At 41.7% G+C, this 72,089-nt stretch overlaps 1 long non-coding RNA gene across 1 annotated transcript; it reads right to left on the bottom strand.

The window, feature by feature from the left end:
* Positions 1–5,133: 5,133 nt before the first annotated feature.
* LOC139410068 (uncharacterized) lies at positions 5,134–39,441 on the bottom strand. Its single transcript, XR_011634447.1, has 3 exons — positions 39,374–39,441; positions 25,581–25,719; positions 5,134–5,213 (listed from the first exon to the last, which is right to left on the bottom strand). It is a non-coding gene; the product is annotated as an uncharacterized lncRNA (long non-coding RNA).
* Positions 39,442–72,089: the final 32,648 nt, after the last annotated feature.

The following is a 72,089-nucleotide window of genomic DNA, read 5'->3' on the forward strand; positions in this document are numbered from 1 at the left end:
ATGGCTGGAGTGAAATGACTGGAATGGTATCAAATAAATCAAACACATGGTTTCTATGTGTTTGATGCCATTAAATTCTCTCCAGTCCAGCCATTATTATGAGTCGCCCTCCCTTCAGCAGCCTCCACTGGTACTATTACACATTGAAACATTCAAACTTTTGTAATGTGTTCTTATTTTTGCTATCTTTAGACAAATAACAGCATAATGGGTCACAAATTCCTGATTATGTGATTATATTATTCAAGTGTTATTTCATTGAAAATACTGCAATGACCAGAGAAATGTATAATGTATGAGAACACTTTGTAACAAATCATAAATGTATAAAATTAACTTCTAGTCAAATTCCAGGCACACTGTTAACCATTTGGAATTCGTATGACATGCCTTCCTCTGTTTTCACTGTATATTTTAGTGTATACATTTATTATATAATGCCTACTAAATACCGCAATCACTAAGGGTGGGTTAGGATGCACTTACTGTTTCTCCAAGACAATTCGTGGGGCTATTGCCTTCAGGACATATTCTGTCCTCAATCTGTCAAACTAGACAAACTTATAATTTTACAGTAGGCGCATGTGAGCTAAATATGACAGTCCCCCATATTGTGAAGGAGTAAGGGGCTAAAACGTGTCTTCAGATTTTCAGTTAAAGTTATGTAAACTATTGAGGAAAATTCACATCTTTAAACCTTGGTAATAACTGTCTATGGTATATTTAGCTATTATTTGTCTCACTGAGATTAAAGAAATATATATATTTAGTAAAAGAGACCTATAATATCTGCCTTTCAAAATCCTTATGACCCTCAGTCAAAAAAAATGTACTCACAGAATCATATGGATGGTTGGATATATACATTTTATTCCCCCTTCTCCCATAGCCACATAAGAAAGCTCCAACAAGCATGATCAAGATTTTATATGATGCTATGTCTACTTACACTCTCCATACAAGCCTGTGGGGAAAATAGATAATATATATATACAATAATCAGCAAATCCGGACGATATCCCCTCTGACGTTTGGTTGGCGTGGAAATCGGGGACACAGTAGCATTCATTGTTCAGCGAGCTTTTCCACTTAGTTAAACCCACCGACAGCAATGAATGTTGATTGTGACCTTTGCTGTGGTTAGAGGCTGGAGGATTGGTTTCTGTGTGTGTGTGTGTGTGTGTGTGTGTGTGTGTGTGTGTGTGTGTGTGTGTGTGTGTGTTTAGGAGGGGGGTAGATGCAGAGGGGTGGAGAGGCAGATAGGACCATAGTGTTCATCTTCCTTCTTCCTCTGGTCACATTGAGAGTTGGGCTGGCCACAGGGTACACTCAACGGTCGATGGTTTTTGTCAATTTAACTCAAACTCACCGACAGCGTTGAATGTTCACTGGGGAAAACAGGGCCTGATGGTGAGTCGGGCTGACAGTCGGGCTGACAGTTTGCTGCTTCGAGATGAGGAAAGATGAGGAGAGCAATAGGCAGGGCTGGATTACCGAATGGAGGTCAGGGGCCACCACCCAGATAGCAAAATGTGTAGAATTGCAGAAAATTAGCTATAAAATTTCAAAACTTTCTCTCAGCCTCATGGCAAAATATGAACAATAGCATGAGATGAGCTATAAAAACAGAAAAACGAACATTTTCTCTTGTGTAGAGAAATGTGTAGAATACTATTACAAAACTGCTTTTTCTTCAACACAAAATGTGTTGAAATGCAGTTTCTCAAGAGACCCGCCTGGAGGTCGGTGCCCCGGGCCCCAAAAGCAGTAGTCCGGCCATGGCAATGAGCAGCTGGGCCTCTCTATTGCTCCCTCTCCATCCCTCTTTTATTCTCCCTATTTCTCACGCATCCCTATTATTCTCTCTCCATCCCTCCTTTATTATCTCACCCACATGTATTCTCCCCCTCTCTCCATACCTCTATTCTCTCCCCATCCCTCTTTTATTCTCACTCTTCATCACTCTTTTATTCTCCCACTCATTCTTGTTTTATTCGCTCTCTCTCTTCCCTCTTTTATTCTCTCTGTCCCTCTTTTATTCTCCCTCTCCGTCCCTCTTATTCTCCATCCCTCTTTTATTCTCTCTCTCATCCCTCTTTTATTCTCTCTCTCTCTCAGAGCTAGAAGGACACCACAAAGACATGGCCATTGTCCCTCATGTCTTAAGTCACTTTTCAGACGCCTCCATTTACCTGTTGTTATAAGAGGATGGCTATTTAACTTTGAGTGTTTTATTATACTTAAATGACTGAAACCATCTCATATTGCTCACCCACGTGAAATATATGTAGAGACTGAACGCTTGGAAATGAATTGCAGACATCTCCTCTGCTTCCTCTTGGTCTCGTCCTCTGGCATAGATGAGAAAGCAAGGGAGAGAAAGAAAGGGAGGCATTAAGAATTCAAATATGCACTTCGGTTGGGTTATTAAACCTAAACATATTAACATGTCAATTTCCAATAAAGCCCCATTTGTTTCACAGACCGTTAAATGTCCTGATTGCCAATTGTATACTGAGTGGCACCCCCTTTCCCTATAATGTATAGTGTACAAAACATTATGAACGCCTTTTCTTTCCATGACATAGACTGACCACGTAAATCCAGGCGAAAGCTGTGATCCCTTATTGATGTCACTTGTTAAATTCACTTCAAATCAGAGTAGATGAAGGGGAGGAGACCTGGTTAAAGAAGGATTTTTTAAAGCCTTGATACAATTGAGACAAGGATTGTGTGTGTGCAATTACGAAGGGTGAATAGGCAAGACAAAATATTTAAGTACCTTTGAACGGGGTATGGTAAGTAGGTGCCAGGTGCACCAGTTTGTGTCAAGAACTACAACGCTGCTGGGACATCCAGCCAACTTGATACAACTGTGGGAAGCATTGGAGTCAAAATGGGTCAAAATCCCTGTGGAATGCTTTCGACACATTGAGGTGTCCATGCCCCAATGAATTGAGGCTGTTTTGAGGGCAAAGGGAAAGTGGGGGTGGAGGGTAGTATAATGCAATACAATGTTCTAATATAATATTTTTTGTCCTAATATAATTATTCAAAGCATTTCACACATTATAATTTTGCTCCGAGTTGAACCTACAGTTCAGCGGCTTATTTGTCTTAGACAAATTTAATGCAAGGTAACGTACTTCACTTTTTGTTAAACTGTACGCGGAGCAGGAAAACACATTTGTTTTCACTCTCGGTAGCGGTTGAGGCTTTAGTCATCTTTTAGTCATCTTGAAAGTCCTGACTCATTTGAGTCTTGGTAAACAGCGCACCGTGAGAGCGCTAGGGGTGGTTTCTATAGGCATGTAGTCTATCGGCATGTGTTGCTAGCTACCTCAACTGAGAGACCTTAGTGTCAACACAACCTGCTGAGTCATGCTAATTGATAGCATCTGAAGTTTCACTATGATGTGGGGACCTTTCAAAGGCAAGACAGTCATCTGCATTTGTGACCACGCCAAAAATCGGTGCATGCACTCTCATGGAATGTGTGTGGCGCTTTTTCAATAATTAATGTGAGTAATACTAAAATGTGTTCAGTCATTTAATTTAATCTAAATGTAATAATGAACAGAATGTGAATGTCTTTCAAGGACGTTTTTTTCTCACGGATGGACAAAGTGAACAGGAGATTATCTATATGTTGACCCTTCTTCATTAGCTAAATTCTCGTCTATTCCGTACTGCAAAAAATTTACTAATTCCTAACCAGGCCTTTATTAGCTTGCTCCGGAAACATGACCAAAAGTACAGCCAGTCCTTGCTCGAGGGCCACATCAAACTCCCTGAACCCTGGCCCCTTATTAAGCCATTGGATTGACATTGTGCGAAATGACAGAAGTGGATCAGCAGAGGTAATGGCAGTGTACTCCATGGTCTTCTATGTCCAGAGGACGAGCATGACTCAGACTGGTTTGGTCAAGAGTCAGAGAGAAAGAGATGGACCCTGAGCTGACGTCCAAGCCCAAATCGGAGTGACGGGGCTGGGCATGACTGCCGACGGGCCGGAGGAAGTGGAAGTCTACAGTATATGGGGATAGGGGGGAGGAGGGGGTAGTCTTTTTCACTCAGACAAGCTGGTCTTAATGGTATGAGCAGCTCTGACATTTGACCACTTCATTGTTGTAAGACGATGGTCGGTTGGAGACCACTGTGAATGTGCGACTCAATGTAAAGGCTTTGTGTTAAAGTGATTTCCCCAATAGTCAAAGCATACAGAACAAGGTTGTACATAACCTTCTCTACAAATGTCTCCATTGCTGAAATGGAGACGATTTGATCTATTTTTGGATGAATGAGAAAGAGAAGACATAGCCAAATTACAACCACATGTATTGGGACCCATATCTAAAAACAACAAACTCTAGTGACAAATCGTTTGGCGCAATCAAATTACGTAAAAATAACAATGGGAGCTGTCTGCACATTGCTATCGTAGCAGTGTGTGAATTTTAGACTATTTTACAACTCAGAGAGCTCCATTCAGACATGAGGGGGTGCAGCGATGACACAAGGAATATTTTGTGACAACTGGTTAGGGACAGCCAAGCAACACAATACAATACAATACAATACAGGACAGACTGGTTTCCTCGCAGGGCAGCAGGCTACTGGGTTCATTAGGGAAGGGATTGGACAACAAAAATGTGAGTTTCTAATTGGACAAGTCCAGGTGGTCCCTCCCAGTTTCAGGCTGTTTTCATCCATTTGGTGCCAAATGAACATGACCCTTTTGGTGTTACTGACATATGAGACTGGTTGGGCAGTAGGCAGACTTCATACACTGTAGTTATGGGAACTTGTAATCTTTTGGTGTAATTAGTTACATGTACTAGTAAGGAATTTAACAGAGCATTTTGTAAGTACATTTTTTATTAGGCTACACTATAATAAAACATTTTCATAGACCTCATCTGCAGTAGTTACAACATATAACTACTTTGGCATTAGGGTAAAGTAATGTATTGCAGACAGGTTGTCTATCTGAGGAGGAAATTCCTTCCTGTTTTTTTGTTAGATTTACAAGCTGCCAGTAGGTACAGACTGGTTAGCTCAGCCCGTCTGCAGCTCTCTCACACACACTATGTGATCTGTTTACCTCCATCTTAATGCTCACCTGCATCTCACCTTTGGGTGTGTTTGTGTGATCTTCTGGCTTCTTCTGTCTCTTCACAGCTGAATGGTCTCTCGAGTTGTTCTGTGACCTGCTGTCATTTACGCACGGACACACACACACAAAGAAAAATATAAAATACAAGGTTACTATTTTGACATTTGAAAGAATATTTTTTTCTGCAATTCTACACATTTCACTATGTAGTGGAGATATTTCTTTGCTGTTTTAAAGCAAATGTCCTGCAATTCTACACACTTTGCTATGGAGCAGAAAGAAAATATTGCAGTTTTAGAGCTAATTTCCTGCAATTCTATTAATTTTGCCATGGCTAATGCAGTATTCTTCTGCTTAAACATAATAACAAAATCTATATGAATAAAAATATTTATTTTTGTATTCTCCCTGACTGTCTAGCTTTTATTTGTGATTGTTAGTTCTCAAAGATGAAATAATAAAAAATAGGTCCATTATATTTTCTATCTGATTTTAGTCATTTAAGTTTCATCTGAAAGCATTTTTCCATCACAAAAATGATTAATAATAAAAAAGTTTTGGACCAGCCCAAGGATTTCAATTGCATAAAAATCCCTGAAAAATACTTGAAGACATTTAAAGAACAATGATAAGAGCACAGGCAAAATATACTACAACAAAGCCACACACACTCCCTCTCGCTGCACTCAAACACACACACCCTCCATGTAACAGGCTGGGTTTGATGGGGTTGATTACAGTAATTGTGTGTTTGTGTGTGTGTGTGTGTGTGTGGGATCCTGTGGCAGGAAGGCCATACACACACACACAGGCTGTGACACCCGTATTGACGCCCAGCCTCTGAGCACTGAACAGACTCGCTCAAACCAAAGCCCTACTCAAACGAAACCAAAATGGCAGCAGTTTCCCTGCATCAGGCCTCGTGTGAATAGCACACAAAGAAAGCAATCCTCCATTTGGGCACTGGGCTTGCTAATCTGCCGCTACTGATAACTAGAAAGACCGGCAGACCTGTAGCCTAGCAGACTGTATGCATATTTTGGGCTCTCTCAAAACACGGGTGAGCTCACACAAATAAACACACACACACATACACACACAGGGGGATGGGGGGAGTGGCTCAGGCAGTTAGTCTCACTGTGGACTGAGAAGAAGAGGTTCACAAATGCCTATATTATGTATCTCATACCATGTATTTCATAGAGTGCCTTTATGGCTACACATTTACCCATCTACACATTAAAGCCATTGCTCATCCATTGTTCAAAAGGCACTACACTTTCAGTATAATGTGCAACAAGACAGTGGCAAACAAATGTTTCCTTATTCACTCCTAAATTGTCATGACACTGAAGAAGGCTTAAGCCGAAACCTTTGTCCATCTACCTACCCCTGAATTAAATATATACTCAAAATAAAATGTAAAAAATAAACCTTGAATCTCCTTTTTGAGTATGAACCAGCTAAACAATTTTGGAATTCTATTACATTTTGGTCGACACACCTGTTCTGCGTGTAGTGGTCACACAAACTTTCATAGTCCCTTATTCATCCCTACAATAAGGAATTGGCCTGTTCAACTCAAAAGTTAGTAGGGGTTGCCCTTATTCCCTCGTCTATTGCCCCCTATTTAATCCTTTGTTACAGACCTATTCACATAATCGATTCATTCTTTGACAAAAGCCAATATAAAATATGACAAAATGTTTAGTGTTTCACACATAAGTTTGGATAATAGGGCAGTTTTCTGTTCTTTCTAAACCACATGATGTTTCTCTACACAACAACTATGCACACTGATCCTTTGGTTATGTGGACTGGGTGGACATTGGAGCCAGCCATTAGATTGACCACAGGTGATAAGAACATGTCAGACCAGCTAGGCCACATCTCCACTCCTGGTCAGCCCACTGACGTACATGTCAGTGAGAGAGATCTGTGTTGCGCTCTTTAGGGCATGCAACCGAAAATGGGCAAGTCTTGGTAATTCCTCCTTAATTCAGTCAGTTTTTTTTCTTCATAAGATGCCTAATGAATACAACCATGAGGTAGTACATTTGGGTCCCACCTGACTCTACAGGACAGGCCAAGTGTTTGTGTGTGTGTGTGTCAGTGGAGGCTGGTAGGAGGAGCTATAGGAGGACGGGCTCATTGTAATGGTTGGAATGGAGTTTGATACCATTCCATTTATTCCTTTACAATGAGCCTGTCCTCCTATAGCTCCTCCCACCAGCCTCCACTGTGTGTGTGTGTGTGTGTGTGTGTGTGTGTGTGAGAGAGAGAGATGACAGAAAGAGAGAGAGAGAGAGCAGAGATGGAAAACCTGAAAGAGATACAAAGCCAGATACAGAAACCGAGAGAAAGAGACAGATGGATGGAAACAGAAATCCAGAGACAGACTGAGATAGAAATGCAGAGAGGGAAGAGAGAGGACTAAGATAGAAATTAAGAGGGAAAGAATGCCAGATAAAGAGAGAAAGAAAGATAGATGGAGAGTTAAATAGTGAATAATAACCACAATCACTCCAGTATCCCTTACATTGGCTGATGAAAACATCAATAGTCATCCATTAGCCGTGCCGTCCTCTCTCTCTCTGCTCTCATTCTGAAGGTCTTAATAGCGACACTGTTTGTGTGTGTGTGTGTGTGTGTGTGTGTGTGTGTCTGTCTGTGTTCACACAACGCTCATCTAACCAGCTAACAGGGTCCATACACCTAATTCCTGTGATTTCTGACTCTGCAACAAGACGTATAGGACACATATACAGTTCAAGTTTTCAAAGTCAATGTCGAAGCTAAACTCAGCAAAAAAAGAAACGTCCCTTTTTCAGGACGCTGTCTTTCAAAAATAATTCGTAAAAATACAAATAACTTTGCAGATCTTCATTGTAAAGGGTTTAAACACTGTTTCCCATGCTTGTTCAATGAACCATAAACAATTAAATGAACATGCACCCGTGGAATGGTCATTAAGACACTAACAGCTTACAGACAGTAGGCAATTAAGATCGCAGTTACGAAAACTTAGGACACTAAAGAGGCCTTTCTACTGACTCTGAAAAACACCAAAAGAAAGATGCCCAGGGTCCCTGCGTGATCGTGCCTTAAGGGATGCTGCAAGGAGGTATGAGGACTGCAGGTGTGGAAAGGGCAATAATTTGCAATGTCCGTACTGAGAGATGACTAGGGCGGACAGCTGATCGTCCTCGCAGTGGCAGACCACGTGTAATAACACCTGCACAGGATCGGTACATCCGAACATCACACCTGTGGGACTGGTATAGGATGGCAACAACAACTGCCCGAGTTACACCACGAATGCAAAATCCCTCCATCAGACTGCTCAGACTGTCCGCAATAGGCTGAGGCAGGTCCTCACCAGACATCACCAACAACAACAACGTCACCTATGTGCACAAACCCACCGTCGCTGGACCAGACAGGACAGGCAAAAAGTGCTCTTCACTGACGAGTCGTGGTTTTGTCTCACAAAGGGTGATGGTCGGATTCGCGTTTATCGTCGACGGAATGAGCGTTACACCGAGGCCTGTACTCTGGAGGGGGATGTTTGGAGATGGAGGATCCGTCATGGTCTGGGGCGGTGTGTCACAGCATCATTGGACTGAGCTTGTTGTCATTGCAGGCAATCTCAATGCTGTGCGTTACAGTGAAGACATCCTCCACCCTCACGTGGTACCCTTCCTGCAGGCTCATCCTGACATGACCCTCCAGCATGACAATGCCACCAGCCATACTGCTCATTCTGTGCGTGATTTCCTGCAAGACAGGAATGTCAGTGTTCTGGCAGCGAAGAGCCCGGATCTCAAACCCATTGAGCACGTCTGGGACCTGTTGGATCGGAGGATGAGGGCTAGGGCCATTCCCCACAGAAATGTCCGGGAACTTACAGGTGGAAAAGTGGGGTAACATCTCACAGCAAGAACTGGCAAATCTAGTGCAATCCATGAGGAGGAGATGCCCTGCGGTACCTAATGCTGCTGGTGGCCACACCAGATACTGACTGTTAATTTGGATTTTACCCCCCCCCCCCCCCCTCCCGTTTGTTCAGGGACACATTATTCCATTTCTGTTAGTCACATGTCTGTGGAACTTGTACAGTTTACGTTTTCTGAAAATAAACGCAGTTGACAGTGAGAGGATGCTGAGTTTATCAGTATCTTTTAGTATTTTCCATTAGCAATGCAATTGTACCATGATTCTAAAAGCTAGGCCGGTGTAGAATGAAGTTTCTCCCAAACGCTGATCTTGAGTTAGTTTGGCATTTTCCCCACTGATGGTTAAGGTTAGTATTAGGGGAGGGAAAGCTGATCATAGAACTGTACCTATAGGAAACATCACCCCAGAGCAGTCCAAGACACCAACAGCATCTCACACACACACACTCAGAATGATCAGCATGAGCCTACTACCACAGAGTCAGTACTTAACCAAACCACGGGCTCTGGGTATAAAATAATCACACACAAATTCACTTAGTTGACTTGCCTAGTTAAAAAGGTTTAATAAAATATAAATAAGAAAAACATTTCCCTGTACTTGTGCACATGACATGAAATACAGACACACACTCTAAGACAGAAACCAACCCTAATTATCCTGCAGCAGACCTATGACAAAAAGGTAGACTCTCCCTAATTGGACAGTACAATTGCAGATGTGAATTAACCTGGCGAATGTTGATGCACATAAAACAAAGATGGGAACCAGATATTGAGACCCCTGGAGAGGGAGAAAGAGGAGAAGGGATGGGGGGGGGGGGGGGGGGCGGGGGGGGCCTAGGGTGGCATTCCTTGATCCCGGCGCTCCGGAGTTTGGTCTTGTTGGTAAGTGGAGTAGGGATGTTTCCATAGGGGTAAATGTAACAGTTGCCTTCTCTCTCTCTCTCTGTGTGTGTGTGTCTGTGTGTGTGTAAAAGACCATCAGGGTCTTAGGGTTTCATTAGTCAGACAGAGAAGATGCACAGGCCAGTATGAGGGGAGCAACACACAAAGTTCTTACTGCAAAGTACTTGCATTCACTATATGCAACAGTAGCCCTTTATACTCGTACCTGTATATGGGTGGAAAATTGCACTGATAAGCGCCTAAAATGTTTTAAATGACATCAGAGCTCAGGCTCTGCGATTCACAGCGCCGTATGGGTTTTGACTGACAGCCATTCTTGAACTTCAGCACCGCACGCCACAAGAAGTTCCCCTCATTCCCTCATTCCACCTGATAATTGGGCAACATTTGCAAATTGTTTGTTTTGTGAGAGAGAGAAATTCTGGAAATTAAGAGGACTCTATGTATTTTTGAAAGATGAGACGTTGAGGATTATAATAAATACCAATTTAATGTCATACAAGCAAGCCAAACACCCGTGAGTCCAAAATGTGCACTTCACATTCCCCTATCATAAAACTCATGTCATATTCAGCGACAACATTAATGATCACTATGTTTGATGTACAGTTGCAAGAAGATATGGCATCATATCCTGGGTTGTTCTGAACAGAATGAGCCAATGTTTGTCTCTTGTGAAGAAAACTTACTGCGCAATAAGCACCTGAAACAAGGAGATAAACTCAATAATACTACTGTGTCACTAACTAACTAGTCACACACACACAGATACAAACAGACACACACACACACACACAACGTTGTTAGAGTTAGACAAAGAGAACACCCAAAAAATAAACATGATTTACGAACTATTGGGTATGTCTCATTGCAAGGAGTCATATCTGTCATTATATTACATAATAAATACTGAGATTCCTCTGGCCAGTCGGCCCACAGTAGAACCCAGGGGCCTTTTCAGCCTGTTCAGATAGAAATGTATTGTGTAGAAAGGATATGATTGTCTGTCATGTAGAATAGGGAATCGTGTCAGCTCTATTCATAAGGAACTGTGTCAGCTCTATTCATGAAATTTCTAGGCTTGCTGAATAGATCCCAGCTGCAGCTGGGAGCACTCAGTCCCTTCCTCAGTCCCTTCCTTCCCTGCCTGCCATAGCGCAAATACCAGCCAGGCCAACCGGTCACCACTGTGGCCCCCGAGATTTTCCCCTGGTTAAATATCCAGATGTACTTTTTAATGCACCCCAGTTACTAAATTTCCCATATGCTGGTTATAATACTAACTGTAGAATGTCTTTCCTCCTTAATGTAGACCATAGAGGGTAAAGAACAGCCTATTGTATAACTATGCCATATCCAAAATAGACGTGGTGGAATAAATTAGCAAAACCTCTTTCAATCGTTTTTTTAAATAAAAATGTACAAACGGAAGGACTAAAAATGTTCATTCCAAAAGTGATGTGCTAAATATGGATTTGATGGTGAAATACAGCACCTTAACTATTTAAATGGATGTACATTCACAGAGAAGGAACAATGATTGACCTCAATTGTTAATACCTCGCTTTGATGTTAAATATTACTGGGATGCAGTTGGCAGTGCTGCTGTGGCTGAGAGCGGGAAGAAAAATGAGGCCTTTATTCCGGTGACTGAATCTCTCTCTCTCTTGCTAAAACCAAGTAGGGCATTCTTCATTAGGACAGATATGGCACGACTCGCCAATTTATTCCTTCATTAGCAGATATATGTGCTGCTCACTACAGTAGAAACATGGGGACCACCCACACGTTTATGCCCTCTCAAACAACTACGCACAATAAAAGAGCTGCTCTCTGGTGACTAAACGAGGGAATTCACACAAAAAAAATGGGGGGGGGGGCATTCAAAGAAATGCACCTTTTGTACATGTCCACCAGAAGTAAACCGTGTAATATACAGTGCCTTCAGAATGCATTCACACCCCTTGACTTATCCCACATTTTGTTGTGGTACAGGCTAAATTCAAAATGGATGAGACAACTCTATCTCACCCATCTACAAACAATACCCCATAATTACAAAGTGAAAACATGTTTTTAGAAATGTTTGCAAATGTATTGAAAATAGAATAAAGAAATATCTATTTTATTTTCTAAGATTTTCCTGAGTTACAGTTCATATGAGGAAATCAGTCAACTGAAATACATGTATTAGACCCTAATCTATGGATTTCACACGACTGGGATTACATACATCTATTGGTCACAGATACCTTTAAAAAAATGGGCCTCATGATCATCACTGTATTGCTGTGCATTCAAATTGCCATCGATAAAATGCAATTGTATTCGTTGCCTCCCCATACCATAACCCCTCTGCATGGTTTTACCGTAAGGTGTGTATAGAAATGTCTATGCATGGTTTTACCACAGCGTCTGCAGTAAAGCAACCAGTAGAGACATGGTTTTACCGTAGCGTATGTAGTAAAACAACCAGTAGAGACATGTCTGTCTAGCTGTAGACCACCCAGAGCAGTCATCCAAACAATCCCCCCTCCCTCTCACAATTCCTAATTGTCTCCATCCTCTGGTAGGGCCTTTCTACTTCCAACACATCTAAACTAAAACTAGCCCCACAGCAATCCTCAAACAAAACATCAGCCATGGGAGAATTTTAGGGCTTTGCAATATATATATTTATGCCTAAAATAGTACAAAGAGTTTTCCCTGGTCGATTCATATGGCAAGGAAAAACTCAAGTCCCCAATTATAGTAAGAAATCTGTTCTTATGCATGCTTATTGATGCAGCTTTGCATGCACTAATTATCCATTTAAATTGCACTGTATAAGACTGTCTCCTAAACAACAAGTTTTGTAAACTTTACCCATTGACGACAACGTTAAGACAGAACCTCTGCTGGAGTTCAACGGCTCAGTGTACAGAGGTAGTCAGACTTGAGAAAACACATTGTTAGCGAGTCCTTTTGACTTCAAAGACGCGACTTAAAAAATACCACTATATCAAGCCGTGCCAGACAGAGGAAGACCCGGAAAGGAGAGAAGGAAAGGAACAGAGAGAACCCAAACACTGTAATAACGGAGTGTCGGTGTTATGAATACACTGCTCGATTTCCTTTCAGAGGTTTGTCATTTTAAGATGGTAATATCAGGGGCAGCCGAGTCAAGGGGTAGGCAGAACCCAGAATGGGGTAGGCAGAACCCAATGCCTCTCTGACAAAATCCTTTGATCATCTGCCCACCTCGCTCAGAATGTTTTGTTTCTAAACAAATAGTTTAGATGCTTTGCTAAAGTACGGTGACATTCCGTTGCGCTAAACAGTGCCCGAAAAAGACTCTGGGGGAAACAAAAGATAAAGGGTTCTTCGGCTGTCCCTGTATGATAACCTTTTTTGGTTCAAGGTAGAACCCTTTTAGTTCAAGGTAGAACCCTTCCCCTCAATGAATAACCCCCAAAAGCCCTTTAGAAGTTGGAATCAATAACCAATACCTTCAGGGACAGCATAAGAACTCTTTATGGTCCTAAGTAGCACTTTTTTTTCTAAGAGTGAAGAGAAGGAGCAGAAAAGGAAACCAAGGAGAGCATAAGAGAGAAAAGTTCCCCTCCCTCCTCGGCACCAAAATGTTCAAAAACCTCCAACCCTGAGGTATTCATCTGTTTCTGTCAGAGGTTAGCGCCGATGCTAACAAAGGCTGTTTATTCTAGGCAGCATGGCTAATGACCCCTAATCAATTAATCATTAGCATTATGGAGACCTTAACGCCTTCTTTTGATTTACCAGCTGATACGCAAAACCTCATAACTAAACTCAGTCCCAATAATCTCTCATTCCTCCTGAACTGTGCACTTGTTCAAATCTCCCCATAAATGTAAAATTATTAAATTGGCATTGGCTGGAAAGAGTTCCATATATCTGTAATTTCCTTTCAAATCCGAGGGGGGGAATAAGTGCATAATTCGGGAGAAAGGAGAGATTATTGGGACATTTCAATGAAGAGGTTGAGCCACCATACAATGTCAACTTCAAGCACTGTAGCTCTTTGAAAGCTGAGGAAGTTCATGAGCCAAAAGAGAAAATATGGAGTATTGCTTCTATGAAAAATATATAAACGGTCTCACAAAAAGGTGCTAATTGTAAACAAGGGTCAAAAGAGACTTTGGGGAGCATATTTCGTAGTCTTTTATACACTGAACAAAAATATGAACGCAACATGTAAAGTGTTTGTCCCATGTTTCATGAGCTGAAACAAACGGTCCCAGATATTTTCAATGCACACAAAAACGTATTACTCATAAATTTGGTGCACAAATTTGTTTACATCTCTGTTAGTGAGCATTTCTCCTTTGTCAAGATAAACCATCCACCTTACAGGTGTGGTATATCAAGACACTGATTAAACAGCACAATCATTACACATGTGCACCTCGTGCTGGGGACAATAAAAGGCCATTCTAAAATGTGCAGTTGTCACACAACAATGCCACAGATGTCTCAAGTTGTCTCTATCATAAACTGCTTCCAACATTGTTTTAGAGAATTTGGTAGTACGTCCAACCGGCCTCACAACTGCGGACCATGTGTAACCATGCCAGCCCAGGACCTTCACATCAGGCTTCTTCACCTGAGGAATCATCGGAGACCAGCCACCTGGATATCTGATGAAACTGTTTGCACAACCAAAGAATTTCTGCACAAACTGTCAGAAAACGTCTCAGGGAAGCTCATCTGCATGCTCATCATCCTCACCAGGGTCTTGACCTGACTGCAATTAAGCGTCATTACCAAAATCAGTGGGCAAATGCTCACCTTCGATGGCCATGGGCACGCTGGAGAAGTGTGCTCTTCCCAGATGAATCACAGTTTCAACTGTACCGGACAGATGGCAGACAGAGTATATGGTGTTATGTGGGCGAGCGGGTTTGCTGATGGTGGCAGTGGGGTTATGGTATGGGCAGGCATAAGCTGCAGACAATGAACACAATTGCAATTTATCGATGGCAATTTGAATGCACAGAGATACCGTGACGAGATCCTGAGGCCCAATGACGTGCCATTCAACCAAGGCAAGTCGCAAGGATCTGTACACAATACCTGGAAGTTATAAATGTCCCAGTTCTTCCATGGCCTGCATACTCACCAGACACATCACTCATTGAGCACATTCACCGCCCCTACTTTTTAAAAATGGTATCTGTGACCAACCGATGCATTCCCAGACATGTGAAATCCATAGATTAGGGCCAAATTAATTTATTTCAATGACAGATTTCCTTACATGAATGGTATAACTCAGTAAAAATCTTTGAAATTGTTAGATGTTGCGTTTATTTATGTTCAATGTACTGCTCTAAAAAGCAGTTTGTGAATGGAAATGCTCTCTTCTAAATGACAATATTCATTATTGCTTTCATTACACAGGCTAAAGTTGTACCGCCCTCTAAAAAAGCATTTTACAAATGGATATACTTTCAATAATCAGTTGCATTCGGAAAGTATTCAGACCCCTTCACTTTTTCTACATCAGTCTTATTCTAACATTGATAAAAGAAAAATAAATCCTCAATCTTCACATAATACCACATAATGAGAAAGCAGAAATGTTTTTACATTTATTCAGAAAAATGTAAACAGAAATACCATATTCAGACCCTTTTCTGTGAGACTGACCTAAAAAAAAAAAAACTTGTGATCTGGGTCATTGTCCTGTTGAAAAAAAATACATTGATAGTCCCACTAAGCGCAAACCAGATGTTTGGCGTATCGCTGAAGAATGCTGTGGTAGCCATGCTGTTTAAGTGTGCCTTGAATTCTAAATAAATCACAGACAGTGCCACCAGCAAAGCACCCCCACATCACCTCCTCCATGCTTCACGGTGGGAACCACATATATAGAGATCATCTGTTCACCTAATGTGCGTCTCACGAAGACTGTGGTTGGAACCAAAATTTCTGAATTTGGACTCATCAGACCAAAGGACGGATTTCCACCGGTCTAATGCCCATTGCTCATGTTTCTTGGCCCAAGCAAGTCTCTTCTTCTTATTGGTGTCATTTAGTAGTTTCTTTGCAGCAACTCGACCATGAAGGCCTGATTCATGCAGTCTCCTCTGAACACTTGATGTTGAGATGTGTCTGTTATTTGAACCCTGTGAAGCATTTATTTGGGCTGCAATCTGAGGTGCAGTTAACTCTAATGAACTTATCTGCAGCAAAGGTAACTCTGGGTCTTCCTTTCCTGTGGCGGTCCTCATGAGCCAATTTCCTCATAGCACTTGATGGTTTTTGCAACTACACTTGAAGAAAAGACTGTTGTTTCTCTTTACTTATTTGAGCTGTTCTTGCACTAATATGGACTTTGTCTTTTACCAAATAGGGCTATACTCTGTATAACCCCCCCACCTTGTCACAACACAACTGATTAGCTCAAACGCATTAAGAATGAAAGAAATTCCACAAATTAACTTTTAAGAAGGCACACATGTTAATTGAAATGCATTGAGAGAATGCCAAGAGTGTGCAAAGCTGTCATCAAGGCAAAGGGTGGCTACTTTGAAGAACGGCAAATATAAAATATATTTTTTGGTTACTACATGATTCAATACAAGCCTCACAAGACCTCAACTGGCAGCTTCATTAAATAGTACCTGGGAAAACACCAGTCTCAACGTCAACAGTGAAGATGCTGGCCTTCTAGGCAGAGTTGCAAAGAAAAAGCCAGGTCTCAGACTGGCCAATAAAAATAAAAGATTAAGATGGGCAAAAGAACACAGACACTCCACAGAGGAACTCTGCCTAGAGGGCCAGCATCCCGGAGTCGCATCTTCACTGTTGACATTGAGACAGGTGTTTTGCGGGTACTATTTAATGAAGCTACCAGTTGAAGACTTGTGAGGCGTCTGTTTCTCAAACTAGACACTACTGTACTTGTCCTCTTGCTCAGTTGTGCACCGGGGCCTCCCACTCCTCTTTCTATTCTGGTTAGAGCCAGTTTGCGCTGTTCTGTGAAGAGAGTATTACACAGCGTTGTACGAGATCTTCAGTTTCGTGGCAATTTCTCGCATGGAATGGCTTTCATTTCTCAGAACAAGAATAAACTGATGAGTTTCAGATGAAAGTTCTTTGTTTCTGGCCATTTTGATCTGGTTCATGTGGAAAAGCCTATGTAGGACAAACGAAAAGACACTTGAAACAACGCATAGCTAAACACCTCAGCTCAATCAGGTGTAAGAACATCGACTATCCAGTAGCAGCCCACTTTGTTGAAGCTAACCATCCAATCTCCTCCCTCAAATACACAGGCATTGAGCATGTTGATCTACCAAGGAGAGGAGGTAACATTGAGATCCTACTTCTACAAAAGGGAGGCTTACTAGATATCCTATCTAAAAACATTGAACCCTAGTGGTCTGAATATTGACTTTGATCTCAGACCTTTATGAACAAATCTTTCTTTTATGAACAAGTCTTATAAATTGATATATTCTTTCTACAGCTTATTAGCGTAAACCTAATATGTTCCCCCTGTTGATGTTTCTTATTATGCATTAGGTATGAAGCAAAGGATTACATGTAACAAATACGAAAATAAATACAAAACAATTAAATATGTGAAATTGAATTAAACAATAATATGTGTTGATGCTAATATTATGCACAATATTAAATTATGTTTCTAAATGATAAAAAAAGCCTAATATATTTAATATGCCATACACTATTCTTTAACAGTTTTACTAATTCATTGTAATTAACTTAATCATTATGACACACCCCTCACCATTGTCATTGGTTGCACTGTTTGTCTACATAATCTGGTTCAAGTATTCATGACATTACCCTGAAGAAGGCAGCACAGTGCTGCCGAAACATTGGTTAATACCAAATCAACTACTGGGAGTTTATATATGGAGTGTGCGACTCTCTATTTTGATAGTTTATTCTTTACTCAGCACAACAGTTTTCAGCTGTGCTAACATAACTGCAAAAGGGTTTTCTAATGATCTATTAGCCTTTTAAAATAATAAACTTGGATTAGCTAACACAACGTGCCGTGCCATTGGAACACAGGAGTGATGGTTGCTGATAATGGGCCTCTGTACGCTTATGTAGATATTCCATAAAAAAATTGAATATGGAACAAAAATGGATAAAACAAGGAAATAAGCAACACCAGCTCAGACTCTGTGTGAGTGTGAGTGAGTGAGAGAGATACACACACAGTTGAAGTCGGAAGTTTACATACACCTGAGCCAACAACATTTAAATTCAGTTTTTCACAATTCCTGACATTTAATCTGAGTAAAAATTCCCTGTTATTTGGTCAGTTAGGATCACCACTTTATTTTAAGAATGTGAAATGTCAGAATAATAGTAGAGAGAATGATTTATTTCAGCTTTTATTTCTTTCATCACATTCCAAGGGGGTCAGAAGTTTACATACACTCAATTAGTATTTGGTAGCATTGCCTTTAAATAGTTTAATTTTGGTAAAATGCTTTGGGTAGCCTTCCACAAGCTTCCCACAATAAATTGGGTGATTTTGGCCCATTCCTGCTGACAGAGATGGTGTAACAGAGTCAGGATTGTAGGCCTCCTTGCTCGCACCCGCTTTTTCAGATCTGCCCACAAATTTTCTATGGGTTTGAGGTCTGGGCTTTGCGATGGCCACTCCAAAACCTTGACTTTGTTGTCCTTAAGCCATTTTGCCTGGAGTCATTGTCCATCTGGAAGATGCAACCAAGCTTTAAACTTCCTGACTGATGTCTTGAGATGTTGCTTCAATATATCCACATGATTGTCCTCCTCATGAGGCCATCTATTTTGTGAAGTGTGCCAGTTGCTCCTTCAGCAAAGCACCCCCACAACATGATGTTGCCACCCCTGTGCATCACGGTTGGGATGGTGTTCTTCGGCTTGCAAGCCTCCCACTTTTTCCTCCAAACATAACGATGGTCATTATGGCCAAACAGTTCTATTTTTGTTTCATCAGACCAGAGGACATTTCTCCAAAAAGTACGATCTTTGTCCTCATGTGCAGTTGCAAACCTTAGTCTGGCTTTTTTATGGCGGTTTTGGAGCAGCGGCTTCTTCCTTTCTGAGCGGCCTTTCAGGTTATGTCCATATATGACTCGTTTTACTGTGGACAGATACTTTTGTACCGGTTTCCTCCGGCATCTTCACAAGGTCCTTTGCTGTTGTTCTGGGATTGATTTGCACTTTTCGCACCAAAGTACATTAATCTCTAGGAGACAGAATATTTTTTCTGAGGTCTTGGCTGATTTATTTTGGTTTTCCCATGATGTCAAGCAAAGACGCACTGAGTTTGAAGGTAGGCCTTTAAATACATCCACAGGTACACCTCCAAATGACTCAAATTATGTCAATTAGCATATCTGAAGCTTCTAAAGCCATGACATCATTTTCTGGAATTATCCATGCTGTTTAAAGGCACAGTCAACTAAGTGTATGTAAACTTCTGACCCACTGGAATTGTGATACAGTGAATTATAAGTGAAATAATCTGTCTGTAAACAAAACAAGCTCCCGAGTGGCGCAGCAGTCTAAGGCACTGCATCTCAATGCTAGGCACGCCACTACAGACCCTGGTTCGATTCCAGGTTGTATCACAACCGGCCGTGATTGGGAGTCCCATAGGGCAGCGCACAATTGGCCAAGCATCGTCCAAGTTAGGCCGTCATTGTAAATAAGATTTTGTACTTAACTGACTTGCCTAGTAGAATAAAGGTTATATTAAGAAACAAAAAATATATGTTTCTGCCCCCTCAAACTCAGCAAAAAAGGAAACATCCTCTCACTGTCAACTGTGTTTATTTTCAGCAAATTTAACATGTGTAAATATTTGAATGAACATAACAAGATTCACCAACTGAGACATAAACTGAATAAGTTCCACAGACATGTGACTATCAGAAATGGAATAATGTGTCCCTGAACAAAGAGGGGGCCAAAATCAGCTGCATTAAGTACTGCAGTGCATCTCCTCCTCATGGATTGCACTAGATTTGCCAGTTCTTGCTGTGAGATGTTACCTCGCCCTTACACCACGGCACCTGCAAGTTCCCAGACATTTCTGTGGGGAATGGCCCTAGCCCTCATCCTCCGATCCAACAGGTCCCAGACGTGCTCAATGGGATTGAGATCCAGGCTCTGACATTAAGTGACATTAATTGCCTAGGGTCTGTAAGCTGTTAGTATCTTAACAACCGCTCCACAGGTGCATGTTCATTAATTGTTTATGGTTCATTGAACAAGCATCGGAAACAGTGTTTAAACCCTTTTCAATGAAGATCTGTGACGTTATTTGAATTTTTACGATTTTTATCTTTGAAAGACAGGGTCCTGAAAAAGGGACGTATCTTTTCAGCTAAAACGTTCCACCTGATCTCGCATCCTCCCACCTGCCCTCCATCTGAGGACAAACTACTGAGGAAAATACTCAGACCCCTTCACTTTTTCTTATTATTCAAAAATTATTCTACACTCAATACCCCATAATTACAAAGCAAAAACATGTTTCAGAAATCTTTACAAATGTTTTTTAAATAAAAAATATCTTAATACTTATGTAAATCAGACTCTTTGCTATGAGACTCAAAATTGCTTTGAGACAAAAAAAAATGCTCAGATGCATTCTGCTTCCATTGATCATCCTTGAGATGTTTCTACAACTTCATTGGAGTCCACCTGTGGTAAATTCAATTGGTAGGACATGATTTGGAAAGGAACAAAACTGTCTATATAAAGGTCCCAAAGTTGACAATGTATGGCAGAGCAAAAACCAAGCCATTAGGTCGAAGGAATTGCCCGTAGAGCTCCGAGACAGGATTGTGTCGAGGCACAGATTTGGGGAAGGGTACCAAAACATGTCTGCAGCATTGAAGGTCCCCGGCAACCTTAAATGGAAGAAGTTTGGAACCACCAAGACTCTTCCTAGAGCTGGCTACCCAGCCAAACTGAGCAATCGGGGGAGAAGGGCCTTGGTCAGGGAGGTGAATCTGTGGAGATGGGAGAACCTTCCAGACGGAAGCCACTCCTCAGTAAAAGTCACATGACAGCTCGCTTGGAGTTTGCCAAAAGGCGCCTAAAGGACTCAGACCATGAGAATCTGGAGGAAACCTGGCACCATCCCTACGGTGAAGCATGTCGTCATGCTGTGGGGATGTTTTTCAGCGGCAAGTACTGGGAGACTCGTCAGGATCGAGGGAAAGATGAATGGAGTAAAGTACATAGAGATCCTTGATGAAAACCTGCTCCAGAGCGCTCAGGACCTCAGACTGGGGCGAAGCTTCACCTTCCAACAGGACAACGACCCTAAGCACACTGCCAAGACAATGCAGGAGTGGCTTCGGGACAAGTCTCTGAATGTCCTTGAGTGGCCCAGACTTAAACCCGATCAGACTTAAACATCTCTGAGGAGACCAGAAAATAGCTGTGCAGCGACACTCCCCATCCAACCTGACAGAGCTTGAGAGGATCTGCAGAGAATAATGGGAGATACTCCCCAAATACATGTCTGCCAAGCTTATAGCGTCGAACGCTGTTTTAAATTGTTTATAAATTTGCACCAAAAAAATAAAACCTGTTTTTGCTTTGTCATTATGGGTTATTGTGTGTAGATCGATGGGAAAAACGATTTAATACATTTTAGAATAACACTGTACTGTAACAAAATGTATAAAAAGGGAAGGGGTCTGAATGCTTTCCGAATGCACTGTATATTTCTATTGTTCGAGTGGTCACTCGACTATCTTGTCAATATAATTGATAATCTTTTCTGCAGTGGAGAAAGAGTGGAGAGTGCATGCACGCATTTGACATAATCACAGAGCAACAGACATGAAAAATAACAAAGAGCATCGAAAAGGGATTTTGGTGAAATACAATAGCACAATATTATTATATTTGTTGTATTCACCCCTCTTAAAGTTCACCAAAATTCTCTTTCCGTTGCTCTTTGTTATTTTTCATGTCTGCATTGGCTTTTGTGGTTGACAATTGTGCTGTGATGGATTGATTTGGTCTACAGGAATGTAAGACGAACAGAACATGCGCTCTCTACCCGTCTCCTCAGTCTGCTGTTTGAATGCTTTCTGTGAACAAGTACTTAGCTATAATGTTTTTTTTATTTTTTATTAAATAGAACACTAATTTCCATGAACATTTCATCAAGCCTTTGCCAATGTTGTTGTGATATTAGCTAGCGAACTAGAGGTAATGACAAGGTATTGTGTAAAAACACAATTTTAGGTTGGCTAACATTGCTATTTAGTTAGCTAAAGTAAAACAACACCAGGGTGTTTTACTTTATACTTTACTGTACTTCAATAAAGAATAAATAAATCCATAGATATTACCATCTTATTACCAAGTTATTACCGAGCTGGAATGTAAAGTGCTGTCCTCGTGCTAACGCAGGACAGTTATTGGTAGTTCTGCAGTCCTAAAATGATACAGAAAGAGCTGAAATGCACGGTGCTGTCAGCTTGAGCCCTTAATCAAGGGGGCATCACAGCGAGTCATATTGTAAGAACAGTCAGGTGACATCCTGGCTTTGAAACCAGGCTTTGAGACAGAAGGCAACACCTGAGCTTGTCGAATAAACTTGGTTTTGTTTTCAGTTGAAAAATGTTTTTCCCTAATGAATAGGAGGAAAAGCAAAGTGGGGTTGTTTGCTTGGAAACACTCACAGGTTTCCTGATGTAAAAAAAAAAAAAAACAAGGAGCTACTCTCTATTTCCCCTTAAGCGTTTTAATCGCCACCTGCCTTTAAAACAAGAGGCCTTTGTTGGACTGGTAGGATGAAAGAGAGGGATATGTGTGTGAGTGAATAAGACAAGGGGAACACTAATGTGAGTGTGGGTAGGTAGGGACTAGGAAAAAATATTTCCCAGAAGAAGGCTACAGCAACTAAGCTAACACAACAGCTAGCTGGAAGCTAGAGCGTCAACCTTTTCAACTTCCTACCACCTTTTGAGAGAGAGAGAGAGATCTCAGGCAAAGAGAAGAGAGGGAAGAAATTACAGCTTTCCGGCATTCTCTTTATATCTTGGCGTAACCTATAATCTTAGAGCCCCAGTCAGTCTGACCACGCTACAGACTAGCATTTGATTTACTGTAGCTTTTAGCCCAGGAGAGGGAAAGACAGAATGCTCTTAGACTAAGTGGCTCAGACATTGCCTTGGGAACACAGCAACACATTGCAGTATCTGTTTGTTCTCTGTGTGTTTCGTCTTTTTGCCCTGACAATGACCCTTCCACATACGGTGCCTTCAGAAAATATTCACACCCCTTGAATTTGTCCACATTTTGTTGTGTAAAGGTAAGGTTCAACATCCAAGTAAACTTGGTTCAATCTGTGACCAAATACTGGATCAAGACCCCTTATTATTCAGTATAAAACTACCATAGCATGAGAGAAGATGGCAATACATGATATACAGTACCAGTCAAAAGTTTGGACACACCTACTCATTCAAGGGTTTATCTTTATTTGTACTATTTTCTACAATTGTAGAATAAAAGTGAAGACATCAAAATTATGAAATAACACTTATGGAATCATGTAGTAACCAGAAAAGTGTTAAATTAAAATATACACAATTGATGTCTTCACTATTATTCTACAATGAATAAAATAGTAAAAATAAAGAAAACCCTTGAATGAGTAGGCGTCCAAAATGTTGACTGGTACTGTATGTGATAACAGATCTTAGGATTCAAATACATATTTTTTAAATGGGTAAAACTGGACTTAAAAAGGCACAAAAAAAGGATGATACGTTGAGCCTAATTGATGGCTGGAGTCAAGAAAAAAGCATTTCACCTCTTAATTAACACATGAAGGCCAGATTAACTCTGGACTTTTAACTCTGAATCAGGGATAGAGAGATTTGAGAGGGAAAGAAAGTGAGATGAGAGAGGGAGATAAAGGAGGAGTTGAGGAGTCAGGGATGAGGCAGGTGCTGGGAGAGACAGAACGGAGGGTTCCTCACCTGGCCTTGTATGGCTCAGTGCCTGTCACGCACGCCAGTACACACAAAAACACATTCAGAAGACACACAAACACAAAAAGACACACATTCAGAACGCACAAATCAAATCGTATTTGCCATATGCTTCGTAAACAACACGTGTAGAAATGCTTACTTATGGGCCCTTCCCAACAATGCAGAGAAAAATGTTAGAATAATAGAAAGATAATAACACAATAAATAAATACACAATGAGTTACGATAACTTGGCTATATACAAACGGTACTAGTACCGAGTCGATGTGCAGGGGGTATGAGGTAATTGAGGTAGATATGCATATAAACCGTGTAAAAGGACTAGGCAATAGGATAGATAATAAACAGTAAAGCAGTGTATGTGATGAGTCAAAATAGTTAGTGAAAAGGGGGGTTAACAAAGAACCAAATAGCTATCTGGACTACTTAGCAGTCTTATGGCTTGGAGGTAGAAGCTGTTCAGGGTCCTGTTGTAGAGTTCTGCTAACCGACCCAAGCCCGACGGGCCCCAACATTATACATCGGATTTGGGCCGGGTAGGGCCTGTTTTTTTTAATCAATAACTAGGGTACAGGCAGGTCTCGGGTATCACTAAATTGATCACTAACATTTTGAAGCGGAGCCATTTGCTCGTGCTCTGCTGGCGCAGTACAGTCATATGTGACTAAGAGCATAACGAGGTGTCAGAAGTGCTTCAACCTCATCAAGACAGGAGAGATTATTTCACAGAAAATAATGTTTTGAGTTTTGTCTGAGTTTATATTGATGAAAAGTAGCTAACAGGTAACTGCTCTCTCATGTCTCTTCATTGAGCAGAGCAGCCCTAGCGAAACTATGGATACTCAGTCTCAGAGCCGCGATGAGCAGAGCAAGCCGGGAGGGAGCAGAGAGGGAGCGAGTGACAGAGAGAGAGAGTAGCAATTTATGGATTTACTAACGGAGAAAGTAATTTCGGATTTCGGATGTTGGGCCTGATTGTTGCGGGCATGGGTAGGGCTCAAGCTTAAAATGTGTGCCCGTGAAGGGCTCTATCCTGTTGGTTCCAGACTTGGTGCATCGGTACCGCTTTCCGAGCAATAGCAGAGAAAACAGTCTGACTTGGTTGGCTGGAGTCTGACAATTCTTAGGGCCTTCCTCTGACTTGCAGTTGGATGTGGAAGAAGTTGTCATACCAAGTGGTGATGCAGCCGGTCAAGATGCTCTCAATGCTACAGCTGTAGAACTTTGAGGATCTGAGGGCCCATTCCAAAACTTATCAGCCTCCTGAGGGGGAATATAGGCATTATCGTGCCTTCGTCACGACAGTGATGGTGTGTGTGGACCATGTTAATTCCTTAGTGATGTGGACACCAAGGAACTTGAAGCTCTCGACCCACTCCACTACAAGAGGGCTCAGGAGGACACACACACACACACACACACACACACACACACACACACACACACACACACACACACACACACACACACAGTGTGCAGGTGACTCAGGCATCCAGGTGGGAGTTAAATGAGGACACCTCACCCTCCCCCAGCCCTCTAACACGAGGCGCCGTTTGACCTCAGGGCTCTTACCTCTATCCCTCTTTCATCTCACGGCAGTCATCCCTCCTTCCTCTGGTTCTGCTCCGGGGTTTATTCCATTCCTTCACACGCGTCGGGCTGCTTCTCTTCCTCTCCGTTTTCCTCTCTTATCGCAGCTCTCTGATAACCTCTGAAATGTAAAAGGACAGAGGCAAAACGATAAAGAAACTGTTCCAGTATATGGAGTCGTCTTCACAAGGAAAAGCGGAGGGCAGGGAACATTCCATTAAAAACTAAATTAGTCGAGAGAGAGAGAGAGAGAGAGAGCCAGGTTGCTGGCTCCACTCATAACATCAGCGATTTGGTTATCTTTCAAAATGTAGATATACAGTAATAGGAAGTCCTGTAAAAGAATACCACGGTGGATGAGAGTATATTTTCAATGGCACCTATTTCTACTCCAGAGGCAAGGTGGTGTCTAAAAGCCCAAAAGGCATAGTTTTCAAAAGTGAACAAAGCCAGAATACTTAACTGAGCTTGGGCCAAACGGCAACGCATACCTCAGGATAACTTGTGTGAAGAGAGGGGGGGGTTCAGCTAGAGAGGAATCCACGGCTGTTATAATTGTACTCAAGAAATCACTAACAGCTGTGCTCCCATTCAGCCAGCTAGATCCCCTCCCCAGCCTTTTTTCAAACGTACAGCTGCACAGATAAAGGGAAGAGGGCTAAGCAAATACTGCACAACGAAGAGTAAACAGAGCGGACCTTCCACTCCTCGCGCCTCACTTCGGGAGACACGGGCAAGAGAGCCCTACTGTTTTGTGTGTGTGAGAGAAACGCTCACTGCTTGTAGTCTTTATCTCTCTCAATAGTCCCCTTCTCCATATTTTAATATCTATTCTACCCCCCCACTACCCTCCCTCTCCCACCCCACCAGTCCAGCCAACCCTCCCCAAAAACCCCAGTGAGACAGTGACAGTGCCTCTTTGTTCGACCCACCTCTCCTCTTGCCCTCGGTCTGTGTTCACGTCAGTTGCAAGGGGAGACATGCCTCGACAGGCACAGGGAGGGGGAACCAGGGAGGCAGAAGAGGGGCGAGGAGGGGTCTCACAATTTTTCAGTCTCTCTCTCCCCCATTCCTCCACTTATCTTGAGAGAGGGGGGCAGCGGTAGGGCGTCCGACCTCGATGAACTAACCACTGAGGATCACGAGCCACCCAAACCCCATAGATGGGCCCTATTTCTTCAAAATACTTTATAGAAGAACATAAAGAAACTCCAACTAAACAATGAGGAGAGAGCGGGAGAACAATAAACAGCAACTCCACAAGTAGACTTGCAAGTAGACAAGTAGACTTACTTAGGCTCTGTGGCTAAAAAAGAAAAACAACAAAAGTTTCTAGTTTAGGCGTTTACCTTAAAATGTTTTATTTTCACAGAAATAATGTGGCGTGATATTCCGTGCCGTCTTGTAATTTCTCCTTTACGCAAAGAAAATAGTCTGCCCATTGAGGTCTGTCGACAATTTTAGACTGTTCATTTTCTTAGCAACTCTTAAAAGGGTTAGGAAACCGATTCCTAGATAGTATAAATAAAGAAATAGAATTACTGGAACAGTCATTCCCATTCAAGTTGACATTCTGTAATACAATGTCTATGCCGTATGGTGCCTGCATAGCTAAATAGTGTTGCCACCATAGAAATAGAATTTCTAGAACGGATATTTCTATTCAAGTCAAGGTTTTGTTATTCTATTTCTATGCTATATATTGCCTGCAGTACTGTATGTGTCTGGTGGCAATAAGGGAGACGGGACAGCGAAGCACAACTTGTTTTTCCCCACCTCACATTAAAGAGCCGCCTAGCCTCCCAGACAGCCGCCAACCAAGCAATCGGATCATTAACCTCAGCTAATCTACAAACATTATGTTTAGAAAAACGCTTTCACAGGCTTAAGCCCTGTGTAACAGCCAAAGCACCTTTCTAATTCACTTGGAGGATATGAACGTGCGAGACTGACTGTGTGTGTGTGAGATGGAGTGTACACATGCGAGTGTGCGCACACGCATTTGTATACCCCTTGTCTTTTTCCACATTTTGTTGTGTTAAAACCTGAATTTGAAATGGATAACATTTAGATGTGTCACTAGCCTACACACAATACACCATAATGTCAAAGTCGAATTATGTTTTTTGAATTTTTTATAAATTAATAAAAAAATAAAAGCTGTAATGTCTTGAGTCAATAAGTATTCAATCCCTTTGTTATGGCAAGCCTAAATAAGATCAGGAGTAAAAAATAAGTTGCATGGATAAGTTGCATGTGCTCACTCTGTGTGCAATAACAGTGTTTAATATAATTTTGTGTTGTTCCCCACACATACAGATAATTGTAAGGTTCCTCAGTTGAGCTTTGAATTTCAAACACAGATTCAACCACAAAGACCAGGGAGGTTTTCCAACGCTTCGCAAAGTGCACCTAGATGGGAAAAACATTTGTTTATCAGACATTGAATATCCCTTTGAGCATGGTGAATTTATTAATTACACTTTGGATGGTGTATCAATACACCGAGTCACTACAAAGATACCGAGGTCCTTCCTAACTCAGTTGCCGGAGAGGAAGGAAACCGCTCAGGGATTTCACAATGAGGCCAACTTTAAAACAGTTAGAGTTGAATGGATATACAGTAATAAGAGAAACATAGTAATAACTACAACATTGTAGTTAATCCACAATACGAACCTAATTGACAGAGTGAAAATAATGGAGCCTATACAGAATAAAAATATTTCAAAACATCCATCCTGTTTGCAAAAAGGCACGGAAGTAATACTGCAAAGAATTGTGTCAAGGCAACACACTTTTTGAACTAAACAGAAAGTGTTATGTTTGGGGCAAATCCAATACAACACATTACTGAATACTAGTGATGCACCGATATGACATTTTTGGCCGATACCGATATCCAATATTTTCCTTGCCAAATAAAATGATACCGATAACCAATATTAAACATTTTAGCGGCCTATTAATCATTCTAGTACAGCTAAATAGTTAACACACACACGGACGCAGCGGTCTAAGGCACTGCATCTCAGTGCAAGAGGCGTCACTACAGTCGTGATTGGGAGTCCCATAGGGCGGCGCACAATTGGCCCAGCGTTGTCCGGGATTGGCCGGAGTAAGCAGTCATTGTAAATAAGATTTTGTTCATAACTGACTTGCCTAGTTAAATAAAGGTTACACACACACACACACACACTGACCAAAAAGTTACTTCGTTTGGCATTTACGCATGTCCCCGTTACCATTAAAACATAATCAAAACCTATTACTTTCACTTACTTGCTGTGCTGTTTCGTTGTTCAGTCATTTCATTCTAGACTAGGATTTCTATGGAACGCCATTTAGGTCTTTGCGTGTCAAATAAGCTTGTTGACCAATCAGGATCTTAATATGACTGCACGTCACATAATAATTTAACGCAATCATATTTTTTTTTTAATGTAGTTATTACACTATCACTCGTATTTCATATGTCAGAACGATTCATCGATTACGTATGCTATGATGCTGGTAAAGTTGTTTCACGCACCTACAGTGCTGGTCATAAATAAAGCTAGCCAGCTCATGCATGCAAACAATGGTCTTCCCTAAAAACATAGCAAAAAGACAATCTGTTCCAGTAGCTATAGTTGGCTAGCTAACTACAGTGCCTTGCGAAAGTATTCGGCCCCCTTGAACTTTGCGACCTGTTGCCACATTTCAGGCTTCAAAACATAAAGATATAAAACTGTATTTTTTTGTGAAGAATCAACAACAAGTGGGACACAATCGTGAAGTGGAACGACATTTATTGGATATTTCAAACTTTTTTAACAAATCAAAAACTGAAAAATTGGGCGTGCAAAATTATTCAGCCCCCTTAAGTTAATACTTTGTAGCGCCACCTTTTGCTGCGATTACAGCTGTAAGTCGCTTGGGGTATGTCTCTATCAGTTTTGCACATCGAGAGACTGAAATTTTTTCCCATTCCTCCTTGCAAAACAGCTCGAGCTCAGTGAGGTTGGATGGAGAGCATTTGTGAACAGCAGTTTTCAGTTCTTTCCACATATTCTCGATTGGATTCAGGTCTGGACTTTGACTTGGCCATTCTAACACCTGGATATGTTTATTTTTGAACCATTCCATTGTAGATTTTGCTTTATGTTTTGGATTATTGTCTTGTTGGAAGACAAATCTCAGAAAATCAGTCTACTTAGTGACATCTAGAGAACATTAGCGTCTTAGCTCCTATTGCGGGACTCTGAAAACAACTGCTCATCAGCCATAAAAATTACATAACAAGTTGGAAATCACAAAGTCAACAATGAGTGGTTTGGAAGGAAGTGAGAACAGCACGAACAAGGTGAGTCCAAAAATGTACTGTATGCTGCTGCAATATGCCAGGGAGATATGTATACTGCAGCTAAGAAAGTAATACTAAGTGTATGTTGTGAAGTAAGCTGATAGCAACCCATGTGCCTCACACAAATAATTTGGTCCCTTTGGCCTATAGCCTGTTTTAGAGAAATGTAATCATCACATATTGTAAGAGCTTTCATTGTCTGCTTATATGGCCTCATTATTTATCCTACGATTCTGACTTGGTGTACAGGGAGAATTCTGTAAGAACGGCTCATGTTCTGAATTTCAAAAGTGCAGAACAAATCATTATATTGACAACGTCTGTCCTAGCTCGCTCATTAATGTCTTACTCGAAATTACGTATTGCCCCTTACCTGCTCATCTTTCCCTTATGCCTTAGTTCGTACATCTCAGTAGAAACCACAGTTGTTTAAACAAGTTAGACATATCAGCTATGTTTTTTTTAAAAAGGCAGTAAATGAGGCTGAATTAACTGTTTCGCTGCCAGACATGGCTCCGCTGATAGCCAGGTGTGGCAGTGGTAAGGTGTTGAGACTGCTGTTGGAGCAGCTTTATGTGGACCCTAACAGTTTGTGGGCACTGTTTGTCACCATTATAGTGCAAGTTTTACATGCTAAAATCGCCACTGGGGCAGGGAAGGGGTAGAGAGCAAATTGAGACTGCTCAGTTGATAACACGTTACTCTTTATAGGCTCACACCACATCTCTGACAGAGACTACTGATCAGGACCCGAGCCAATGTGTACACAGGGGATTCGGAGGCGTCCCCCATAAACGCCTGAGATTCCTCAAACTGTCAATCTCAGAACAGGGAGTCATTAAGTGAAGGGGGAGGAGTATTGGGTTCTCCTGACTCAACTGCCACGTTGTTCTGAGAACAAAGAAGCATCCGGAAGTGATTCATCAAAACAATTACTCATCTGACTGTCATATTTGCTCATCTGTGTATGCAGAAGGTAATCCCCTTAGGGAGCTTGGCGTAACCAAGCATTATATTGTGAAATGTGAACTTGAAAACATTACTCGTGTTTATCTTTAAAATGACTTAAACTATCTGAAAACTTGAGTAATATCTATTTTAGGCACAAGTTATTTATAACATTATACTTTTTCATGTAGAAATAGTTTTATTAGCATTTGGTTGAGATGTGCAGTACCATTCATTCCAGTAGGTAGACTACAGTGTGTTGTTTAAAAAAATTGCTGTCTCATAATGCCGGTCTCATAATTTCATTTCCAGTTAATTTTTTTAAAGGATTTTCTCAGCAGCAGGAACAGTGTGCTCCCTTATCTTCTACAACTGATCTCACTACCACAGCTTGAATTTGATTTTATTGTAATTTCAAACAGAATATATGTAATTTCCTGGTATTCCAACTTCCACATGAATCAATGCAACAGCACAGAGGCCAATTCTTCAGTAGTCACCTTTTAGAACTCTTATACATCCAAGTTGGGGACTGCTCATTTCTATGTGCATGTTTAAAACGTTTATAATTTAGTTGGTAACATTGATCAATGCGTTTAATGTTATTTTTGTTCGTAATGTCATGCAATGGAATGTATCTTTCTTTTAAACTTGAGGGTCCCTATTCTTCTACTAAACATGACTTAACATGACTGTATGTCCAGTGAATGAGCCAATCATCACCATCATATTTACAATCGATGTTGCCAGTAAATGTTCAGAGGTGAGAATAAACAACCCAACAGACTTTCTATAGTGTTTGCAACACCAGAGCTCTATACCGCGTACTGGGTTTGAGGATTTAGTTAGGTAACTTTGGCCAACTTAACTCGAAAGTGGCTCACCTTTTGAGCCAGGTACATTTTTATGGAAATGAATCCTTCAGAACTAACCTGCTCCCACGCAGGCTAATGCAACGTTAACACCATTTATCCTGAATGAAGTGTCTGAGCCGCCGAGTTGAGGACCAATGAATGAAATCAGATTCCCTCCCTCCTGCAAAGATTGCATCATCATCCCCTTAATTTGAGGAAGAGGACTGATTAAATATTTTATTCATTAATGTTTATATATATATATATAAAATGCTAAAATACCGATCACATTACACATTTAGCAATAACAGATTGCATTTGAAACTTGCTTATTAAACTTGCTTATTAAGTCATGTACAGTAAAACTTGCATGACTTAATACAATTATTTTATCTATAGAAGTGGGGAAAAAATGTGTTTGTGCATTGATAAGCACACCAAAGATGGCATATTAACGAAATGTAATAAAATAAAGACGGCACATCAACAAGCCTATTTCACACCATAGCCTGCTGAATTTCCCATTTTATTTTCTTTCATTTTGATTTCGGCACAAATGAAAATGTGGCACTGACTCGCCCATTGATTGATGTTTTAACATTGTCTCAATGAAGAGTTTGGTGTTCGACTAGCCACAAGTGACATGCACGCGCAGTTACAAGCCTGCTAGAGTTAGTGGCAGGCAGACCAGCAATATCCACTGTCATAGTACGGATGAAGCCTGAGCTGGAATGTGAAGTTAACTGAAGCTGGCTAGCTTTAGAAAATCCTGAAAAGATCTAGCTTCAAATTGTAGTATACCCCTCAAATCTAAAAAGTTAATAGATATGTAAATTCCCTAGCCCGAGATGCCCTGATTGCATGGGCACATTGTGCTGACATGCTACAAACCAATAAGGCCTAGACAAAGACAAAGGAGGCGGCATGGGTTTCCGGGGGGGCAGATGACAAACGCAGCTTAAACGCGTCCAGATGTAATCTCCGAGAACAAATGTATTTGGAAGGGGACTTATTCAGAACGCATTAGAGAGGTGACAGGGACAAGCGCCGAGGGAGTCCCCCCCACACGCCCCGTTCCCCCCTCTCAACACTCCCAATCAGCCCACACAACCCTTCAGAGATCCCTCCCTCCCTAGCCAACACGACACATCCAGGGGCATTTAAGAGGGGGCCACTAACCAAATGAACAGCCTCCTGGGAGCTGTAGTTTAATTGTCCGTCCTCTACTCTAAATTGAACAAGCAGCCGTACTCACACAAGAGGCCGTAATAGACGGGCACGTTACGTTATACTGCGTCGCCAAGTACCATAAAGCAGCGTGGAATGGCCGAAACGGCTGCATCATCCCATTATACGATTTGCAATTAAGAGAGTTAGCCAACTAAGGCGAGATGCCGAGACAAACGTTTCTAATCACGAGTCTGGCGAAGTCCCACTGAGAATCCCGACTTCATTACACGTAATGGCTCTTCTCAATGCTTGATAGAAGACGCAACTGTTTTATTACATTGCAACTGTATCACGTGCAAACAGTGAGGGTTTGAGGAAGGGAGGCGTGACGTGAAAAGTATTAGATTTCAGGTGATAAAATGATGTCTAGGCGGTACACTGTGGAATGTCTTCCCCCATGGGTGTGTTGTAGAATGTATTACCCATTTTGGGCTGTAAATCAGCGGGTCACCTGGACACCTCTTTTTTGAATTTTCTCATGTCTTCACCAATCCATACTTTTCCCAACTTCTTCTTCTCCTCTCCACCTTTCCTTTCTTCTGTAGTGTGGCAGTGTTTTCCTTAACAAACTCTGCTATCTCTCTTTTGACAAGGCGTGAAAAGTTGAACATCGGCCTCGTGCCGGTATCGCCCAGCACTACAGGAAATGTGACACAATGTGACAAAAAAAAAAATCGCTGCAGGTGGTCAAGTCATCTGTCAATGACTGTGTCTGAGAGTCCAAACGAAGAACAAATCCATGATTTATTTTCTGTCTTTTAAGGTTGAATTTGAACAACACTCAACTACAGTAACAGCCACACAACTTTAATCTTTGCCACTTAAGGTGATACACGCTGCATTTGGAGAAAAGTAACTTTAGCAGTAGGGGTTATAGACCGGAGACGTCTGTAGAAATTAGAATTGTTTGAAAAGAGAGGAAGTCGAGTGGCCATGATCAGCATTTACCTGGAAAGCGTTCAGTTAAGAATTAACCAGCATTTAAATCATGTACCTCGGTAGCTGTTGTGCTTTGATAGAGCCTCCCAACAGGACAAATACCACTTTCATATAAAATTGTGCAAATCATTTTCTTTCATCTCAGATCGTGGTGGCATTGTTGCATTTTCTTACTTAATCTGAGACAAACACTCACGCCAACTGAAACGTTGTCAAGTTCAAAACAGGGTGATTATTTTTAGCACGTAAAAGAGGAGAGCGAGGGAACAGGGCCCTCATTTCCCCAGAGGACACAGGGAAAGGGAGGGTGGGATATCGAACCACATGCATCCTCTCGATGCACACAGTGGGGCTTTTTTCTGTCCTCACAGCACAGGGAGCTAATCTGAGACAAACACTCTCGCCAACTGAAACGTTGTCAGTTCAAAACAGGGTGATTCTTTTTAGCACGTAAAAGAGGAGAGCGAGGGAACAAGGCCCTCATTTCCCCAGTGGACACAGGGAAAGGGAGGGTGGGATATCGAACCCCATGCATCCTCTCGATGCACACAGTGGGGCTTTTTTCTGTAGGCCTATCACCATTGATTACCCCACCTTCACCCCCCGATCCTTCCATCTACCCCTCCATCCATCCGCCTGTTCCAAGACTCTTTCAGGTCTGCCACGTCTAAAACAGAGGACAGTGGGGCCCCCGACCCCAACACGTTTTGGGTTGCCCATCTCGCAGATCCAATCTTCTAATACTGCTGGTTGGAAGGATATCCGTCTGATAGTGCTGCCCGAGGCCACGGAGGACCTTTCTGCAAGGCCCCGGCTGCGTTATCTGATTCCAGCAGACGGGGAACAATACTGGCCATGCCAATAACCCACCATCTTTGATTCTTAAAGCACATCCCTCTGCTCTGCGCTCCCTTTATTGATCACCGGCAGGCATCACTTTGTCTATCCTCGCACTAGGAACACTGGGAATTATCTATTTGTAACATGAGCTCCAAGATGAGGGGCGACACATAAGTGGACTGGACACTAATTTTTTTTCTCTCTTTGTGGTGAATTTCTTTGATGCATTAATTCTGTTGAGTTTCAGATAGCCCAAGGGTAAGTAGACCCCTCCTTTTGGAAAGGTCTTGGCGTAATCCACACTTAAGTGGTGCCTTCACAAAGAACAATGGCACATGCCATTGACTGGCAATTTAAATCCCAGCAACGGTGGGTTTGATGGTTCAAAATGACCTATGGTAGATCTACACCTCTGCATATTTCTGTGACCGCTAGCGAACGACAACTGCAAGACGGTTGATTTCAAAAGTTTATATATCGAAACATTTCACCTTAACGAAGCCAAAAGTCTGATTGATCTACATGATCAACTCCTTCCATGTCAACTCCAGAAATTCTATGAAATAGTGCAGAGGATCTGTCTAGCTGCTCCATCCAGATGTATGTAAATTGAATCATTAACCTTACAGCACAACCACTTGGCGGTGCACTGTAGATGGTTCAGTCCATCAGGGCTTTAGTGTTCTATGGTAAAGCACATTAATAGCATCAGGATGCCTTCACTATGGCCCAGGGCTGATTTGCTCTGGCGTTATCAAACAGTATAATAATTATACATGACAAGCCTTTGATTTTATGCTCGTGATTATTACACCATGTCATACCATCTGAGTTTTGCTTCCCCCTCTCTGCTTTGAATCTTTACCCTGAGACAAAACAATGGCACAAAGGGGAGAAGAGCAATGTGAAAAGGATCCGTGTTCTCACACAGCATTTCCCCCAGGTTCTCCAGTGTGTGTGAAGAATAAATGGTGTGTGTGAGCTCCGGCGGAGAGGGCTTGCACCTGGAGCAGGGAGGAGCATGCAAGAGGTCAGGGGGCTAGAAAGGACTTGCTCACTCTCCTGAGAAGGCCAGAAAACCCCTGCGGCGGCATTGCACAACATGGGCATTTTTTTCTCTCTTGATCCCCCTCTCCTCCTTCTTCTTTTCTCCTTTGGAGAAGCGCAGTAATCCATAACACACTCAACAACCGGCAGCTCAATTATCCTCCCCTTTGCCCATTTTCTCCCCTAGGATGGAAATTCTAAAACAATTAACCTCTTCATGGCCACAGAGTTTTCCCAGGAAATAACACATTGGTAACTGAATGAATCCTACATTTACATTCCTGACCGTGACTTCAGTCCACATACATCTTGCTACAAAAATCCTAAACTGTTGCTCTGTGATTGTCCAATGACATTAGCGGCATGTGTTTTATATTATCTTGCAATTAAGATAATTTATTTCAGTACAGATTTATGAACTATTGATAGACTTAAAAAACATTTAATATAATTCCCAAATAACTATAGGAAAAAATATGAATGTAAGATTTTACGACTTACCCCTAATGCAATTTTGTGTTAAGACGAATGCTAAATGAATAAATGAGGCAAAAAAATCCAGTGCAACATACATTTGTATAAGAAACAAAAAATCACTACTCATTGCCATTTTGCTAAATTCAACCGAGGTAATTCAAATAAACTGAACATCTAATATAGCAAGTCAATGTTTTTTCCTCAACAGTGAGCGCAAACAGAACGATAGCTCAATGGCTTACCTACCACACATGGTACATTGCCTACTGGTTGCACCAAAACTATCTAGTCTGTGAGTATAATATGACTATAAGCCCCCCTCTTAAGCCTTCAATAAACGCTTTTCTCTCTCCTTCGTTCTAGAGGGCCTCCTATTCATCTCCAGGTAGAATGCTTCAAAGTGCAGGAGGGAAAACCAGCTTGTGGCTTCCATTCAGTATTTTATGGCCCCCTTCAAAGGATCATTACATCTCAAATGGCACCCTATTCCCTATATAGTGCACTGCTTTTGACCAGGGCCCATAGGAATCTGGTCAAAAGAAGTGCACTATATGGGGGCTAGGATGTCATTTGGGAAGCATTCAAGGAGAGATCTAGGTGTGTCCTTAAATGTCTTGATACTCAAAGTAGGCTCTGAAAAAACTAACAAGTGGTTTTCATCTAGAGCTGCCTTCACATTTTACATGCATCAGACATGTTCATTACTTTGACAATTTGATGAACACATATCAACATAATTCACATATAAATTATACATACTCTTATATATCAGCTGAATGTTTGAATATGGAACTTGGTTGTATTATGAATAAATCATATAAAGTGTCTATTTGATCAATGTAAGGGGCTTCCGAGTGGCGCAGCAGTCTAAGGCACTGCATCTCAGTCCTCGAGGTGTCACTACAGACCCTGGTTTGACTCCAGGCTGTATCACAACCGACTGTGATTGAGAGTCCCATAGGACGGCGTACAATTGGCCCAGTGTCGTCCGTGTAAGTGTTTGGCCGGCGTAGGCTGTCATTGTAAATAAGAATTTGTTCTTAACTGCCTTGCCTAGTTAACTAAAAAAATCAAAAGATTGGTCCTTATAAAATGAGGTATGTGAGGTACAATCTGCAAACAGCTCAATAAAGGCATTCTGAGGCAACCCAAGAAGAAAGACTTGACCATGAGGGAAAAAAATATTTTATATTATAGATGAAGGCTTGTTATTATCAGATTAAACCAGGATGAATTGAATTTGTAAGAAAATTCTGTATTTGAGGCTAGCTCCACAAAAGATGCTTTCACCCAAAGACAATCTTTATTATTGAAGTGTTTTCATTAAATCACTAGTCCTAATGAGACCTAGGTAAGTCAGCTTTTTGTTCATGTCTCGCATTAGAAACCTGCATGCTCTAGCTTTCAGCCCAAGGTGATAGACATTCACTATAGCAATATGTGGCGAAACGGGTAGAAAATCTTCAAAGGCCTGAACATTACCACCAATGTAGTGCTGAAACAGGGGCAGGTCCAATTAAAACAACATGATCAATTCATTGAGGCAAACGCATGAGGCGGAAAGGTAAATAATGGCAGACTTTTGTGCTGTAGAATGAATAAAAGCGAATGTACAGGCTAATAATCCAAGTCAACAAAAAACTTCTGGCTTTCAAAATGAGCCATACTGTGTGTGAATAAGCCCTCGCTCTGTTTGGACGAAAAACACTAGGTGCTATTTAAAAAAAATTCAGAGCCTTGCTAAAATAGCATGGCAGAAAACACACACACACTCGACAGGAACAGTGTTGTCTTTCATGTTTCCTTCCTCCTGTGTGTGTGTGTGTGTGTGTGTGTGTGTGTGTGTGTGTGTGTGTGTGTGTGTGTGTGTGTGTGTGTGTGTGCCAGACTCCATATCTATACATAGCGGCAGTGGAACTGGCCCCATGCAAACATAGCATGCTGACTCCTTGATTGTGGAGGGAGGAGGGAGAGGCAGGCAGGTAGAAGCAGGGGGGAGAATAAAATAAAACAACTGGCTATGCTCCAAACTGACTGGAACTCTGTTGATCATTATGTCTAGCCTTCAGGTGTCTAGGGCGGCAGCCAGCCCAGTTGGGGGAGGTTTAGATAACAGAGGAGCCAGACAAAGAAAAAAAGAGCATACCACCAGAATCAAACAGGGAGGGAAAAAAATGGGGGTAATAATTCATTTTATTTTTTTACTTTCTGTGTTGGGTTGTTTTTTGTTTTTGCTCCCACCCCACTTTCTTCTTTTTTTAAGAGAATGGGACAAAAAGATTTTATAGGTCCTAATTAAAACCATGTGAAGCCTTTCAAAACGTCAATCAGCCGGGCAAGTTATTTTCTAATTGCTCTTAAAATCAAGAATAACAGCCCTTTTAATGTGACGCAAAATATTATTGTGGTAATCAATATAGGGTGAAAAGAATGACATGACCTCATACAGTGTCTGTCAAATTAATTGGAATGTGATCCCTCTCAAGCAAAGGCATGTTTGGGAGTGAGAGACTTTCTTGTAGGCTAGTCTATTGCTGACTTCAGTCTTATTTTCTTATAATTGAGACACGTGACATATTAGTCTACTGTGTCAGAACATTTTGCATGGAAATGAAATAAATGAGATGGGAGGATGGATGATCCAACCCCCCATCCATGTTGCAGAGCTTTGCACCTCAAGTGCTCCAGCCCTCTTGTTGGGTTATAACTGCCTTCACTCAGCCGTGTCTGCACACACTTAGGGTCAGCGACTTTGCAGTGCCTTTATTTAGGCTGTATGTCATGCCCTGCACATCACATAGGCTATATTCAATCAAAAACAGAATACTGGCTACTTTTTACCAACAGTTGATAACAAATCCAAGGGGAGGTAGACCTACGCCTATATGCGTGAAACTCACAAGTACAAGCCTCAATAATAACATTTGATAAAGGCATTTTAACTCACAGCGTGCAAATACAGGACGTGTGAGGCAAGGTGTGGAGAAAAAAAAGAGCCACCATTGATAAATGCGCATCTGATTAAAAAAATCCATCTGAATTAAGTAACAACAATATTTACGGTTAATTTTAGGATTTTAAGATGATGCACCTACCGTTCACGGATTTCCGCGGTCAACAGTCAGCGAAAGTCCGTTCGAAAATACATGAGAACACATGTGGCCAGGAACCTGAAAAACTTCATTTCACAAATGGTCTTCATTTCTAATAATTTGTTGGCTGTTGTTGACGTCCTAACTCGCCGGTTTCAGATCTGCAGTGATGCCACAATCCCGCGATTGTACACCGTGTGGAAAGGCATGAGAGAAAGCCAACATGTGATCTACGAGGACTCGCGCCATTGGCTAGGCAAGCATAAATTGATTAGGCTGGTCTTTGTTCCATTGGACTAGCACGAGAACTGAGAGGCCCCTCCTGCGCGAAGTTGGTCTGTGTGCAAGAATGTGTGTGCATTGTGCAGTGTGTATCTGCTATCTGGTATCCTTGGGACATACATACCCCCATTGACATTTAAATGGTTTAAAGGTAAGAGTTATGTTTAGTGTAAGGGTAGGAGTTAAGGTAAGGGTTTAGGGTAGAGACGTCCCAAGGATTCCCGAATAGCACTTAATGTGTGCAGTGTTCACAATTTCCAGCAGAGGAAAGTAAAACATTGCTGAAATAATGGAATGACAAATAGTAGTCTAATATTATGCTACTATTAATTTTGAGAAACAAGTAATCTCAGAGAAAGACAAAAGCACGATAGATGAAATAGGGCAACACAAATGTACACAGCAAATTGGCCAGTGTTACCTAGTAGAGATTTTTCAGTATAACAATTCTAGTGTTGATTCAGGAGTTAAATTAACTATGTAAATGCACTTACAGAAAGGCCACGATAAGCTGCAAAGGTCTCATAGACTTCAGTGGAAGTAGGGTGGCAGGCAGCAAAATGCAAACAGTTTTGCAAGCCCCGCAGTTTTGGGTGTTCGCTCCTGTGAGCAGCTTCAGCACTCATGAATATAAGCTCCTAGTCCACTCAGCCTCTTTTCAAACTTCATGGTAGTTAGCCATGAGAGAAAAAGTACTTTTCAGAATGACTGTTCAGGACCTTTAACTCTAGCTAGATTCCAATAGCAATTACACATCACTTTGCAAGCCAGCATAATGTGACTAGCAGGCCTAATGTGGCCCGTAGTAAACCATGAGTTTTAGGCCACTGTATTAGGGTAAAACTAGGCCATCAGAGTAAGGCCTTGTGATATACACTACAGTTCAAAAGTTTGGGGTCACTTCGAAATGTCCTTGTTTTTGAAAGAAAAGCAACATTTTTGTCCATTAAAATAACATCAAATTGATCAGAAATACAGTGCAGACATTGTTAATGTTGTAAATGACTATTGTAGCTGGAAAGAGCAGATTTTTTATGGAGTATCTACATAGGCCCATTATCAACAACCATCACTCCTGTGTTCCAATGGCACGTTGTGTTAGCTAATCCAAGTTTATCATTTTAAACGGCTAATAAATGATCAATTAGTCTTGTAGATATTCCATAAAAACATCTGCCGTTTCCAGCTACAATAGTTTACAACATTAACAGTGTCTACTCTGTATTTCTGATCAATGTGATGTAATTGTATTGGACCAAAATGTGCTTTCTTTCACAAAAACAAGGACATTTCTAAGTCACCACAAACTTTGGAGCTGTAGTGTTTGTATTGTTATGGAGTTTCATTTCAATGATCACATTTGTCTATATTTTTTTAGTGCTTTTTTTTAAAAATAATTTTTATTTTCATTTCACATTTAAATACAATTACAAATTCAGTGCATTACGTTGTACATAACATGGATTTTATATACTCACTTTAGGACCACCACAGACCTTTTTCAAGGAAATACTGTATTTCAATAATCATGTCTCTGTCACTAATAATTATTGTCATGCGTGGTAACGCTACAATTCACTTGAAAAGGCAAGGCACACTGGGAAATTATACATTTTTAGGTAGTTCTGAAGTCCTTGTAAATGCTTACGTAAGAGCATCTGACAATAAATAGTTGTAAATAATTGTGTAATGCCCGTAAGCAACCTTGTCAAAAGATACAGACCTCTTGGCATAAGGGTTAAAAAATTAAAGAACACCGTTCGGGTCTTTATTTGTCAAAAAAAAGATACACAATTAACACTATTTGACGCATCAAATAAGCTTGTTGACCAATCAGGACCTGAATATGACTGTACGTCACATAATAATTTAACACGTTCATAATTTTTTTACGTGGTGATAACACATTTATTACACTCTCGTGTGTTATATGTCACAGCGATTCACCATCTGTATGCTATGAGTCATAGATTTTGTCACTGATTATCCTCATTTGCATAAAGGCCGTTTGGACTCCGCCCAATTCTCAGGTACTGATGAAAAACGATATCTCAACTTTCTGTTCTTCTGAGGTCAAGTTAGCTAACTGTTCTTCTGAGGTAAAATTATCTAGCTAGTTAACAATGGCTGCACAATTTCTCAAAAATTGTAAATCTATCAGCTCTGGTTGTACCAGTCTGCTGCTCACGGACAGAAGAGATGGACTTCAACCATCAATAGCCAGGTAACGTTAACTTCATGTTAGCTAGGTAGCTAACGTAGGTGTTGAGAGTGAGTGGTGTAACACCTGCAAAAAAAAAGTAGCTACATTATATAACGCTAACGTTACCTATCAACGCGTCAAATAGTCAAATAGCAATATGCAAACTAAATGCAGATATTGGCCAATCACAAATAGGCAATTTTTTGGGCCTTTCTCTAACACCGCCTGGTATAGAGGTCCTGAAAGGCATGAAGCTTGGCCCTTGTGACGTACTGGGACGTGCACACTACCCTCTGTCGTGCCTTGCGGTCAGAGGCAGAGCAGTTGCCATACCAGGCGGTGATGCAACCAGTGCTCTCGATGGTGCATCTGTAGATATGTTTGAGGATCTGAAGACACATGCCAAGTCTGAGGACCCATGCCAAATCTCTACGGAGGGGGAATAGGCGTTGTTGTGCCCTCTTCATGACTGTCTTGGTGTGTTTTGACCATGATAGTTTGTTAATGATGTGGACACCAAGGAACTTGAAGCTCTCAACCTGCTCCACTAACGCCCTGGGGATGAGAATGGGGGCGTGCTCAGTCCGCCTTTTTCAGTAGTCCACAATCATCTCCTTTGTCTTGATCACGTTGAGGGAGCAGTTGTTATCCTGGCATCACACTGCCAGGTCTCTGACCTCCTCCCTATAGGCTGTCTCATCGTTGTTGGTGATCAGGCCTACCACTGTTGTGTTGTCAGCCAACTTAATGATGGTACTGGAGTCGTGCTTGGCCATGCAGTCATGGGTGAACAGGGAGTACAAGAGGGCACTGAGCTCGCACCCCGTTGAGGATCAGCATGGCAGATGTGTTGTTACCTATACCTCAGGCTGGCCTGTCAGGAAGTCCAGGATCCAGTTGCAGAGGAAGGTGTTCAGGCCCAGGGTCCTTAGCTTAGTGATGAGCTTTGAGGGCACTATGGTGTTGACCGCTGAGTTGTAGTCAATGAATAGCATTCTCATGTCGTTGTTCCTTTTGTCCAGGTAGGAAAGGGCTGTGTGGAGTGCAATAGAGATTGCATCATCTGTGGATCTGTTGGGGCTGTATGCAAATTGGAGTGGGTCTAGGGTTCCTGGGATAATGGTGCTGATGTGACCAGCCTTTCAAAGCACTTCCTGGCTAAAGACGTGAGTGCTACGGGCCGGTCGTCATTTTGTCAGGTTACCGTTGTTTGTCGCTCTGTACATTTTGTATTTTTTGTATATATTTCAATTTATTTCAATCTCTTTTTCCATTTTTAAATTAATTATACCTTCCGGCAACCCGCCTCACCCAATGTGATACGGATCGGCTATTTTTAGACCTTATAGCCAGAACCTCCATCAGAAGCTAGCCATCAGAAGCTAAACAGCTAATTAGCTACTAGCTATTTAGTCATTTTTAGCCACTGCTAGCGGCCTTTACCTTTTGCACAGACACCAGCCGCTTTTAGCCTAGATAATACTTGCCAGCCTGCCAGTATCGGACTGTTTCTCCACTACAACACCGGATTCCTGCCGTAAGCCCTGGATCATCACAGCTAGCCAGCTAGCTAGCTGCCACTGAGTGGCCCAGCCCCGACGCTAGCTTTGAGCCAGACCCACCTCCCGGCCTGGTCAGTGATCACTCGGCTACACAGCTGATGCCTCCCGGACTCTTCACTAACACGACTAGAATCCACTTCTCCACCGGATTCTTGCCGTAAGCTCTGGACCTTTGCATCGGATCATCGCTGCTGGCTAGCTGCTACCGAGTGGCTATTGTGGCTAACGCCCTTGTCCTGAAGCTAGCACCAGTTAGCTGCGAGTCAGGCTCATCTCCCGGCTAGCAAAACAAAATTACTCCAGCTACAATACCTATTTTGCCAACTGGCCTGGACCCTTTGTCGACATGGAGCCCTGCCATTCCATTACGACTCATCTGCATAACGTAATTCCATCCGTTATGCCCTCAACCGGCCTTTGCCGGACATCGGAGCTGACACTTCTACTAGCCCCACCCTGCTAACTTTTTATAATTTTTTTAACGCTGTGTCTCCCGCTTGCTAGCGTAGTAACGACTACCGAGCGGCTTCCCTGTTTCATCTATTGCTGTTCACTGGACCCTATGATTACTTGGCTACATAGCTGATGCCTGCTGGACTGTTCATTAATCACAGTACTGCATTTAGTTTATTTTTGTTTAACTGTCGGCCCAAGCCTCGAACTCAGGCCCTGTGTGTAGTTAACTCTCTGCCCATTCATCGCCATTATACCTGTTGTTGTTGTCTTAGCTGAATAGCTGTTGTTGTCTTACCTGTTGTTGTCTTAGCTAGCTCTCCCAATCAATACCTGTGATTGCTTTAGGCCTCGCTTAATGTCTATTTCTAATGTCAATATGCCTTGTATGCTGTTGTTTAGGATAGTTATCATTGTTTTAGTTTACTGCGGAGCCCCTAGTCCCACTCAACATGCCTCAGATACCTCTTTTGTCCAACCTCCCACACATGCGGTGACCTCACCCAGCATAACTAGTGCGTCCAAAGATGCAACCTCTCTTATTGTCACGCAATGCCTAGGTTTAGCTCCACTGTACCCACACCCTACCATACTCCTCCTATCTGTACATTTTGCTCTGAATCTATCCTACCAGGCCCAGAAATCTGCTCCTTTATTCTTTGTCCCCAACGCACTAGACGAACAGTTTTGATAGCCTTTAGCCGTACCCTCATCCTACTCCTGCTCTGTTTCTCGGGTGATCTGGAGGTTAACCCAGGCCCTGCGTGTCCCCAGGCGCTCTCATTTCTTGACTTCTGTAACCATAAAGGCCTTGGTTTCATGCAGGTTAACATCAGAAGCCTCCTCCCTAAGTTTGTTTTACTCACTGCTTTAGCACACTCCGCCAACCCTGATGTCCTTGCTGTGTCTGAATCCTGGCTTAGGAAGGCCACCAAAAATTCTGAGATTTCCATCCCAAACTACAACATGTTCCGTCAAGTAGAACTGTGAAGGGGGAGGAGTTGCAATCTACTGCAGAGAGAGCCTGCAAAGTTCTGTCATACTTTCTAGGTCTATGACAAACAGTTTGAGCTTCTAATTTTGAAAATGATTCTCTTCAGAAATAAGTCTCTCACTGTTTCCGCCTGTTATATACCCTCAGCTCCCAGCTGTGCCCTGGAAACCATATGTGAATTGATTGTCCCCCAACTTTTTGGAGTTAGAGCTACAGAATGCACATTTCTGTTTGAAAAAGCTAGTCTTTGCTTTCCTGACTGACTGCGTGTATTGGTTCCTGACTTCCATGAAAAGATCCATATCGCGGGGACCATTAGATGCTAGTGCAGTCCGCCACAGGATGTTTTTGTGCTGGTCGAGGGCAGTCAGGTCTGGAGTGTTCTTAGTTCCGGTTATAACTAGCATCACAACTCTGGATGGTTCTCACTTAGAAAATGTGGACAACTACAAATACCTAGGTGTCTGGCTAGACTGTGAACTCTCCTTCCAGACTCATATTAAACATCTCCAATCCAAAATTAAATCTAGAATCGGCTTCCTATTTCACAACAAGGCCTCCTTCACTCACGCCGCCAAACATACCCTCGTAAAACTGACTATCCTACCGATCCTCGACTTCGGAGATGTAATTTCCAAAATAGCCTCCAACACTCTACTCAGCAAATGGGATGCAGTCTATCACAGTGCCAAACCTTTTAGAGTCCCGCTCCTTGAAAGTGGCAACACTATCCTTTAACTATCCTGTAATCTATGGCTTGTGGTTGGGGTATGTACCTACTGTCACTGTATAGACGACGTCATCGATGCACTTATTGATGAATCCAGTGACTGATGTGATGTACTCCTCGATGCCATTGGAAGAATCACGGAACATATTCCAGTGTGTGCTAGCAAAACAGTCCTGTAGCTTAGCATCTGCGTCATCTGACCACTTCCTCATTGAGCGAGTCACTGGTACTTCCTGTAAGCAGGAATCAGGAGGATAAAATTACGTTCAGATTTACAAATAGACACAGAACGTCACCCCTTGTCTTACCGGAGGCAGCTGTTCTATGTTGCTGATGGACCGAAAACCCAGCCAGCTGTATGTTATCCATGTCGTCGTTCAGCCACGACTCAGTTAAACATAAGATATTATAGTTTTTAATGTCCCGTTGGTAGGGAAGTCTTGATCAGTGTTCATCCATTTTGTTATCCAATGATTGCACGTTGGCTAATAGGACTGATGGTAGAGGGGGATTACTCACTCTCCGTAAGATCCTTACAAGGCACCTATGTCCCCAATATCTATGTCTCTTCTTCATGCGAATGACAGGGATTTGTGCCTTGTCGGGTATCTGAAGTAAATCCTTCGCGTCGGACTCGTTAAAGAAAAAATCTTCGTCCAGTACGAGGTGAGTAATCGCTGTCCTGATATCCTGAAGCTCTTTTCGGGCAAAATAAACGGTGGTAGAAACATTATGTACAAAATAAGTTACAAATAACGTGAAAAAACAAACACAATAGCACAATTGGTTAGGAGCCTGTTAAACAGCAGCCATCTCCTACAGGACGCCATCAGTTATAGTGTGGATCCCAGCCTATGGAATGAAGTGGGGTTTGCATTGCTCAATCTCACGCTGATAAAAAAAATACATCCATAGGCCTAATGGACACATGCTCAAACTCGCAGACGTTTGATAGACTTAAAGGGGTAATCTGTAGTTGCTACAGCCATTTTTGGACTTATAAATTATATGTAAAGACATAATTGAATCGTATTATTATATGTAGTAGAAAGCGATGTGTTAGAAGAAGCCTACATAACCAACCCATATACAGTGCCTTGCGAAAGTATTCGGCCCCCTTGAACTTTGTGACCTTTTGCCACATTTCAGGCTTCAAACATAAAGATATAAAATTGTATTTTTTTGTGAAGAATCAACAACAAGTGGGACACAATCATGAAGTGGAACGACATTTATTGGATATTTCAAACTTTTTTAACAAATCAAAAACTGAAAAATTGAGCGTGCAAAATTATTCAGCCCCTTTACTATCAGTGCAGCAAACTCTCTCCAGAAGTTCAGTGAGGATCTCTGAATGATCCAATGTTGACCTAAATGACTAATGATGATAAATACAATCCACCTGTGTGTAATCAAATCTCCGTATAAATGCACCTGCACTGTGATAGTCTCAGAGGTCCGTTAAAAGCACAGAGAGCATCATGAAGAACAAGGAACACACCAGGCAGGTCCGAGATACTGTTGTGAAGAAGTTTAAAGCCGGATTTGGATACAAAAAGATTTCCCAAGCTTTAAACATCCCAAGGAGCACTGTGCAAGCGATAATATTGAAATGGAAGGAGTATCAGACCACTGCAAATCTACCAAGACCTGGCCGTCCCTCTAAACTTTCAGCTCATACAAGGAGAAGACTGATCAGAGATGCAGCCAAGAGGCCCATGATCACTCTGGATGAACTGCAGAGATCTACAGCTGAGGTGGGAGACTCTGTCCATAGGACAACAATCAGTCGTATATTGCACAAATCTGGCCTTTATGGAAGAGTGGCAAGAAGAAAGCCATTTCTTAAAGATATCCATAAAAGGTGTCGTTTAAAGTTTGCCACAAGCCACCTGGGAGACACACCAAACATGTGGAAGAAGGTGCTCTGGTCAGATGAAACCAAAATTGAACTTTTTGGCAACAATGCAAAACGTTATGTTTGGCGTAAAAGCAACACAGCTCACACCATCCCCACTGTCAAACATGGTGGTGGCAGCATCATGGTTTGGGCCTGCTTTTCTTCAGCAGGGACAGGGAAGATGGTTAAAATTGATGGGAAGATGGATGGAGCCAAATACAGTACCATTCTGGAAGAAAACCTGATGGAGTCTGCAAAAGACCTGTGACTGGGACGGAGATTTGTCTTCCAACAAGACAATGATGCAAAACATAAAGCAAAATCTACAATGGAATGGTTCAATAATAAACGTATCCAGGTGTTAGAATGGCCAAGTCCAGACCTGAATCCAATCGAGAATCTGTGGAAAGAACTGAAAACTGCTGTTCACAAATGCTCTCCATCCAACCTCACTGAGCTCGAGCTGTTTTGCAAGGAGGAATGGGAAAAAATGTCGGTCTCTCGATGTGCAAAACTGATAGAGACATACCCCAAGCGACTTACAGCTGTAATCGCAGCAAAAGGTGGCGCTACAAAGTATTAACTTAAGGGGGCTGAATAATTTTGCACACCCAATTCTTCAGTTTTTGATTTGTTAAAAAAGTTTGAAATGTCCAATAAATGTCGTTCCACTTCATGATTGTGTCCCACTTGTTGTTGATTCTTCACAAAAAAATACAGTTTTATATCTTTATGTTTGAAGCCTGAAATGTGGCAAAAGGTCGCAAAGTTCAAGGCGGCCGAATACTTTCGCAAGGCACTGTAGTAACATTTTACATCCATATATGGCCAGCTATGTAAACTTTAACATTGATTTATCCTGCAATAGGTGACGTTCAATTGGTAAAATACATGTTTGTCTTCTTCTAATGCCTCTTAAGGGGAACGTAATCTAAAAAATAACTGAATGTAATCAAGCAGCCAGAGGCACAACTTTCACTGGGGACATGGGGGGCATATTCCCCCACATTCTGAAGTAACATTTTTTTACCCCCTTTTTCAATCATCTTGTCTCATTTTGATCTTGTCTCATCCCAATGGGCTCTGGAGGCGAAGGTCAAAGGTCATGCATCCTCCGAAACATGACCTGCCAAACTATGCTTCTTAACACCCGCTCTCTTAACCTGGAAGCCAGCCGCACCAATTTGTCAGAGGAAACATTGTTCAACTGACAACCGAGGTCCGCCTGCAGGCGCCTGCAGTCGCTAGAGCGCGATGAGCAGAGTAAAGTCCCCCCCGGGCCAAACCCTTCTCTAACCCGGACATTGCTGGGCCAATTATGGACCGCCCCATGGGACTCCCAATCACGGCCGGTTGTGATACAGCCTGGGACTGAACCCAGGTCTGTAGTGACGCCTCTAGCACTCTGATGCAGTGCCGCTCCGGGGGCCCTCTGTTACCCCAAGTTTTATCAATGGAATGTGAAACAAACGAGGCAACGGTGTGCTTTAAGACCATATGGACGCCTCCGAGCGGTTGGATAGGCTGTTTGGAGTGTTTATCTGACTGGATCAAAAAAAATATATATAACAATAATAATTATGTCCCCTACTTCTAAAACCATAGTTGCACCCCTGCCTGCGGCACTCCAGGACCAGAGTTGCCTACCCCTGTCCTATAGCTTGACTTTCCACTTGAGATGATGCATCCGGCATATTCCAGTCTCTCTCCCTCTCTCTAGTGTGGAGGCAGCAGAACTCAAGGTATGGAGGGAAATAGAGCGTGGGTAATACAGAGACACAGATCTTCCACTGCTTGAATGCGGCATTAACAATAGTCGGCAAAGCATTCTCTTGTTTTCACCTTCACTTGACTGCTGCCATAATGCGTCATAGGGGTTGTGTAGTCGCCCCCCTGATTTTTGTGACACTTTTCTCCCCCTTCTCTCTGGTCGGCCTCATTTAAATAGCTCCGAGGCGCATAATGCTCATTCCATTTGTCCCGCATCCTCAGAGCAGTCATGAGAAATATGTGTTATCACAACACAAAACGATATCATTATTGCATCACACGGTCGTTAAACATATCAGGGTTTTTGAGGACAATATGGGAGCCTTAACCCTTTTTGGCATATTATAACCGAAACTGTAAAAAATGTGTCTTTGGATCAACCAAAAATTACACCTGGTTACAAGTAAATTAGTTAGGTTTTCTCAAGGGAAAATACTACATTTGTTGAAACCAAACATAGGATTCAATGCCAGCTGTTTTATTTGATTATTACAGAAACTATAATACTATTTCCAGTTGGTGCAACCTATTTCTCCCAACACTTAACTTAATTTCCCTTTCTAATGAATAACAAATACAAACAAATATTTCCTGTAAACAAAAAAAACATTTTTTGCTCCAATTATATTTTTTACTTTGAAAATACCAAATTACCTCAACCTGGGTTACAAGCAATTACATCAATTTCATGTAAATCGACATATTAAGTTAAACTAGATGGTAACTTTACATGAAGTTGTGGGTCTTACTTTAGGTCTTTAAAACTATTTTTGTGGTAGTGGAAGAAGTTTAACATGTTTTACTTTACCTTTTAAAGCAATGATGTTACATATACAGTGCATTTGGAAAGTATTCAAACCCCTTGACTTTTTCCACATTTTGTTACGTTAAAGCCTTATTCTAAAATGGATAAAATATTTTTTTCCCCACATCAATCTACACACAATAGGTTTTAGGAGATTTTAGCAAATTAACTAAAATAAAAACAGAAATACCTCATTTACATAAGTAGTCAGACCCTTTGCTATGAGACTCGAAATTGAGCTCAGGTGCATCCTGTTTCCATTGATCATCCTTCAGATGTTTCTACAACTTGATTGGAGTCCACCTGTGGTAAATTCAATAGATTGGTCATGATTTGGAAAGGCACACATCTGTCCATATAAGTTTGCACAGTTGACAGTGTATGTCAGAGAAAAAAACAAGTCATGAGGTGAAAGGAATTGTCTGTAGAGCTCCGAAACAGTATTAAGTGAAGGCACAGATCTGGGGAAGGGTACCAAAACATTTCTGCAGCATTGAAGGTCCCCAAGAACACAGTGGCCTCCATCATTCTTAAATGGAAGAAGTTTGGAAACCCCAAGACTCTTCCTAGAGCTGTCCGTCCAGCCAAACTGAGCAATTGGGGGAGAAGGGCCTTGGTCAGGGAGGTGATCAAGAATGCAATGGTCACTCTGACAGAGCTCTAGAGTTCCTGTGTGGAAATGGGAGAATCTTCCAGAAGGACAACCATCTCTGCAGCACTCCACCAATCAAATCAAATCAAATGTATTTATAAAGCCCTCCTTACATCAGCTCATATCTCAAAGTGCTGTACAGAAACCCAGCCTAAAACCCCCAAACAGCATGCAATGCAGGTGTAGAAGCGCGGTGGCTAAAACCCCCCTAGAAAGGCCAAAACCTAGGAAGAAACTTTGAGAGGAACCAGGCTATGAGGGGTGGCCAGTCCTCTTCTGGCTGTGCCGGGTGGAGATTATAACAGAACACGGCCAAGATGTTCAAATGTTCATAAATTACCAGCATGGTCAAATAATAATAATCATAGTAGTTGTCGAGGGTGAAACAGGTCAGCACCTCAGGAGTAAATGTCAGTTGGCTTTTCATAGCCGATCATTGATAGTATCTCTACCGCTGTCTCTAGAGAGTTGAAAACAGCAGGTCTGGGATAGGTAGCACGTCCGGTGAACAGGTCAGGGCCTTTATCAGGCCTTTATGGTAGAGTGGCCAGACGGAAGCCACTCAGTAGAAGGCACATGACAGCCCCCTTGGAGTTTGCCAAAAGGCACCTAAAGACTCTCAGACCATGAGAAACACGATTCCCTGGTCTGACGACCAGGATGAAACTCTTTGGCTTGAATACCAAGTGTCACTTCTGGAGAAAACCTGGCACCATTTTTACAGTGAAGCATGGTGGTGGCAGCATCATGCTGTGGGGATGTTTTTCAGCGGCAGGGACTGGGAGACTAGTTAGGATCATGGGAAAGATGAACGGATCAAAGTACAGAGAGATCCTTGATGAAAACCTGCTCCAGAGCGCTCAGGACCTCAGACTGAGGCGAAGGTTCACCTTCCAACAAGACAACGACCCTAAGTGCACAGCCAAGACAACACAGGAGTGGCTTCGAGATAAGTCTCTGAATGTCCTTGAGTGGCCCAGCCAGAGCCCGGACTTGAACCCGCTCAAACATCTCTGGAGAGACCTGAAAACAGCTGTGCAGCTCCCCTCTCTATTCAACCTGACAGAGCTTGACAGGATCTGCAGAGAAGAATGGGAAAAACTCCCCAAATACAGTTGTGCCAAGCTTGTATCATCATACCCAAGAAGACTCGCGGCTGTAATCGCTGCCAAAGGTGCTTCAACAAAGAACTGAGTAAAGGGTCTGAATTCTTATGTAAATGTTATATTTCAGTTGTTGTTTTGTTTTTTTTAGCACAATTTTCTAAATCACTGTTTTTGCCTTGCCATTATGGGGTATTATGTGTAGATTGCTGTGGACACCCTACATTTGCTGCAGTGTACTGGTAGAGTCCTCCTAGCTAGCTAGCACACAGTGTCCTTCGCTCCTGCCTGCCGTCGCTATCGTTAAGAGAACTGTGGGAAAGCAGTGCCCGACAGGCAGGGGTGAAGTACACTGTCTACCCGTGTCCTAGCTATTGATAGCTAGCTAGCTACTTAGCCCGCCTGCTATGTACCAAAGTCTTAGCTAGCTAGCACCCAGTGTCCTAAACGCCTGCCGAACACCTGCCCTCGCTGTCGTTAAGAGAACTGAGGGAAAACAGTGCCCGACTGGCGGGGTCGAAGGACACATAGCTACCTAGCTCGCCTGTGATGTAGAGGAGTCTTAGCTAGCAAGTACCCAGTGTCCTAAACGCCTGCTGAACACCTGACCGACCAGCTGAGTGTTAATTTACCTATTTGTTACACTGAAAAACCAACACTAGGTAACACTGGACAATTTGCTGGGTACAAATATTATCATATAGGTACAGTTAAAGATTCTCATACCTATCTTTTGAAACTGAGCATGACATCTTCATGCGTGTGTGTGCGCGCGTAGGGTTAAATTTTAAACACCAAGGTAAACACTAAGGCTCAAAGCACTATTTAAAAGAAACACATTTATCCAGATTCCTTCTTGCCTTCCAAAGAATCCTTCTTGCCTTCCAAAGAATAATCTAAGAACCCTTTCTTCCAAAAACGGTTCTTAGAAGAAAATGTAGAACCCTACCCCTCTGCAAATAACCCTTTTGCAACCCTTTTTTCTAAGAGTGCACTTTCATATTGCTGACAACAGGTGTTTCCAGAGTACCGGCATCTGAAGCTAACTGAGCATTAACACCATCAAAGTTAACTAGGCTCTCAAAGGCTTATTTCCTATCAGCCAATTATGCTAAATGTTCTGAACTGTCAGTATAAATATAGGATAAATAACAAAGAGCAGATTAGTTTATTCTGTGATCTGCCGGTAAGACTGTTTTTCTCTCATCTTGCTCTGTGAAAGGCATTGGTTTTGTCTCCACAACGTCTGGCAGTGGTTTGCTGATGTGGGTGTGTTATCCAAACTGAGATGTTACTTAATTAAATATATTAAGTTGGATGTGGGGGTTGGGTAAGCGGAGGCCTAGAACCAGTTCGCCCTGGCCCCTAAATTGACCTTTACTCTAGGTAAAAAGCTAAACTGGCGTGACATCAGAATTTAGGGGTAACGCACGCGCAAGCACACACAAACAGTGTCATTATGACTATACATACAGAGGTACATTCTTTGAGATACAGTGATGTATGACCTATTTTTGCAGAGACAGAATTTTGCTTTCATAATGATGCTTTTGCGTTTGTGTGTGTGCGCAGGCTGTGCTTAGCAGTATCATATATTTAGATGATGTAGTGCGACATGGCTTAAATCTTGAAAGGAAGTGCTATGCTGGTTTCTGGTAAATACTACTGTCGCATGCTCACTTCACAAACCATTAGAAAGACCAGCATGACGGTGGCCAGGGGCTTCTTCTGCTGATCCAAAAGTGCAGGAAAGGGGAACCTATCGTGACACTGTTATTGAAAAATAAGGATTATTGGAAAGAGGACCTATATTACACTGTAAAAAGTGGGATGACGCTGTTGTTCATCTAAAGTGCTTTTACTGACTGGAATGATTGAAAAGTACGCTTTGGTCCGTTAAACCTTTTCTAGTTAATTTGTCTGAAATCAAATGACAAATTAGACAGATCAATGTGAGTTTTCGAATTTAATTAAAACTTCTAAATTGCTTTAGACACCTCATACACATACGCAATATCGGTGGGTGCGATGTAGCAGCGGCAGCCTATCATAAGAGTTGGAGGCGTGGCTTATTGGGGACGTGTCTTCCAGGTATTTTTTTTTGCCCACTCGACAGACTGAACGTCATTCTAGTTAATTTGGTCTATTGTTGTCAACATTTAAACATAACCTTATACACCGCCAGTATCTGCACTTGCTCAATACTTGCATAAATACATGTGACAAAGTGTAAATGTGCATTGGCACTGTTCTTCATCTGAAGTGTTTTTACTGACTTGTAGAGGCTTTGGTTTGTTCAACCTATTCTATTCATTTTATCTGAAATCAAATAACAGAGTTGATAGATCAATGTGTTTTTTTAACTGAATTTAAGTTTCTAAATTGCTTTTAACACCTCAAGTAAATGCGCACTGCAGCGGCAGCCTATCAGAAAAGGAGGTGTGGCTTATTTGGGCTGTGCCTTTAAGGTTGTTATTTTTAGTCACCCATCAGAGGGAATGTCATTCAAATGAATCTGTTCTGTGGTATTTTTTTTATAGACTCTTACTTGTATACTACACAAACTGAATCTCTAATGATACTTGCATAAGTTAGTGATGGGCATTCCGGATCTTTTCAGTGAGCCGGCTCCAAAACAGCCCTTTAAAAAATATATTTTGTATTTTTTCAAGTCAAACAGTTTGCGATAGGGATGATTGGTGTTAAAACAATTATAATTAAATAATTAAATAAAATCATACTCTACCTTAACCACAATGTATTTAAAAAATACATTGGTTTGTTATGAAAAATAATGCTATTAAACATTTGCATTTAAAGTATAACTTTTTAATGTATATTAACAAGGTGCATATAAATTTAACCATTCAAATCGAATATAATCTGAACAGCATAATAGAATATTGCACCATATCAAAGAAAAATAAATAACAAATTGCAAAACTGCAGCATCCCACAAATTGAAATAAATGTAAACAAGGATGCTATTACACATGTGCATTTAAAGTATAACTTTTTTAATGTATGTAAACAGGGTGCATATAAATGTAACACTTCAAAACAAATACAATCTGAACAACATAATAATAGAATATTGCACCATATCAAATATAAATAATTAACAATGTGCAAAACTGCAGCATCCCACTTAAAACATTAAACTGGTCCCTATTTTCTCTCTCTTCTTTATTGCCATGTTATAACCAGCAGCGCACAGTAATGCTAACCATATTTTGCTTTTATGAGAGATTTGCATTCAGAAATGCAAGCTGCCTCACTTTCGAGGGGCTGATGCGGTTTCTTCTCTCAGTAATTATTTGTCCCGTTTTTGAGAAGACCCTCTCAGAGGGTACGGATGTGGCCACTATGCAGAGTCTCCTTGTCATGACTTTAGTAAGCCGTGGGTAGACAGAGGCCTTATTCTTCCACCAGCTCAGAGGATCTGCAGAGGGACTCTGCAAAATAGGATCGGACCTCCGTTATGGCATCTGCTGAGGTATTCCTTCATGCTGCATCCCCAGTTGCTCTCTCGTCAAACAGCATCCAAACAGCAGACGTTTGTGGCAGTACTGCTGGTGCTTCTGTTCCATCTGATCCCTCTTCTTCCTGTTGCACTGGTGCCTGAGCCAGCTGACTGCTGGGGCTGTCCCTCCCTGCTGCTGAGGTTATTCTTTGAAGAGCCTCATCAATCGCTCTGGCATCACTGAAGGCTAACTTCTTAAACCTGGAGTCAAGTGCAGCGGTTTCTGATTGCACGTGATTATATTCCATTCTGTGGAACTTTCTGTCCATTGATGAACATAGGGTGTCCATCAACTCTGTCACATGTCCTCTGGTTACATTTGCTTTTCTCTGGCAGCTGGCTGTGATTCGCTGCAGACCCTTGCACAGGAGTATCATTTTTGAGGCTGTCACATAGCTGAAAAGAGAGAACAGTGACTTATTAGTTCAGGTTCATGTTTTGTCTACTGATACTACATTCTCATCTGCTGCTCATATACATATACAATACTGGATTAAATAATGATGTAGTAATAACTGCTTGCTCTACCTCTCTCCACTGATCTCCACAGTGACCTGCTCAAAGGGTTCCAGGACTCTGCACACCTCTTCCACCACCTCCCATTCCTCTTGGGTCAGAGCATCAACAGGTGCATTAACAATGGCCAGAGTAGAGATGATGGCATCCTTTGACTCAAGAAACCGCTTCAACATATAAAATGTTGAATTCCACCTTGTAGTGCAGTCTTGTTTAGGCCTCAGCTCAGGCATCCCCATCTGGCATTGTGTAGACATTAGTTTTTCAGCACCTATTGTGCTCCTGTGGAAGTATTCCACAGCTGCTTTCACTTTTGTCACTTTGTCCTTCAGAGCATCGCTTACAATCACGTTGATTGTGTGGGCAAGACATGGATGATGGGTCCATTTTAACATTTTCATGCTGTATTGTCGCTAACACAACAGACCACTTTTCCATCTACTTGCCATTCTTTGGCCACTCTCAACAGTTACTCTGCCAAGTTGTATGAGGTGTGTCTGTCACTGAACTCAAAGCAGTCCAGGAGACAGCTAGACATCGAAAAATCTTAAATTAAGTGACATGTAACCGAAATGTAAGAAGTGGTTACCCTTGATGTCCAGCAGTCAGTGGTAAGGCAAACAGCAGTAGCTTTTTGGACTCTTCCCGCACTGAAACCTGTGTGCTCTCGTACAACTGTGTAATAAGTGATTTTGAAAGGGTTTTCCTTCTTGTAATTGTGTACATTGGATTTAGACTATTTGTCACGTTCTGACCATAGTTCTGTTATATTATTCTTTGTTTTAGTATGGTCAGGGCGTGAGTTGGGGTGGGCAGTCTGTGTTTGTTTTTCTATGTTGGTTTTTGTGTTCGGCCTAGTATAGTTCTCAATCAGAGGCAGGTGTCGTTAGTTGTCTCTTATTGAGAATCATACTTAGGTAGCCTGGGTTTCACTTTTGGTTTGTGGGTGTTTGTTTCCGTGTGAGTGTTTGGGCCACACGGTACTGTTTCGGTTTTCGTTTTGTTCACATCGTTTACTGTTTTGTATTTCAGTGTTCAGTTCGTTTCAATTAAATATCATCATGAACACTTACCACGCTGCGCTTTGGTCCGATCCTTCCACCGACGACAACCCTTATACTATTGTTATGATTTCTAAAAACCTCTGTCCTCCACGATCGAAAATATCTGGAAATCGGTGGCAATCATTTTAGCCAATGCAATATCAATTTGGCCTTGTTTTGGTACAGACATAGACTTTGGCATAAATTGGTCCATAGAAGACTGCTTTGTTGTGGGTCGCAGAGTAGGCCTACATCTCCACATGTGGAGGTGCTGGCTCCACCACTATCACTATAAGGCCCGCTTGAAGCTCCTCTACAGCTAGCTTCACAGTTGGGTGCACAGTTCGCATATGCTGGTGTAGGTTGTGCGTAGAACCGGCTTTACATGAGATTTTGTTTTGGCAAATTCTACACTGTGCTCTAACATTGTCTACATTATTAAAATGCATCCAAATGCTACTGTGCTTCCGACTAATTTTCCAGCTGTTGTTTTCACAGCTGCCCTCCCTCTCTCTCCTCGGCTGCTAAGTGTGTGACTGTGAGTGAGTTGGCACGGCCCTCCCTCACGCATCTTTGGTTCTTGGTTGACACTGCGTGTCTGATTGACAGGAACAACAGACGAGGCTGTTAGCCTGAGCAGACAGTCAGAACGAATGTGTGCGCTTGAGCATTTAAGCCTATATTATTTTATATATTTTTTCATTCTTTGAATTAGGGGGGGTATGCCTTATGATTAACGAGACGTGGTGTGATCATAACAACATACAGGAACTCAAGTCCTTCTGTTCACCTGACTTAGAATTCCTCCGACCGCATTATCAACCAAGAGAATTCTCTTCGATTACAATCACAGCCACATATATTCCCCACCAAGCAGACACATCGATGGCCCTGAACGAACTTAATTTGTCTCTATGTTAACTGGAAACAACATATCCCGAGGCTACATTCATTGTAGCTGGGGATTTTAACAAGGCTTATCTGAAAACAAGACTCCCTAAATTCTATCAGCATATCGATTGTGCATCCAGGGCTGGTAAAACCCTGGATCATTGTTATTCTAACTTCCGCGACGCATATAAGGCCCTCCCTCGCCCTCCTTTCGGAAAAGCTGACCACGACTCCATTTTGTTGCTTCCAGCCTATAGACATAAACTAAAACAGGAAGCTCCCGCGCTCAGGTCTGTTCAACACTGGTCCGACTAATCTGATTCCACGCTTCAAGATTGCTTCGATCACGTGGACTGCGATATGTTCCGCATTGCGTCAAACAACATCATTGACAAATACGCTGATTCGGTGAGAAAGTTTATTAGCAAGTGCATTGGTGATGTTGTACCCACAGCATTTATTAAAACAACCAGAAACCATGGATTGATGGCAGCATTCACGTGAAACTGAAAGCGCGAACCACTGCTTTTAATCAGGGCAAGGTGACCGGAAACATGACCGAATACAAACAATGTAGCTATTCCCTCCGCAAGGCAATCAAACAAGCTAAGCGTCAGTACAGAGACAAAGTAGAGTCGCAATTCAACGGCTCAGACACGAGAGGTATGTGGTAGGGTCTACAGTCAATCACGGATTACAAAAAGAAAACCAGCCCCGTCGCGGACCTTGCTCGCAGACAGACTAAATAACTTCTTTACTCGTTTTGAGGACAATACAGTGCCACTGACACTGCCCGCTATCAAAACCTGCGGACTCTCCTTCGCTGCAGCCGACGTGAGTAAAACATTTAAACGGGTTAACCCTCGCAAAGCTGCAGGCCCAGACGGCATCCCCAGCCACGTCCTCAGAGCATGTGCAGACCAGCTGGCTGGTGTGTTTATGGACATATTCAATCAATCCTTATCCTAGTCTGCTGTTCCCACATGCTTCAAGAGGGCCACCATTGTTCCTGTTCCCAAGAAAGCCAAGGTAACTGAGCTAAACGACTACCGCCCCGTAGCACTCACTTCCGTCATCATGAAGTGCTTTGAGAGACTAGCCAAGGATCATATCACCTCCACCCTACCTGACACCCTAGACCCACACCAATTTGCTTACCGCCCAAATAGGTCCACAGACAACGCAATCGCAACCACACTGCACACACCCATCTGGACAAGAGGAATACCTATGCGAGAAAGCTGTTCATCGACTACAGCTCAGCATTTATCACCATAGTACCCTCCAAACTCGTCTTCAAGCTCGAGAACCTGGATCTCAAGCCCGCTCTGTACAACTGGGTACCGGACTTCCTGACGGGCCGCCCCCAGGTGGTGAGGGTAGGTAACAACATCTCCACCCCGCTGATCCTCAACACTGGGGCCCCACAAGGGTGCACCTCTGAGCCCTCTCCTATACTCCCTGTTCACCCACAACTGCTTGTTCATGCACGCCTCCAACTCAATCATCAAGTTTGCAGATGACACAACAGTGGTAGGCTTGATTACCAACAACGACGAGACGGCCTACAGGGAGGAGGTGAGGGCCCTCGGAGTGTGGTGTCAGGAAAATAACCTCACACTCAACGTCAACAAAACAAAGGAGATGATCGTGGACTTCAGGAAACAGCAGAGTGAGCACCCCCCTATCCACATTGACGGGACAGTAGTGGAGAGGGTAGTAAGTTTTAAGTTCCTCGGCGTTCACATCACAGATAAACTGAATTGGTTCACCCACACAGACAGCATGGTGAAGAAGGTGCAGCAGCGCCTCTTCAAACTCAGGAGGCTGAAGAAATTCTGCTTTTCACCAAAAACACTCACAAACTTTTACAGATGCACAAATCAAGAGCATCCTGTCGGGCTGTATCACCGCCTGGTACGGCAACTGCTCCGCCCACAACCGTAAGGCTCTCCAGAGGGTAGTGAGGTCTGCACAACGCATCACCGGGGGCAAACTACCTGCCTTCCAGGACACCTACACCACCCGATGTCACAGGAAGGCCATTAAGATCATCAAGGACAACAACCACCCGAGCCACTGCCTGTTCACCCCACTATCAAACAAAAGGCGAGGTCAGTACAGGTGCATCAAAGCAGGGACCAAGAAACTGAACAAGGCCATCAGACTGTTAAACAGCCACCACTAACATTCAGTGGCTGCTGCCAACATAACAACTCCAGCCACTTTAATAATGTAAAAATGTATGTAAAAATATATCACTAGCCACTTTAAACAATGCCACTTCATATAATGTTTACATACCCTACATTACTCATCTCATATGTATATACTGTACTCGATACCATCTACTGCATCTTGCCTATGCCGTTCTGTACTCATTCATATATTTTTATGTACATATTCTTTCATTACTTTATACTGTGTGTATAAGGTAGTTGTTGTGAAATTGTTAGGTTAGATTACCCGTTGGTTATTACTGCATTGTCGGAACTAGAAGCACAAGCATTTCGCTACACTCGCATTAACATCTGCTAACCATGTGTATGTGAAAATAAAATTTGATTTGATTTGGTAGTACATTTTATTGTACTTTTTGTGACCTGCAAAATAAATTGAAAGAGGTCCACTGCAACATAAAATCTCCAAAAGTGGATGAGAGGAAGTGGCACCACTGTCAAAATGCTTGGTGCTTTGTTGTAGGATGAATTACATCACAAAATCAAATTTTGTATATAGGCCTAATGTTGATGATTTGTTAGAGAAATACTGCACAGTACCTCAGAAACTGAAGGTTCTTATTTTTTGGGTGAAATTTATTTTGTACCATAAGGAAATTAAATTTGCTAACTAAGCTGGCGTATGTCGCGGTCACTACTTCACAGGAGAGCTGTTTGAACATAAACTTTTTTTTTTGGCAGAATTGCCTTCTCAAACATGTGAACTTTCATGTGCTTTAATAACAAAGTTGCATGACATTTGTAAATACGAATAAAATAAAACTGTTAAATTACGAGCCTAGTTTGTTAAGCCACAGAAAAAGGCAGCAACCTTCCAGCTAGCCATGATTGGCTGAGATAATGAGTGGGGTGGACATCCCGAGAGATGGGTTTGGATTGGTCTGCCATATAGCACACTTCTCTCTATTTGCGCTGGTTAGCATGTGTAGGGTAATCCTGTCTAATGCTGCTTTTAAAAATAAATGTATTGCGTATTAAAAAGACTGCAGTATGCAAGTATCCATTTCAATAGAATGTCACTGCAACAACTGTTTCAGAGCACTCTCGTCTGTGTACCAGAGTGCAAAATGCTTAACACCGGTTGAATATGGCCGGGTTCAATAAATGTCAGCAAAAACGTGTAATTACATTGTTACAGTCACCAACGCTCTGAATAACATGAAAACAGCCTAACCAGCTCTGCTAGGGTGAGTAAAATGGTCAGATTTCTGGGCTAAAGCTTAACCTCTCTGAACCACCCATCCCGGATCAGGTATAATTGTCATCAGCAACGCTGAATAGCATAGCGCCACAGTCAAATAATATTACTAGAAAATATTCATATTCATGAAATCACAAGTGCAATATTGCAAAACACAGCTTAGCCTTTTGTTAATCCACCTGTCGTCTCAGGTTTTAAAATGATGCTTTACAGCGAAAGCAATACAAGCGTTTGTGTAAGTTAATCGATCGCTCGACAAAAGAATAAGTACACTTAGCATCAGATAACTTGGTCACGAAAATCAGAAAAGCAATCAAATTAATCGTTTACCTTTGATGATCTTCGGATGTTTTCACTCACGAGACTTCCAGTTAGACAACAAATGTTCCTTTTGTTCCATAAAGATATTATATCCAAATACCTCCGTTAGTTTGGTGCGTTATGCCCAGGAATCCACCGGAAAGAGCGATCACGATAACGCAGACAAAAATTCCAAATTATATCCATAATGTCCACAGAAAATTGTCAAATGTTTTTTATAATCAATCCCCAGGGTGTTTTTCAAATATCTATTCGATAATACAGTGCCTTGCGAAAGTATTCGGCCCCCTTGAACTTTGCGACCTTTTGCCACATTTCAGGCTTCAAACATAAAGATATAAAACTGTATTTTTTTGTGAAGAATCAACAACAAGTAGGACACAATCATGAAGTGGAACGACATTTATTGGATATTTCAAACTTTTTTAACAAATCAAAAACTGAAAAATTGGGCGTGCAAAATTCACCACGCTGCAGGAAAACCCTTACATCCAGAGGTACGTGTAGTCGGGCTTTGTGTTATCATTTTAACTTCCAATTTCCAAGATTATGTTTCTGTATGCAGTGCTGCTGCTCTGCACATTTGTAGGTAAGTGAAACTTACCTGATAAAGATCCATTAAAAAATTATATTATGTTTTACATTACATTTTATTTTCATTAATTTATCTTAATGTTCTTTTGTTGTTTGCAGGTGCACTATCCTTATGACTCTATGCAGCCAGGTCCCATCTACTTTTTAACTCCTCGCAACTGCAATGGCCAAAACAAGAACAAGTTTGTGCTCTGGTACTGTGCCTAGCGGACCATGCACAAGCTCCACCAGTCTTGACCTTCACTTTCTGATCACAGGCCACACCAAGTTTTCCCCCGACTGGTGCTACGGCCTCATCAAGCAGCGCTTCAGAAAGACCAGAGTGAACACTTTGTCTGAGATTGCTGGTGTTGTGAAGGACAGCACTGTGACGGGGGTCAACATCCCACAGCTGATTGGACTGGAGGATGGTATAGCCCTGGTGGAAAGCTATGGCTAGCAACAACATCCAACTCCGTACTTCAGGCCACTGCCACAGTTCAAGCAGTACCAGCACTTCAGATGAATATCATTTTCATTGTATTGTATGAGGTTGTTCTTCTCATCTAAACTTGGAGGTGAATTGATGTTATGCAAGTTGTAATGTCTTACATTTTTTATTTAATTTCCTGTTTTACAGCTTCAATGCTCTGGAGCCTGGTGTTGTTGTCGCCAAGGAGCGCTTGGACTCCGCCGGGAACAGGTTTCAGCTGCTGCGCAACGCTGACATCCTTCCTCCCAAAGGTACAAACATCACCTAGACTGGACACAGCTAGACAAACTGATGTTTTTGAGAATATCAGGGAGTTTTGCGATGAAGAGGCTATGGACATCACATGCCATGCACCAAAGTCAATGGCAGGACAGAAACAGGCTCTCCGAATATAGATACCCTTGTTCATGCGTGGTTTGGCCAGACACGTCATCAACACTATCTGCAATGCCTCTATTCAAATAACTCTTTCCTAACACACACTCCATACGTTGCTGCTGCTATTTTTATTTTATCCTGCTGCTCAGGCACTTTACTCCTGATTGTATGCATTTAACTACCTTATCTATCACTGATATTCTTGTACATACTGTATATTATTTTATTTATATTTACACTATTTCTGATATTGCTACTATGCAAATAATCATTTGGCTGTACTGTTTACACCTTCTGTAGAGACCATTCCACTTGGCAAGATGTGGCTGGGTGGTATAGCATTTCTTTGACATGACCCATCAATTTAGACAAGTGTGTCTGGGTAAGTGTCATCTAATATTTATAAAATATTTTTATCTGGACACTTTTTGTTAACCTGGAATTTTTCCTTATTGTAGGCTACTACTTTTACCACTTTTAGCCTTAATCTTTAGTACACTGCTCACTGTTTAGCACATGAACTCACATGTGAATCCTTAAAGAGATGGGTGGGGCTGTTTGGGCTAGGCGGTAGCATTTTCACATTTGGATGAAAAGCATGCCCAGAGTAAACTGCCTGCCACTCAGTCCCAGTTGCTAATATATGCATATTATTTGGATAGAAAACACTCTGACGTTTCTAAAACTGTTTGAATGATGTCTGTGAGTATAACAGAACTCAGATGGCAGGCAAAAACCTGAGAAAAAATCCAACCAGGAAGTGGGAAATCTGAGGTTTGTAGTTTTTCAACTCTTGGCCTATCGAATACACAGTCTGTGGGTTCAGTCTTTAGAACCTTGTTTGAGGCTTCTACTGTGAAGTGGGGCCGAATGAGAGGGGAATGAGTCGGAGGTCTGGCAGAGTGCCATGAGCTCGTGACGCACGTTCATGTGAAAGTTACCTCGCGTTCCATTGCTTTTCTACAGACAAAGGAATTCTTCGGTTGGAACATTATTGAAGATTTATGATAAAAACATCCTAAAGATTGATTCTATACATCGTTTGACATGTTTCTACGAACTGTAATATGACTTTGTTTGAACTTTTGCCTGGACCTGCTTGGGTGTTGTGAGTTTAGATTGTGTACTGAACGCACAAACCAAAAGGAGTTATTTGAACATAAATGATGGACTTTATGGAACAAATCAAACATTTATTGTGGCACTGGGATTCCTGTGAGTGCATTCTGATGAAGATCATCAAAGGAAAGTGAATATTTCTAATGCTCTTTCTGACTTCTGTTGACTCCAACATGGCGGTTATCTTTTTGGGTTGTGTTGGTCTCTGAGCGCCGTACTCAGATTATTGCAAGTTTTTTTTTTTTTTTATCTGACACAGCGGTTGCATTAAGGAGAAGTATATCTTTAATTCTGTGAATAACACTTGTATCTTTTATCAATGTTTATTATAAAACTTTCTGTAAATTGATGTGGCTCTGTGCAAATTCACGGGATGTTTTGGAGGCAAAGCCAAATGTTAACTGAGGTTTTTGGATATAAATATGAACTTGATCGAACAAAACATACATGAATTGTGTAACATGTTGTCCCGGGAGTGTCATCTACTGAAGAATATTAAAGGTTAGTGATACGTTTTATCTCTATTTATGCTTTTTGTGACGCCTATCTTTGGTTGGAAAATCGCTGTATACTTTCTGTGACTAGTTGCTGACCTAACATATTGATATGTTCTGCTTTTGCCGAAAAGGTTTTTGAAATCGGACACTGTGGTTGGATTAACGAGAATTGTATCTTTAAAATGTTGTCTAATACTTTGTATGTTTGAGAAATTTGAATTATGAGATTTCTGTTGATTGAATTTGGAGCCTTGCAATTTCATTGGCTGTTGGTGAGGGAACAGCCAATGGAACCCCGTTCCCAGACAGGTTGAGGGTGTGAACAATGCTGAATGGGTGTAGACAAGGAGAGCTCTCCAGTAGGTACCAAAACATTCAAAGGCCATTTTCTCAAAAGTGAGTTTACAAGTTTATCAACTTTCAAAGCAAATCCAATGTATTTATAAAGCCCTTCTTACATCAGCTGATATCTCAAAGTGCTCTACAGAAACCCAGCCTAAAACACCAAACATCAAGCAATGCAGGTGTAGAAGCACGGTGGCTAGGAAAAACTCCCTAGAAAGGCCGAAACCCAGGAAGAAACCTAGAGAGGAAGCAGGCTATGAGGGGTGGCCAGCCCTCTTCTGACTGTGATGGGTGGAGATTATAACAGAACATGGCCAAGATGTTCAAATGTTCATAGATGACCAGCAGGGTCAAATAACAATAATAATCACAGCGGTTGTCGAGGGTGCAACAGGTCAGCACCTCAGGAGTAAATGTCAGTTGGCTTTTCATAGCCGATCATTCAGAGTATCTCTACCGCTCCTGCTGTCTCTAGAGAGTTGAAAAGAGTAGGTCTGGGACAAGTAGCACAGTGAACAGGTCAGGGTTCCATAGCCGCAGGCAGAATAGTTGAAACTGGAGCAGCAGCACGACCAGGTGGACTGGGGACAGCAAGGAGTTATCAGGCCAGATAGTCCTCAGGCATGGTCCTAGGGCTCAGGTCCTCCGAAAGAGAGCATACTTAAATTCACACAGAACACCGGATAAGACAGGAGAAATACTCCAGACATAACAGACTGACCCTAGCCCCCCGACACAAACTACTGCAGCATAAATACTGGAGGCTGAGACAGGAGGGGTCAGGAGACACTGTGGCCCCATCCGACGATACCCCCGGACAGGGCCAAACAGGCAGAATATAACCCCACCCACTTTGCCAAAACACAGTCCCCACACCAGTAGAGGGATATCTTCAACCACCAACTTACCGTCCTGAGACAAGTCCGAGTATAGCTTCAGTATATAGCTTTAGTATAGTTTCAGATTTTTGCAATGTTACGTAGATGGGAAAAAGCTGTCCTTGAAACAGTCTTAATATGTTCATCAAAAGAGAGATCAGGGTCCAGAATAACGTTGAGGTCCTTCACAGTTTTATTTGAGACGACTGTACAACCATCATGTTTAATTGTCAGATTCAACAGAAGATCTCTTTGTGTCTTGGGACCTAGAACAAGCATCTCTTTTTTTGTCCGAGTTTAAAAGTAGAAAGTTTGCAGCCATCCACTTCCTTATGTCTGAAACACATGCTTCTAGCGAGGGCAATTTTGGGGCTTCACCATGTTTCATTGAAATGTACAGCTGTGTGTCATCCGCATAGCAGTGAAAGTTAACATTATGTTTTCAAATGACATCCACAAGAGGTAAAATATATAGTGAAAACAATAGTGGTCCTAAAACGGAACCTTGAGTCAGAGGACAAACCATCCACAGAGACAAATTGATATCTTTCTGACAGATAAGATCTTAACCAGGCCAGAACCTGTCCGTGTAGACCATTTTGGGTTTCCAATCTCTCCAGAAGAATGTGGTGATCGATGGTATCAAAAGCAGCACTAAGGTCTAGGAGCACGAGGACAGATGCAGAGCCTCGGTCTGACTCCATTAAAAGGTCATTTACCACCTTCACAAAAGCATAATTTCTTATTCACTGTGCTAGGATTAGCACCCTTGTTAGCTTTTGGAGATAAGTAACTCGCCACTCGTCGGTGGAATCTTTAAATGGGTAATCGATGCTTCCCCACTACAGAAACAAGAGGTAAATGCGTTCCCGAAAACCTGGAGGAAGTCCTCTGCGGGGGAGAAAATACCATCAAAGTCGCATTCATCATCAATTATTCACTCTCCCATGCCAAATCCAACGCTGGGGCTTCCAGCTGCCCCAGACTGATGTCATCAGATTCACACTCTGAAAACCATCCGGAGTCAATCAGGGATAGTATATCATCCCCGGAATCTGGACTCTGAACACTCCCAAAAGTTTAACCCAGCCGGGAACAATGGTTACATGAACTGGTCAGAGCCAAGGCCTCCTGAGCTTGTTTCCACCCCAGGCAACAGGTGCTTGTGAGTATCTTTAATTTTCATTGTGAAACAACATGCCCAGGGCATGGTTGGAGGTTCAAACTTGGCTGGTTATCCTCTGGCCATCTTATCAAAGAAGCACTAGCTACACAATTAGGTCAGAATGTCGTGTTTTTTTTTTTGCCAACACAAATCTTACCCAAGCATGGAAGCATTAGTTACAGAAGCAGAGCAGAAAGTAGTTAGCTTTTAGTCAACACAAAAACCGATACCAAGACAACTAAGTTGGAGCCGAGTCTCGTAACTTTCGTGTACTTAAAGTTTGTAAATTGCGTGACACATTCTTCCTTCAGGCAAGCTGAAGAACAAAGAATTCAGGAAATGAATGTAAGCCCTGGTATTATAGCCAGGAAGGCAGGGCTTCCGAGGGTGGCCTTGGGTTGGGTTGGACATGATTACAGTTTGCATCAGGTGAATAGGATTGGTCGTTGACTCCCCATAGTATGATATACCGAGTGACTGACTAAAAGGGACACTTTTTCTGTAGGCTATTTTTAGAAAGTGCTGTTCATTGCCACTGTCTGCTTTCCAACTTTGTGCCATTGTAAAAATGGCCTTTATGTGTAAAATATATGGTAGCTTGACAATATTGAGTTAATAAGCAATCAAATATGTTTTACTGTCTGTGGGACGAGGTGGTGCTAGTTTAGGCTAATATCCTATTTTATACCCTATCAAATACATCCACAATTGGCTGATTTCATTAGCAATTTGCACGAGGTGATCGATGTATGCAACAATGGTCATTCAATGTTTGAGGAAATATCTTGCTGTTTACATAAATTAGTAATGCAACACTAGGACTACTTTCACATATTAGAATAGGATATGTAGACTACCGGTGGTATTAGGGATTATCCCTGACCAATGATGTGCCTGTTACAATCAAATAAGTGTGTATTTTCGGTGTTTGGACATGTTTTTAGTGTTGCGTGCCACTGTTTAGCGGAAGGAAATTGGAGCCCAGTGTCATCTAGCTACTGTGAGCGGACCAACTAATTGGGCGTCACTCTAAAGAGGGAAGGTGGAATAAACTAGTCAGGAGTAGATTTTCTTGATTGAACACAGTTCTCTATTGAGGGCATTTGGTCAACAAACACTCCAACATAATCAATGAAAATCTCCCAAGGAAAAACATCTTCTCCAGATGAAACAGGAAAACAATAGGATTATCTTTAAACTACAACAAAAGTCACGGGATTGTCACCGTCTTAGTGGTTCTTCATGGATAGCTCATCTGTCTCGGTGGCCATCTTCCAGAGATAGTTTTCCCCCTCTTCTGCTGGTTCCATACTCTCTCTTATAGGGGAAGGAGAATATGTCATTAGTACCGTCAGCTGTGCTTAATTGCCTCTGGTTACCTTGTCTCCCATGCCTTGTTGGGCTACTATCCGTGTGCCCAGCCTGCCCTCTGGTGGTCCTTCCACACTACATATACTTTACTAATGTGTAATCTTTAATGTTAACTGTGTTTTACAGATGAGTCGTCAAGCCTAGTTATGCCTAGTTATGGTGTGCCAGGGGGATAATAAAGCAGGTGCATTCATTTGAATTTTAAGACAAGGATGGTCTCTTTCATCTTTTAAGGTAGAAATCAAAAACACAATTTTTTTCTTACTTTAGCTGCTTCGACGCATCATTTTGATAACTGTTAGGCTATACTTTTTAAACTGTATGCATTCAAAGTTGCATTAATAAACGTTGTAACATTGGTTTCAATGGTCACCAAATATGTACTTTTTCATTGGTTTTACTGGAAGATACAGTACGTCAAAGATGTAGGCCTAACTATTATATCTCACTATGTAAATGTCTTCCACTACCATTAATACTTCCAGCCAGCTGAGCAAGCACACAAAGGTTGACTTGAGTTGATTAAATTTTTGGGGGGATACTCTTCATTTTAACATGGAAGACTATCATACCTTTTATACCTTTTACAATGTTTTTGTAACTACAAAAACTCCCATTAGTTAACATGGTGTTTCAAAATGAAACAATTGCCTAGCAACCCAGTAACCAGTTTATATGAACAAGTAAGTAGTTTTAAAAGATGAATTATGCAAATGTTGTCAATAACACAATTCAAAACCTGGTAATTCCTATAGTTTTACATATGCTTTTTCACTGAAAGAATAAGCCATTTAGAAGATAGCCAATATCACTAGTGCTAGCGAAAAGTAGCTAGCTGGTTTCTTATGTCTTTAGCTAGCTAGCTCTGTCTTAACAAATGACTAACTAGCTAACATGCCATTGTTTAATCGTATCTAGAAATATAGCTAGCTAGGTAACTAGCAAGCCAGGAATAACAACTGTTTTCACTGTGGGACAATGTAAAAACAACCATTTCACCTGGAGCTGTCTAAATCCACCATTTTACACTGCCAACACTCTCCACCGCATAAAGGCAATGACATCCCCAACTACAGACCACAAAAACAACTGACCACAACTAGACCATAACAACTACTGACCACAACTACTGACTGACTACAACTACTGACCACAACCACACAACTACTGACCACACAACTATTGATCACAAACCCCTTTTCAAACAAGTTAGAGCTTATGAAATCTTCCTCTACTTCTCTGCTTTTCATATCTGAAATGGGCACACAAATATATCTTACCGATCAAACATTACAGCTGTTTTAGTAACCGAATCAACAACATTTTTACTACCATTGACCACTCCCTCAACAAGTTCAACAAATTTTGGTCTACTTCTCTGGTACTTAAAGGGTAGGTAGCATAAACATAATGACATGTAGCATATGGATTTGCATTAATATACACATCAAAACTCCCAGTGCAAAGTTACACCTCACTTTTCTATTTGTGTAGTACATAAAACTGATCAGAATGCTGAAATCATGTCTGAAAATGTTTTTACGGAGTGGAATGTAATATGCAGGACCCAAGACAGCCTTTTACCTATAATGTAAACTCAAATAGAAATAATTTTAAATGTATAACCTCATATTAAACCAAATCGTTTGGACTCATGACCAATAATTTCAATTTAATTTTCAGCCAACTTATAAGCAAATACTTTATGAATTGATTGTTACATATCAACTTGCAAGGTTGCCTGCCAATTAGCCTGCTAACTTTATCCCTACTAGCCTGCTAACATTTGCCCTACCAGCCTGCTAATGTTAGATTAGCAGTGAATGAGTCAGTGGCTATCAATACTTAGCTTACAGCTACATTGAACTAAATCAACGTTTTTGCCATCTAACTAAATATTGAATGTTAGCTTTATGCAGTTATCTTAGCCAGCATGCTAGGCAGCCAGCTAATGTTAGTTATTTAGCCAAATAATGTTAGCTATTAGCCTAGCAAGCCCAGCCTACCAGTATGAATATGGTCGACATGCTAGAGCCCAACTACTGGAGACCAGTTAGAACACAACTAACACAACATAACTAAAACATAACCGCAGATCAAAGGAGCAGAGACTTACAGATTGACAGTAAGGGTCAGGGAAAATCCAATAGATATAGCGAGAAAAGTCCAAAATAGATTCCAGATGTGGTCTTTGACCATACTGTGTTGTTACTTTGGTGAGTAAAACTGATGATTCCTACCCTTTAAGGCCTCTAGAAGAGCAAATGATATAAAACACCAAATACTCATTCAGATGCTGTAATGTGTTAACACTTTACCTTAGTGATGGGGAAATGAAGCTTCCTGAAGCATTGCCTTTTTGTCATCTACCGAAACCAATGAGTGGATATCTTTTGTCATTCACCGCCATTCAATGTGTGTTGCATTATGGGAGATAAAAATTGTCTGACTTATGGCAACAACCATGTGAGCAAAGGTCATGAAGTTTCGACAGCAGTCGACTTAAACTTTCTGCAGTTTCTCCTCATGAGCTGCAACTTGCATCTGTTGACTGCATTGTGGGAGGCACTATTTGTTAACCAATCACTTGTGTTTTTGTGACTGAAACAAAGCAATTTTCCTGTATACAGTGGATATGTACAAATGAATGTGATATTTTGGGCTCTCTCTCCACAATTGATAGTACAATGTACACACATATATTTACAGTTTGTGAGCGTGTGATATGGGGGTTATTTCAACATTACAAGAAAATGTTTTAATGAACAATGGCATCACTGCCATGTTGCACTGAGCCTTGCTGTTGGGAAAACCTGAAACCACTGTGTTAGGGTATAACTAGGCCCCTCAGAGAAAGGCCTTATGATATATGTATTGTCATAAATAATTTTAAAGGCCAATTAAAGGCTGGTGGAACCTCTCAGTAATACTCTTTAAGAGTCTAATGACACACCAGTGCATCAATCTAAGTAACATAATACAAAAATTCCCATCAAAATATGTGAGTTTAAGCTAGAGATACAGTATCATACATAGGCTGTGTCTCAATCCACTGCATCCACCTACAGTGGGGAGAACAAGTTTTTGATACACTGCCGATTTTACAGGTTTTCCTACTTACAAAGCATGTAGAGGTCTGTAATGTTTATCATAGGTACACTTCAACTGTGAGAGACGGAATCTAAAACAAAAATTCAGAAAATCACATTGTATGATTTTTAAGTAATTCATTTGCATTTTATTGCATGACATAAGTATTTGATAACCTTCCAACCAGTAAGAATTCCGGCTCTCACAGACCTGTTAGTTTTTCTTTAAGAAGCCCTCCTGTACTCCACTTATTACCTGTATTAACTGCACCTGTTTGAACTCGTTACCTGTATAAAAGACACCTGTCCACACACTCAATCAAACAGACTCCAACCTCTCCACAATGGCCAAGACCAGTGAGCTGTGTAAGGACATCAGGGTTAAATTGTAGACCTGCACAAGGCTGGGATGGGCTACAGGACAATAGGCAAGCAGCTTGGTGAGAAGGCAACAACTGTTGGCGCAATTATTAGAAAATGGAAGAAGTTCAAGATGACGGTCAATCACCCTCGGTCTGGGGCTCCATGCAAGATCTCACCTTGTGGGGCATCAATGATCACGAGGAAGGTGAGGGATCAGCCCAGAACTACATGGCAGGACCTGGTCAATGACCTGAAGAGA

The sequence above is a fragment of the Oncorhynchus clarkii genome, chromosome 5 (assembly GCF_045791955.1).
Source record: "Oncorhynchus clarkii lewisi isolate Uvic-CL-2024 chromosome 5, UVic_Ocla_1.0, whole genome shotgun sequence".
Lineage (NCBI taxonomy): Eukaryota > Metazoa > Chordata > Actinopteri > Salmoniformes > Salmonidae > Oncorhynchus > Oncorhynchus clarkii.